We start from the raw sequence: 69,070 nt of genomic DNA on the forward strand, positions 1-69,070 counted from the left end.
TAGAGATTTCTGGAAGTAGGAGCAAGGGGAACTTAATTTTCTACATGAAGCATTCTTGAGACTGCTGCATCTACAGAAGCAAGTTTTGCTCTTACATTTAGAAAAAAAGATTTTGAACCTCATTGCATGAATTAACAATTGAGTGTATTTATCAGATTTAATTCCACCCACAGAGTTTTTTTTTTTTAACTTTTATTTCTTTTTGAAAGAGAGAGAGCATGAGCAAGGGGAGGGGCAGAGAGTGAGGGAGACACAGAATCCGAAGCAGGCTCCAGGCTCTGAACTGTGAGCATAGAGCCCAGTGTGGGCTCGAACTTGTGAACCATGAAATCATGAGCTGAAATCAAGAGTTAGACGCTCAACTGACTGAGCCACCCAGGCACCCCTCCCCACCTTTTTACTTTGCTTTATTTACCCTTTCAATCGTCTTCCCCTCCTGAAAGTCCAAAGCAACAATCAGGGATGTCCAAGGTAGCAAGACTGGTGCCTTAAGGAGGGTGAGGTTTCATGCATCTGTTCTTTCTACATCTTGAGTCACCAGCTTATCCCAATTTTCCCACCACCTTCCTGGTTTTACTACCCAAAGTCCCCCATCCTGAAACGCTTCCTTCCCAGGCAAATCTGATGGGTTGATCACCCTCCTTACTCCCCCACACCCACCAATCCTATTTTGCTACATGGAAAAGAAAATTCGTTGATTTCTGTGGTGCAAAGCTCCTGTTGCCTCTTGTAGAAATCCTGTATAATCCCCTTGCCTTGAGAGCAGATGAGATCTAGGAATTTGATGGGATATCATTCCTGTCATGAGGCCACTAATCAGTTAATTTTATGTTAATCAAAAGGGAAATGATCTTGGGTGTGCCTGACATAATCAATTGAGCCTTCGAAAGGAGATAAAGTGTCAGAGAGCTGTGTTCTTACGAGAGTCAGGAACATTCAGCCTCCTTGATTCTGCAAATGCAAAGATGTGAATTAAAAAAACCCCACGAGCTTGGACACCAAGCCTCCGATAAGACCTCAGCCACAGGAATACCTTGATTTCGGCCTTGCGGGGCCCCAGGAAAAGATCCCAGCTGCACTGTGACACAACTTCTGACCCACAGAACTGTGAGATAATACATTGTTTTAAGTTGCCGAATTTGTGGTCCTTTGTTGCACAATAGAAAACTAATATAATCTTATGAGGGAGGAAAGCTAAGTGATCATGGCTCATGTCTTGACTTGTCTGAGCCTTGGTGTCCTTATCTTGTCCCCTCCACCATTCAAGCAGATCAGATCCTGCCTCCCCTGGCTGCCAGTTGAGCATTTGTAAAACCTGAACAGCAAAGGTCAAAGGTCTGTACCTGGCTGTGCTATGCCTTCACCCCCTTCTTTTGATGAATAAAGCCCTTCTTATCTCAACTGGCAATTATTTTGCTAGAATAGGAACCAGTCCCCGAATAGTTAGTCCTGGCTTGGAGAGTGTGGCCCACAGGGCAATTCCTGTTCCTAGGAGATATGACATTTGGTGAGACTCTATCTCAGAACCTCCCCAAGAATAATCATGGAGAGGCCCATGCATCAGACATGGTAACCATGACCGGCTAAGGGTGAAATACGACCTTCTCTTTCCACCAATCAGCCAACCATTATTTTTCTAAGTACTCACTATATAGGACGTGCTGAGGGGAATAGAGGTAAGCCCCGAAGGGACTTCTCTTCCTAGGGAGCTAGTATGTGCTCATCCCATGAAAAGAACATAAACTAAAATTCATTTTATTGAAAGTGAAGACTCAAACAGATATTTGTGCAAATAGATATTTGTACACAGATGAATACATAAAATGTAGTGTATACATACCATGGGCTGTCATTCAGCCTTAAAAAGGAAGGAAATTCTTTTTTTTTTTTAATTTTATGTTTTATTTTTTTCATTTGCATCCAAATTAGCTAGCATATAGTGCAACAGTGGTTTCAGGAGTAGATTCCTTAGTGCCCCTGACCCATTTCGCCCATCTCCCACCCCCACAACCCTTCTAGCCACCCTCGGTCTGTTCTCCATATTTATAAGTCTCTTCTGTTTTGTCCCCCTCCCTGTTTTTATATTATTTTTGCTTCCCTTCCCTTATGTTCGTCTGTTTTGTCTCTTAAAGTCCTCATATGAGTGACGTCATATGATTTTTGTCTTTCTCTGACTGATGTCACTTAGCAGAATACCCTCTAGTTCCCGCCACGTCGTTGCAAATGGCAAGATTTCATTCTTTTTGATGGCCGAGTAATGACTCCATTGTCTATATAGACCACATCTTCTTTATCCATTCATCCATCAGTGGACATTTGGGCTCTTTTCTGTACTTTGGCTATTGTCAAGAGTGCTGCTATAAACATGGGGGTGCATGTGTCCCTTCGAAACAGCACGTCTGTATCCCGTGGATAAATGCCTAGTAGTGCCACTGCTGGGTCGTAGGGTAGTTCTATTTTTAGTGTTTTGAGGAACCTCCATACTGTTTTCCAGAGTGGCTGCACCAACTTGCATTCCCAAAAAAAGGAAGGAAATTCTGATACCTGCTACAACGTGGATGAACCTTGAAGACTTTATGGTAAGTGAAATAAGGCAGGCACAAATGGACAAATGTTATATGATCCCACTTACATGAAGTACCTAGAGCAGTCAAATTCTTTTTTTTAATTAAAAAAGATGTTTAATGTTTTATTTATTTTTGAGAGAGAGAGACGGAGTATGACTCTGTCAATGCGGGGCTCGAACCCACGAACCGTGAGATCATGTCCTGAGTCGAAGTCAGACGCTTAACCAACTGAGCCACCCAGGCACCCCAGCACAGGGTTTTTCACTAGTAACTTCGGTGCTGATTTCTTATATTGGTATTGGGTAAATAAGTGGCTGTCCATCACATTAGTCTATATACTTTTTTATATGCCTATGTTATTTCATAATACAAAATAATAAAGCGGGGATGAAAAGAATATGATGGGACATTGTCAACAGACTCCATTCATTAATTTATAGAAATAAATGTTCGTTGAACACATCGTATGTGCTCGATGCTGGAGGTACATAGCAAACAATATGGACACAATACCTCCATCTCCAAAGTTCACGGTCATGTGAGGGAGACAAGTATTAGTCAAAGAATCAGGTGAATGAAGATATAACTTAAACTAAGATAGGTGCTCTGGTTTCCAGGAAGGAGCCTGGGATAAATTTTTGTAGGGAATCTAACTTGCCCAAGAGGAACAGCTTAAAGAAGCTGACGTTGGAGGACGCCCCAAAACGCCCCAGGTGGACCTTCCTACAGTGAGGCTGAGAGTCTACAATCCTCACCTACCCAGAGGCATGAACAGACCACCGTGGATTCCCCAGCATCTGAGAAAAGTCTGTAACATGAAATACAGGGACCATAAAGCCCACTTACCTACATACATAGATGCATAAAATAAATGGGGACAGTGAGCTATAAGGAACATACACTATGCAGAAAGAATAAACTTCTTCAAAAGTACTATAATCCTCAAAAAAAAAGTACTATAATCCTCAGATAAGGGAAGGTATTCCATCCCCAAAATAAGGAATGAATGTTATTTTTTCCTTTATTTATTTGTTTGTTTGTTTAATGTTCAAGTCGGTTAACATACAGCATAGTCTTGGCTTCAGGAGTAGAACCCAGTGACTCATCTCTTACATACGACACCCAGCGCTCATCCCCAAAAGTGCCCTCCTTAAGGCCCGTCACCCATTTAACCCATCCTCCCACCGCACCTGCCCCACCTCTAGCAGCCCTCAGTTTGTTCTCTTTATTTAAGAGTCTCTTATGGTTTGCCTCCCTCTCTGTTTTTATCTTATTTTTCCTTCCCTTCCCCTATGTTCATCTGTTGAGTTTCTCAAATTCCACGTATGAGTGAAATCGTATGATATCTGCTTTCTCTGGCTGACTTATTTCGCTTAGCATAATACCCTCCAGTTCCATCCATGTTGTTGCAAATGGCAAGATTTCATTCTTTTTCATCACTGAGTAGCATTCCAGTGTGTGTGTGTGTGTGCATGTGTGTGTGTGTGTGTGTGTGCACTCACATGTCTTTTTTATCCATTTATCAGTTAATGGACAGTTGGGGTCTTTCCACAATTTGGCTATTGTTGATAGCGTTGCTATAAACATTGGGGTGCATTTGCCCCTTCCAATCAGCAGTTTCATATCCTTTGGATAAATTCCTCGTAGTGAAATTGCTGGGTCATAGGGTAGTTCTATTTGTAATTTTTTGTGGAACCTCCATACTGTTTTCCAGAGTGGCTGTACCAGTTTGCATTACCACCAACAACAGTGCGAAAGCGTTCCCTTTTCTCCGCATCCTTGCCAACATTTGTTGTTTCTTGAGTTGTTCATTTTAGCCACTCTCACTGGTGTGAGGTGATATCTCAGTGTGGTTTTGATTCGCATTTCCCTAATGATGAGTGATGTTGAGCATCTTTTCATGCGTCTGTTGGCCATTTGGATGTCGTCTTTGGAAAAGTGTCTATTCATGTTTTCTGCCATGGATTATTTGTTTTTTGGGTATTGAGTTTGGTAAGTTCTTTATAGATTTTGGATACTAACCCTTAATCTGAGATGCCATCTGCAAATATCTTCTTCCATTCTGTCGGTTGCCTTTTAGTTTTATTGTTTCCTTTGCTGTGCAGAAGCTCTTCATCTTGATGGGGTCCCAGTAGTTAATTTTTGCTTTTGTTTTCCTTGCCTCCAGAGGCATGTCAAGTAAGAGGTTGCCGTGGCCTAAGTCAAAGAGTGCTGCCTGTTCTCTCCTGTGGGATTTTGATGGTTTCCTGTTTCACATGTAGGTCTTTCATCCATTTTGAATTTGTTTCTGTGTAGGGTGTAAGAAAGTGTCTGTTTCATTCTTCTGCGTGTTGCTGGCCAGTTCTCCCATCACCATTTGCTAAAAAGACTGCCTTTTCTCAGTTGGATACTCTTTCCTGCCTTGTTGAAGATTAGTTGGCCACGTATTTGTGGGGAAATGAATGTGATTTTTCAAAGAAAGAATTGTTAGGAGAGTAAAGAAGAACTCTTGTGAGATAAAAACAGGACAGCATACATGAAAAACCCTAAAGAAAGATTGAAAGATGAAATTGAGGGAATAGCCCAGAAAGAAGAGTAAAAAGAAAGACAGAAAGTAGAAAATAGAAGACAATTAGAGGACCACTGTAGGAGATCCAATATCCAAATAATGGAAACTCTAGAAAGATGAATAGAAAAAGTGCTGGGGGAAATCCTCAATTAAATAATTCAAGATAGGGGCGCCTGGGTGGCTCAGTCGGTTAAGCGGCCGACTTCGGCTCAGGTCATGATCTCACGGTCCGTGAGTTCGAGCCCCGCGTCAGGCTCTGTGCTGACAGCTCAGAGCCTGGAGCCCGTTTCAGATTCTGTGTCCCCCCCTCTCTTTGACCCTTCCCTGCTCATGCTCTGTCTCTCTCTGTCTCAAAAATAAATAAATGTTAAAAAAAATTTTAAATAATTCAAGACAATTTCTCAGAACTGAAGGACATAAATTTTCACATCAGAAGGGCAACTAAAAAGGGCCAGCATAAAGGATGGAAAAGGACTCATTCCAAGATCAAAAAAAGATTTCCAGAGAGAAGGGGGAAAAGGTCAAAAGGATAATATAGCAGAATAGCATCAGGCTTCTCAACAGCAATGACGGTTGCTTGAAGGTAGTAAAAGAATGCCTTGCCTTGTAAATTATTATCCCAATCTAAAATTCTATATCCAGCCAATCTATCCATCATCAGCGGTGAGGGCTGAATAATGAGCTAGAGAAAATGTCCTACTGTCCACAAGGAAAAGAATAGCTCTGAATAGACCCAATGATACTACTTCAATTCTAGCAGAGCATCTGGGGGAACTCCACCCAAGTGAAAATACTTAAGGATTTGATAAACTGGGATTTATCCACCCATTACACTTCATTGTCACTTACAGAGAAGGGGTGTTGGGAATACAGACATACAGCAATTTCTATTAGGGATCTGGGTATGTCATTTGGTTTCACCGTGCCTTACTTTCTCCACTTATAAAGTGGAGAATCTGATGCTAACCTATGGTGCCTCACAAAGATGATGGGAAGGCCGGGAGGGTAAGAGATAAGAGTAATTTCAGCTCCTCAAAAGGAAGACGACAAACAAATATGAAGCCAGTTCTTTCCTCGTGTGACTATAACAGTCACTGACTTTTGTCTGCCCAACAAACATTCCATTCCATTCCATTCCAATTCCAATCCAACTTCAAGGGTGATGATGAACCCCACTCCTGGCTGCAGTTGATTGGTTTAGGGGTGGACACCTGGCCTTTCTGAGCCAATCAGAATTGTGCCCTAGAATTCTAAACCTGGAGCCAAGATATATGAGTCAGTTTCTCTTCAGGTGGCTGGAAGTGATGTTGTGTAAACCCCAGTGCTGTCTGCTCCAATAGTCCATCATCCAGTCTGAGAAGCAGAAGTAGCAGGTTGGCCACCAGAAAGGATGAAGCCAAAAAAGGCACAAGACAGTTACCAAGGCAAGAGATGGAGAGAGAGAGAGAGAGAGAGAGAGAGAGAGTGTACTTCCTGACCTGCCAGGCTTGCTCCATTGCCAACCCCAGTCCTTTAAGGCCATGTGTCAGTCCAACAGAAATAATAGTGTATGTCCATATAAAGACTGATAGCCAAATTTAACTATAATATCCCCCAAATCAGAAACGGTCCAGATATCCACTAACAGGTAAGCAGATAAATAAATTGTGGTATATCCATTCAATGGAATACTATTAGGCAATGACAAGGAATGAACTTTTCATACATGGCACAATATGGATGAATCTCAAAATAATTATGCTCTGTGAAACACCTCAGGCAGAAGAGTCATGCTGTCTGCTTTCACTTATATGACATTCTAGAAAACACAAATTAACCTAGAGTGACAGAAAACCTATTGGTGGTTGTTTGCAGATGGAAAGGCTGGTGGGGTGGAGGCTGAAGAAGCGTGGAAGGGTAAGATGGCTAGTGGTGTATATGTTCATGACCTTGACAGTTGTATGTATATGTGAAACAATATCAAAGTATACACCTTACTTATGTGCAGTTTATTGTGTATCAAGTTTTTATCAATAAAGCTGTTTTAAAATACTGGACGCTAGGGGCGCCTGGGTGGCTCAGTTGGTTAAGCGTCTTGACTTCAGCTCAGGTCATGATCTCGTGGTCCGTGAGTTCGAGCCCCACGTCAGGCTCTGGGCTGATGGCTCAGAGCCTGGAGCCTACTTCCGATTCCGTGTCTCCCTCTCTCTCTGCCCCTCTCCCGTTCATGCTCTGTCTCTCTCTGTCTCAAAAATAAAAAACAAAACAGTAAAAAAAAAAAAAAATACTGGACGCTAGAGACAGTGAGTGATGCCTCCAATATTTTAAAGAAAAATTATTTACAGTCCAGAGTTCTGTAACTAGCTAAACTGTTCATTTTGTTATAGTGGAAGAAACAAATAATAAACAAATAATTACACAGTGATTTAAAATCGATTGTGATAGGGGTACCTGTGTGGCTCAGTCAGTTAAGTGTCTGACTTTGGCTCAGGTCATGCTCTCATGGTTGGTGGGTTTGAGCCCTGCATTGGGCTGTGCTGACAGCTCAGAGCCTGGAGCCTGTTTCAGATTCTGTCTCCCTCTCTCTCTGCCCCTCCCCTGGTCATGCCCGGTTTCTCTCTCTCCCTCTCTCTCAAATAAACATTAAAAAATTAAAATAAAATAAAACAAATTATGATGAAATCCAGTGTGCTAGTAGGACATACACCATTGGACTTGATCGGGTCTGGGTCGTCTTCCCCTTCTGCGCCCTCAGAAATAAGTCAGTTGCCCAAAGTTATTGAACCAGTAAAAGAGGAAGAATCCGAATTTTGTCTTCCTACTTAGACACTCTGTAGTCTTTGGAATACGCCTTAGGTTTGGGCCAATAGCCCTGTTTTCGCTGTTTATACTCCTAGGGAGAGCCAGCTGGAATTTGGATTAACATACTCACCTCAGATTTTTAAAAATATTCAAAACACAAGCATTGTGATATTGGGTCGGTAGAACCATCCCCATTCCTGAGGGTTGATGCCACCTTCACCTTGAGTTTTACAAACTTGGCAAAATTAAAACACTCAACACACCCAGGATGGGCCACAAATAGATATGTTAGCATGTGTTGGTCCGGTATGTCCAGGATAGATATGTCCGGTCATGCGTTGGTTCTGCCTCATGATAACCCTTCACCAGTAACAGCAACCATGGCCAACTCTGTGCTTTTCCACATGGGTTGAAACGCTTTGCCTGAAAGTGATAACCTTCACTGTGACAAGTTTGCCAAATTCTTTTATTTCGCCATAATCTAGGACTTATTCCAATTTGGCATTATTCGATTCAAAATAACTTCTCTTGGCAGAAAACCACCGTGTGTCAAATTCTAGGGATACAGGGAAAACTAAGAGACCCCGTCTCTGCCCTAAAGGAACTCACAGTCTGGTCGCAAAGTCACTAACAAATGAAGAACTTCTCTTCGATTGGCCAGTTACTCCACACACTTCTTTCTAAAACCCAAAGCTCTCTTAGCAAAGGATCATCAAAGGAAAACCACACCGTATTTTACTTCTCAATTTCCTTTCTGATGCTCCTCTTCCTTCGTAACTTCAAGAGGCACGTAAAATGCTTGACATGACTCTCCATTAAAATCCAACTCCTTGGCACCACAGGCCTTGGGAAATATTAATCCTAAAGGCAATCGTGTTAATCAAAAGATGGGAGCCCCTGCTTGGGCCTGCCACCAGCAAGATGTGTGTCAAAGCCCCTAAGCCTTGTTTCCCTTCTGGCGGGTTTGTTTGCTCATTTGTAAGCGCCATCTCAAAGGCGCACGTGTGTTCCAGCACGAAGATTCTCTCCCTTGCTTTGAAGTTATCGACACCTAGCGAGTACCATTAGGAGAAAGTTACTTAAGCATTCCAAGAAGCCCTCTGGCAAGACGGTTTTGAGTCAGCAGGCATGGAAACAATGATGGTCCTGTCCCTATCTCTTCTTTCCCCAGAGCCCCAGAGTTAGCGCAGGAATGTGTAAGAGGACAGCATGCTGGCTTTCCAGCGGAGCGTCCTTCCTGAGCTGTGTCGCCAGGTAATCCCAGGTGTGGTTTAGCCCAGCCTCGTCCTCCTGCCACCTGGACCCCGGCCGGGTGCTCTTTGCAAATGTTGGGGAACAGACATTTTGCGGCGCTGCCCCCTCGCCCTCCAGCCTCCCTCTGGGCCCTCAATGGTGCCATTTCCAAGAGCTCAGTCCCAATATTCCAAACCAATGGCCATTCCTGGGAGGGACGGCCAGGGTCAGGCTTTTAGTGAACCAGGGCTGCTCGGGGGCTGTCTTGGGAAAACCACGTCATTCCTCTCTGGGTTTCCAAACAGCCGAGAGCCGGACACCTCGGGCCCCACCCGAGCCTCAAGGGCCTGTCACGACATCAGCGACGGGCCTGGCCCAAATCCGGTCTGGGAACAGCTCCCCGTTCCTCGAGGCCAGACCGCTGCCGCCCCCGGCGCTGGACACGCCCCCGCGCCCGCGGCCCCGCCCCCACTTCCGGCCGGGCTGGGATCACGTGCCCTGGCCCCGCCCCCCCCACAGACACGGCTCCTCTCGCTTTCAGCGTCCCGGCTTCCCTTCCGCCGGAAGTGGGGCGACTTTCCCTTTCCGGCTACGGGTCCCCAAGCGGAGCTGGAGGCCGGACGGGGGAGCTGAGCGGCGGCGGCGGCGGCGGCGGCGGCGGCGGCGGCGGCGGCGGCGGCGGGGGCGGTAATGGCGGAGCTGGTGCAGGGGCAGAGCGCTCCGGTGGGGATGAAAGCCGAGGGCTTCGTGGACGCCCTGCACCGGGTCCGGCAGGTACGGGCGGGGCCGGCTGGAGGGAGCACGAGAGCCCGAGGCGGGGCCGGGCCGGGCCCGATTGGGAGGAGGGGGTCGGGCCTGGGGGCGGGAGGCAGCCTGGGCTGACGCCTCAGCCGAGCTCGGCCTTTTCTTGGGGCGCCGGCAGCCGGGGAAGCGGAGGGAGGAAGCGCCACCGCGACGCCCGGGCCCAGCCTGTCGGGCGGCTCTCCTAGGTGCAGCCGCTGGGAAACGGTTTGCCGGGGTCGCTTGGCCCCATCGCGCCCCCGCGCCCGGGCTGGGCCTGCAGGGCATCCAGCGGGGGCTTCTGGGGTTCGCGAGGGGAAGGGGGCTGGGGAGCTCCCGGTGAGGACCCGGGTATAGACACAGAGCGGCCGTCTCGGGCCCTGTAGCTTCTTAAAACTTGGAAAACATCGTCTTCGGACTTCCTGTATTCCAAGACTGGAGTGGAAGGAATTCGAGGGTACTTTACTTTTGAAGTTGCTCTTGGAGAGGGGAGAGAGGAAGATGTTACATAGGTGTGGGTGGTCCCCAAGACGTAGAAGTAATCCCTTACGGGCAGTAGTTTTCCTCTCTCTCGGGGAGAATGTGAGATGGACTCATCCCAACGGTGAAACTTTACCATCTGACAATGTCGTGCATTTTGCCGGAGTTAACTAAGCTGGGTTTTAAGAGATTGCGGGCTTCCCTGGAGAGCGAATATGGGACCTGCCAGGAATACTCTGGCTTCCGGCAGGGTGCTTAGAGCAAAACGTGTCCTTGTATCGTGTGTAACTCTTACAGGTTAGCTCTGACACCTAAACCGTTTCTGCTGAGTGTGTTACAGTCATCGTCTCTTCCTATTTAATTGTAGGCATAACTAACTGACAGTGTAAAAGTTGGGCTGTAACTAATTACTGCTTGATTCCTAACAGAAAGCCACAGGACTCATTGTATTAGAAGAAGGTCTCCACTTGGTCGCTTGAAGATACGGTCTTTACATCTCTTTCCGGTATTCCAGGGGCGGGAACCCTACCTGTGTCCCCGATACTGACTTTTCATTTTAATACCGATGCTCCTATAGACATATTGGATCCCAGCACTTTCCAAACCTGTGGTTCCACCTAGAATTGTGTCTGATGGCTTGTTACTTACTGCCTAGGCATCAACCAGTACAGTGGTGAGTATCTACCCTACTTAGACTTCAGAGCCAACCAGTCTCCCCTTCCACCACTCTGCTTGCCGGCGTGTTGCACTGCTCTCCTCTACAGTACAGGGTCCTGAACTTTGTTTCTCACTGGCTACTAATAATGTAATGGCTTTCGCTTTGTGGCTGCTATGTGACACTCGACCTGGTGGCCCTCTGTATCCAGGAAGAATTATAGTCACTACCCTAAAGAGCTCAGATCCTCAGTTTACAGAAGGCCTGTAGTTGAACATAAAATGAATTTTGAACCATTGAGAAGACTTTCTGCTTCTCTTGAGCCAGTGGTTGAACTCGTATTTTTGGACAACCTGCTCAAGAGGGAGGGAGACCCTCTGTTAAATGCTGACCTCATGTGGATTGTTGAAGCGGTGGTGTTTCCTACTAGCAAAGAGAACTTCACTGGAAATGTTCCCAGCTCTGAAATGCGCCATTGACTGGAGCAGTAATAAGCCCAATGGAGACAGTGCTGTAAGTGTATTACTTCTGAGTATTAACAGCTGGAGGTCGATACTATCTCCAAGGATTTGATGGCCTTTCAAAATCTAAAGAAAAAAAACGGGTTTGTGGGTAATTTTAGGTTTATTTCCAGACTCGCATTGAGCAAGAATGGAATGTGAGAAATTGAAACTGTTGTGTGCTTTATTTATTTTTTATTATTTTTTAAAAATGTTTTTATTTATTTTTGAGAGAGAGAGAAAAAGAGAGACTGAGCGTGAGCAGGGGAAGGGCAGAGAGAGAGGGAGGCACAGAATCGGAAGCAGGCTCCAGGCTCTGAGCCGTCAGCACAGAGCCCGATGTGGGGCTCGAACTCGCGAACCACGAGGTCGTGACCTGAGCCGAAGTCGGCCACTCCACCGACTGAGCCACCCACGCGTCCTGTTGTGTGCTTTATAGAAGAGCTTACCTCAAAGGGTCTCCTGTTATTTGGGCATCCGGTTGATGATGGTTCTACTTCATTGTATACACGGCATGTTGCAGAGATGTGCTTTTTTTCTCTCCGGTAACTGGAAATAAAAGACAGTGTACTTATTTATTTAAATGATTGTGCAGCTTCCCTCCACCCCCTCGCCCCCTGACATGCCCTCATAAACACCGGCAACGGTCTATAAAGCCCTCGCTAGTTTGTCAGGGAGGAGTGAGCTGTCTTGTGCTCACTTTATCTAGAAAACCACAATAAAGTCCAAATTGGCCCTGCTGGGATTTGAACCTCCTGTTTCTATTAAGTCTGGTTTGTGGAGTCCAGTACCTAAACCCACTAAGCTTCCTGCCTGGCATCTTGAAGCCTCCTGCGTATCCTCTGGACTCTTTCCAACAGAGGGAACCGGCCCCTTGTTACTGTTAGTTCACTGTGAACACGGTATTCCTCGATCAAAAGGGAGTCTCTGAAGTTGTGTAAAATTTAAAATTCTCCCCAGCAGTGAGTTAATAGCGTACGACCGTTCTGAAGGGAAGTATCCACGTGTCCAAGCGCGGTCTGACTCGGTCCCGTTGATGAAGATCTAAGGCTAAAGATCTAAAACTCGTTTAGAGAGAGTAGGGTCCTCGTAAGGGTGGGAGGTGGACCCAGAGCCAGACCAGGCTCGGCCATCCTGCCCTGCAGCCACACTGCGTTTTCACCCTGACTGTCTGGGCTCCCAGACGTCTTCGTGGACATGATGGATAACTAGATACGAATCCCTTCTGTTTGGTTGGTTTTTTCTAAGAGTGAAAATACTTCCCCAAAGCCCCCTGCTCCTGGGGATCCGGTAGCCTCCGCCATCTAGCGCACACGTTTGCTTGTTCACAGGACGGTGTGACCGCCACAGTGTGTCGCAGGTTCCCAGCCGCCTTCCCCAGGTTGGGCCAGCTGTCTGTCGGTCATCACCCGACTAGAAGTTCTCTTGCCTGACGGCTGGTGCTTTTCGGGACTTTAAGCTCCTGTGTCGACCTAGACGCAGTCAGTGCTGTGTGTTGCATAACTCCGCGGCTGTCCCGTTCGCATGAATACAGTGTGACCGGAGCCTGTCGGGGTTGAGCACCATGACGGTTCTGCGCCCTAACGATCGGGACTGAGCCGATGCAGAACCAGTAAGAAAGCAGCCTTTTGGACAGTTCCCTAGGCCTGGCGCCTGTTCTTTACAGTACTTTTTGGGGGGAAAGGTTCACTGGGTTGGGGCCTCAGAATTTCCTTGGTCCTCCGGAAGATGCCATGCCGTGCTGCTGTCTCACACTTTGAGCCTCAGCAGAAGATCTGGCGCTGCGTTGCCTTTACGAGAATGTGCATCCGCCATTAAAAGACAGAGCCTTTGTTCATTGGCCCCTGGTCACTCCCAGAGAGAGACTGCCTTTGCTTCCTTACTGTGTGATGTTTCTGACTCACGGCAAGTGTGTGGCGTCTCCATCGATTTAAGCCGGACTCCGCCGAGACTGTCTCACACACGCCCAGTTTGCGTAGCTCAGGTCCCTCAGTCACCAGGGACTGACGACTGAAGGTGCGTTCATTTTTGCTCCCTCGAACCCTGTTGCTGTATCTTTGGTGGGACCCAGTAGAGTACCCTGTAAAGAGTGAGACCTTGTTCAAGGGTTTTAGTGATGTGACCATCTACTTGGGTCACTGCTTTCACGGAAGCCCTGAACTTCCCGTTTGCTATTGTAAGGTAAATAGTAAATGCACACTGCGTTCCACTGTATGTTTCTAAGGTTTTTCTCGTTTTCAACGGAGACTTCTTTACCTTTCTCTTAAAATCTGATAGCCCAAATGTATCATCAAACTTTGGTTTCTTCCAGAGTCCCATTTGTTCTGTAGATACAAATTTGCCTAGACCAGAGTTCCCAAGCCGGTGGCCCACGGGCTGGAGAAGGCTCACAGGGGGCCTGCAGGCACGCTTTGTTTCACCTACACAATGCCAACACTTAGAAACTAGAATGACGTCCAGTAAAACTGGAGATTTCTAGCTTTTCTGGAAAAAATCTGGCCACGCTGCTCCCACATTCTGGAATGGCAGTACTCAGCAGGAGCCGAGTAGCAGCTGCCCTTTCACACGGGGCATTGGCTCTCTGGGTTGCCATTGGGATGCCTAGTCAACAAGTTGTTTTCTCCTCATCCCTTTCCAAATTGCGAGTCCATTTCTGGTTTTTATTTGAAATTGCTTTTTTTCTTTTAAAGGAAAGACTTTTTTTTTTCTTAAATGTCTTTGTTATTTGTTTTTGAGAGAGAGACAGAGCATGAGCAGGGGAGGTGCAGAGAGAGAGGGAGACACAGAATCCGAAGCAGGCTCCAGGCTCCAGGCTCCGAGCTGTCAGCACAGACCCCGACGTAGGGCTCGAACCCACGAACCGTGAGATCATGACCTGAGCCAAAGTCGGACTTAACTGAGCTTAACCGACTGAGCCACCCAGGCACACCTTTATTTGAGATTTTTGTTTGTTTGTTTGTTTATTTTTGAGAGAGACAGAAACAGAATGAGAGTGGGTTGGGCGGAGAGAGGGAGGCACAGAATCCGAAGCAGGCTCCAGGCTCCAGGCTCGAGCTGTCAGCACAGAGCCCGACGTGGGGCTCGAACTCACAAGCCGCGAGATCATGACCTGAGCCAAAGTCGGACACCTAACTGACTGAGCCACCCAGGCGCCCCCTTTATTTGAAATTTCTAATGGAAAGAATTGTGTATGGAGATTTAGGAGACCTGGGTCTCCCGCAAGTAGCTATATGACCTCATGCTGGGCCAGCCATTCCCAACATTTGATCTACAGGCTGTTCGTAGATCTTCCATGGGAAAGGGGTCGTGGACAGATAACATTTGGGGAATACAGGGTTAAGTAAAGGTGAATTGACTTTTTAATGCTTTCTCCGAACCTTTAATACGCTTGTGTGTATTAAGTCCTACAAGAGTTCGGGGTGTGCGTTGTAAATATCCTGAAGTTAATGTAATTTCATACTTTCTTTTCATAAAACCAAGTCATAGTCTACAGATCACGTTTCAGGAAACGTTAAGCGACATAATCTCAATAGTTGCTTCAAGCCTGCGAACGTTCAGAGAGCTGACATCTAGCTGGGGCTGAAAAAAAATTGATCATATCTTTGGGTTCTTTTGCTTTGTATTATGTTGTATTGGGCACCTATTCAGACTCCCCTTCTCCCCAGCTTTCCTGTGCAACCCTTTTATTCTGTTAAGAATCACCTCTCTTGAAACTGTGTCGCATTTGGAGTTTTCTTATACAGACACTTGGGAAAGAATAGTTGGTACTTCTCTTGGAGACGTTGACTATACTTTCATCCTCACACCAGATGATAGCAAATCACTTGCAAGACGGAGTAGTGTTAATAGAAGTAGTGATGTGATTCGAATTGCCTGCCATTATTGGAGGATCTGCTGACTCCATGGGCCTCTTGCCTGGATGCTGGGCCAGCACAAAGATACGACAGCTTGCGGCTGGTTTCGTCTTCTTGTGGGCTCAGTCCTGCCCGTGAGCAAGTGAAGTCGCCGGGACGAGGGTTCTCATTCTCCTCGTGTATTTGACAATAACGAGCCAAAGGAAGACGAAGCAGTTTTCTCAAAGGCACGCAAAGAGTTAATGCCGTTGTTCTTGGACCCCCATTTTCTGCATTCTAAGGGCTTGGTTCCTTCACAGAGGTAGCTGGCTAATTTTCCATCTCTGAGACTTCAGAATCTGAACAAAGCATCGAAGGATGCTGGTGGAATTCACTGGGACGTAGGGTAGAAGGGGAACGGACCTACCCTCTTTAGGGCCTGCGCTGGAGGGTCCAGCTGGAGCGTTATTTCAGCTTAGAGCTTCGCCTGGTCGTCTTCGCATCGTGGCTACCAGTGGGCTTCTCCAGATCTGCTTTAAATTTAGCAAGCCTTGGAGGGGTACCGTCCATGTGGCGAGCACTTTGCTATGCATCAGGGGAGTTGTGCTTTAACTTCTGGGAGCAGGGGCCTTTTTAAGACTCTTGAAAACTTTGAACCTCACCACAGCAATGTTTAAATAGTTTTGTGTGTAATTTCAGGAGGTTCGTGAATTCTCTAAAGCCAAGCCCTGAAGTTCTCAGTTAAAAAACCTTTGTCCTGGCGGTACTAAGAAGCTTGAGACAAGTCTGTTCCAAGAGCTCCCTATAGTGGGGAGACCATAGAACCAATAACTTCGTCAGTGAGTTACATTATTCAAAGGTAGTTTATAAAGTGCTTTGCAGACACAGAGAGGGGAGTATTCCATTCTGCCCCAATGTGGGTGGCATGAGGTTGTCAGGAAAGCCACCACGAAGTGCTGTACCTTATTTGGCCTATAGAATTCCTTGTTTTGGTTAATGCTAGTAAATAGGGCAGGATCAGCTGGGGCCCCGTCTCATGACAACAATGGCCAGCATTCACGGAGCCCCTGTCGCGCTGGATGCCAGGCAAGGGCTTCCATATACGTTCTCTCATTTGATGGTCGCAAAACCCCAGGGGGTAGTACAGTAGCCCCCCACCCCCGCCTTATCTGCGGTTTTGCTTTCCAGAGTTTCAGTCACCCTTGGTCCATCACAGTCCAGAAGCGAACGGTCCTCCTGACACGTTGTCAGGTCAGTAGTAGCCTAACGCTGCTCCACAACGCCTCTGTCACCCACCTCGTGTCACCACAAGTAGAGCGGGTCCAGTACGAGATACACCACGTTCACATAACTTTTTTTTTTTACAGTATATTATACAGTTCTATTTTCCTTTTAGTTATCGTTCATCTCTTACCGTACGTAACTTGTAAGGTCGACCTTATTATCACAGGCACGTATGTAAAGGGAAAAACGATATACGTGGGGTTGGGTGCTGCCTGTGGTTTCAGGCCTCCAGAGTCTTGGGATGTATCCCCCGTGGGTAAGGGGCTGCTGCTGGACCTGAAGTGCCCGTTAAGACTTCGGATTCAGACCGTGTGAGTTCAGGTTCTGGTTCTGCCACTCGCCAGCTTAGTGACTGGACACACAATGTAACTTCTTTAAGTCTTAGTTTCTTTGTCTGGAAAATGGAGGTCTTTGATGGTTGTGATAATTTTTTTTTATAGCTAATATTAGACGTTAGGAGGTCCCCCTTGGGAGGTGGGGGTGGGTAGTGACGGAAGGAGGTAATGAGGCAGACCTCAGGGGTGCCGGAAATGTTCTGTGTCTTGATCTTGACCCTAGTCCACAGGCATTTTAGGAAGTGGACGTTCAACGAGCTGTAAACTTACGATCCGTGTCCTTCTCTATATTATTATTATTATTCTTGAATAAAATACAAAAGTAAACACTTCTTATTTCTTACCACGGGCCTGGCGTTGTCCTGGGTGCTTTACATTGTTATTTCATTATCCCGGTGGATACAGTCACGGGTAGACGCTCCCGATCCCACGATAAGGAGAAGAGTAGCTACCGTGTAAGGTCCCCATGAAGACGGAATGGGGGCACCATCAGGCACTTAGCAGGCGATAAGTCTGAGACACCTGCTGCTCTCCTTGGGACCCTCTTGGGTCGTGGGAAGTGCCACTGGGACTTGACCCTGCACACCCTGACTCCAGAACCTGCCATCTGGGACTTGGTCTTAGCCGTTGGGCTCCGCTGCCTGGGTGACACGCCGTTTCTTCTTGCTGTGGGAAGCAGCGGCTTTCGGTCCAGCCCACGTCTTCTCAGGGTCTGAGCGGGGTCACTCGGGACCGTGGAGCAGGGGTTCCCGGGAGGCAAGTTGGGTTCCTGCTCCCTGGCAGGTGGCGGGAGCTTGCAGCCTGTGCTTGCTGGGTCCGTGACCATCAGCAGCGGCTGTAGCACGGACACGGTGTGTGGATGACTGGGTCTTCAGGTGGCTTTGTCTGTTCCTGGTCGGTGTAATGTTTTCCTTGTGAAGTGGAGATAGTCACGGCTTCCCGTTTGGGTTTACAAGGCGAGCTACTTGGATTATGAGCCTTGTCAGAGAATTTTAGTCGCAGACGTGTGCCCTGGGGATGATTAATGGCTGATTCCTAAGTTTAATGATTTGCATATCGCCTTCATGATTTTCGCCATAACGCTGACCCCCTCGGTGTTTACTTAGTATTTTTAAATCTTTTTAAAATTCAGACTTACTTAAAATATTTCTAAAAGGAAACTTAATCACTGGCAGAAGTGAAAAACTTTGCCATGCATGGAAGGTAACTAAGAAATATATATATACAGAAGTTTAAAAACATTTATCCGTGCGTCTCCCAAACATGCCTGTGTACCTCTTTCTCTTAGGAAAACACTGGTTTAGTCTGTCCGTGCATTTTACAGGTGAGTACCCCCAAGGAGCAAGGCCGTTGGGGGTCGTACCCTGGAAGAGCTGGCTGGAAAACCAGGACTCTTGACTGCCTCCTAGTTCAGCGCTCCCCCTCTCCTCATTGCCGCTAACTATTCAGAGTCGGGGTCACATGTGTGACGTTGATTAGTGTCTCATCTATAACGGTGCCTCAAATAGCACGTGTAGCAAGATAACTGATTTTCCTCCTTGCCTCCCTCCAAAAGAGGGGAGAAGGGGGTCGAGTGGCAAAAACAATCAGTAGCAAAGTCCCCTCAAGGTCAGGCTCTCTGATAAGCTCCGGACTGGCCTTGGTTTTGTTGGAATATCCTGGCTTCAGTGACTCTCTTATATTCTGGCCAGCACCAATATTAGCTGAGAATGTACCTCACCTCCCTTAAGCAGCTACCCGCCAACGGTCCGTTACGACGTGAGGAATTGCTTCAGCTCCGTGCCCTGGAAATCATTAGGTCTCAGGTCCTTGGGAAGTGAGAAATACTTAAGAAAGTCTTAGGCGGACGAAAGGGGGTGCCCAGCACTGTGGTCGATAGCACAGACTAGAGCTGGGCAGGCCAGGCTTAAATACGGTGCCTCCGCTTATGAGATGTGTGACTTTGGGCAGAGCATTCAGCTTCTCTGAGCCTCACTTTTCCTTGTTTTAAAATGGAAATCCTACCAGCCTCCTAGAGAATCGGGGAGAGGAACAAGTGAGGTAGTGAATTTAAAATGGTCTTTGCAAAGTACCCGGCACATAAGTAAACACTAAGTTTTAACTCCTTATTTTAGTGGACATGTAAAATCATTTCTTGAAACAAGGTTGCATTTGTATGAAGGAAAGAGTTCCTTGTCTCTTTATAGAATGTTGTTATATCTACAACGTATTGTCAGTGATATAATTGTATCTTGTATTGTCAAACTCCTGTTTAACATTGTTTAACCAAGAGTTCAAGTGCAGCCCATTGACTTCAGGGCTACCCCTCTTAACCAGTATTCTGTACTGCTTTTCTCTTAGTGGAAATTTCCCAAATTATAGATAACTGAAGTAAACATGACTTAAGAACAAATCTGAGAGCCTCAGCCTTTAATCAAATTCAGGAACAGGAAACTATTGTAACATTTTTAGCGTATCGGCTTTGGGAAAAAATGACATTCCGGCAACATGTGAAACCTAACCATAGAAATTATAAGGAAGGCCAAAGACTCAGGAACACACTCTAGCTACTTTGGAAGGGAGGGAAAAGATCTGGAAGCTGAGAGTGTCCTCCCAAAGGAGCGGGGAACGTGCCTAATGTGTCGAGTTTATGTTTTGGGGTTCTGTGTTTGGGAGTGATTTGACATGCATGCTGTTGGGGGACTCCACTGAGAATCATGAGCCCTTGTCCCCCTTTCTTTGTGTTTTGGGGTCATCTTCACTGTCTACCGGGAGCACTTGGGGCCATCTGTGAAAGCAACCGGGCCAGTAATCCCCAAAACCCCCACGTCAGTCATTTGCCACTCGGTTTATCATGGCACATGCAAGAGTCTCCTTGGGGCACCAGCCACTGCAGTGTCCTCGCCTTTTAATCCACCTGTTTTGCCAGCTGGGTCGTTCAAAGTAACATTTGGATCTTAAGTAGCCAACCTCCACAAGCTTATCCAAAACAAATACGGAAAGCAAGATTGCGAGTCCGTGGTAGAGGCAAGGTTTGTACAGTGTTTCGTTTGATAGCAAATGGCCTCTTGGATATAGGAGGTTGGGTTTCTAGCAGCAGGTCTTAGTATTGTAATCAGTTATTTATAATACTGTTTTTAAGCAAGCGCTCATCCAGGGTGCCATCATCTCTAGCCTAGACAGGGGCCGGCAGACTTTTCCCTTTAAAGGTCCAAACAGTAAATGATATATACGGGCATCGTACGCCACACGGTCTCCGCTCAGTTCCTCAACGCGGAATGCACGCGGCTGTATTCCAGTAAAACTTTCTTTACAAAAGCAGGTGGTTCGCCAGCCGTGCTTTGCTGACCCCTGACCTAGAATATCTCCTGAATGATCTTCTCACTCCTGTCTCCTTAGACGCTGTCTTCCTTGTCAAGGGGATCTTTTGAAAACGTAAATCAGCGTGCTACTTCTCCTACTCAGCCTTGCGGTTGCTTTCTGTCACCCTTCCTGTAAAATCCAAGCCCTGGCGAACCGGCCCTTGCCTGTGTCTTGGAACACGTCCAGTTCTTTCTTCTCTAGTGACCTTGACCTCTCTCTCTTCTACACTCATACCTGCCAGGCAGGCTGGCTCCTGCCTCAGGGCCTTTGTACAGGCTGTTTTCTCTGCCTGGAATGCTCTTCCTCAGATTTTTGTATAGCCAACTGCTCATCAGACAGGCCTTAGATCCCGTGATCTAAAGAGATCAGAGCAGCCTTCCCCGATCACCGTGTTTTAAGCAGCTCTCCTAAGCACTTATCTTCTCATTAGCACAATTCACTATCTTTTCTTATTAGTATAATGCTCATCACCAGCTGAAATGATCGATTCCTGGTCAGCTCGCAGACCTTGTCACTCCCCACTGACTGCTGACACAGAGTAGGGGCCTGGTTATTCTCGTTGACCACAGGAACCCAGTGCCCGGAACAGAGCCCCGCACATAGTAGGCACTCGGCATTTGTTGGACAAGTTGCCTTATTTTAACAGCCGTGCTGTGAAGTGCTTTCTAGCATACAAAGCTCCTTTGTGCTGAGAGTGTGTTGGTAGCTTGCCCCAAAGGGTGCAGCTGGTGGTGGTACATCCAAAGGATCCCCTGCAGGGGGGAGAGGGGCTTGCCCGACACCACAGGGCTAGGAAGCCAGAGGGAGAGACCTGACCCCTGGATCCCTGACATCCGAGCCCTGCCTTGGGGTTTCAGTGTCACGCTTGCCTTTGGTTTTTTGTTTGTTTCGAGTCATTCATGTCGGTCGCAGAAGCTGGGCACATCGGGACAAGCCCAGAGCTCCCACCGAAGACCCGCTCTGTGGGACAGCCCTTCCGTCTGCCCCTTGGTCCACCCCTACTTCTTGAGCTTAACTCAGGGACTAACATCGAGAGCAGTGGCTGCAAATATTCCTTTGATGACATGATAAAGAGCTGATTGATCAGGGAGATCCCGTTGAACTTTCCAACGAGAACAAAGTAGGCAGAACTTTCTGCGCAGCGTTTGTTTCTGGGGAGAAACACTTCAATAGCTGTATGATCATTTTTTTTTCCTTTAACTGATAATATTAAAAATCGAAATCGCTCTCCGAGGTCTCTCGCTTGGTCCAGCGCAGGAATCCTTCTGAGGTAGTTGGGACAGACAGCCGTGTTCCGCCCTCCCCCCTACTCGGACACGCCCAGTGGGGAGGGGCTTGCTCTTCTATGTCTGCAGAGATGACATCATCACTTAACAGGCGTTCAAGTTATGGGATGGATGTTTTCCTGACGCGCGGTCATGTTTGAGCAGACACAGCCTTTTAAATAGTACCGGGGAATTGGTTTCTTAAGGGAATCCTGCGATAAATAAAACCTTTGGAACAGAGTTCTTCATGGCGGTGGCCTGCCTGTTTTCTTCGAATGCAGTGTACCTGTTATTTCAAGGGATGGCTTAGAAATACTGATTTGTAGAAGACTGATGTTCAAAAGTATTTTACTGCTAGAGACACGTTGTTATCGAGGCCGAAAGAAGACTCGGTTAGCAATGAAAAGTGTCCTCGGCGACGCTGCCTCGTGCTAATCTAGGTCAGGGGGAGAAGCGGGGTAACACAGGCCTTTGAAGAGAGCTCTCTCGTCTTTCTCCCTCAAACGGAGCCCGGATTTGTTACTGAGTCTTTAAATTTGATTCTCTCTGTAGATCGCTGCTAAAATTGATTCAATTCCTCACTTGAATAATTCCACACCTCTAGTGGACCCCTCAGTGTATGGATACGGAGTCCAGAAACGGCCCTTGGATGACGGAGGTAAGTTGCGGGGAAACGTCTTTGCCTTTCAGGTGGTAGCGAACCTGCCGCTTAGCTGGGGCCGCGTGTCGGCCATTTCCACGACCGACCGGGGTGGCTGTTTCTCCGCGACTCTCCCGCACCTGAGCTCTTACTCGCCCTGACGGTGCAAGAGTGCTTACGGCTGGGCTCGGAGGTAAAGACGAGGCCTTTGCGCGTCGGTTCGGAAGTCACTCGACTGATCCGAGAGTTTTGTTTGACGTGGCCCTTCGTGCTTCAGACACGCGCGTGGGGGTTGAAGCTCCCGCTCTTCTCCAAAGAGAAGCTAAGATTCGATGCCTGACTCTCAGGAAGCCTGTGGCTACAACCTGACCTTAGGGAAAGAGAAGGTGGGGGCGGGGGAGGGGGTGACCTTGCTTCGGTCGGCTCCCTTTCTCACCGTTCCCATGTTTGACAGGCTCTCTCTAGAAGCACCCATCTCTCATTCATTCCTGTGTTATTTGGTGGTTTGGTTCTGTACCCCACTTCAGCCCCCCCCCCCAAAAATTTTGGACCAACCGGGAAGGGGCCCCCCCCCCCCCCCCCCCCCCCCCCCGGCACCTCCGCGAAGAGTATCTATCAGATGGGTTCGTTCCGAGAACTTGGACCTCCTTGATCACGTTGGGCGTCCTGCAAAGTAGGACTGGAAGAGGGAGTCCGAAGTTTACTAGGTTGTACACGAATATGCACGCAGTGGGTCAGCCAGCGTCTTCTCTGGCCTTCTGTCGGTCTGCCTGCCTACCCAACCGTGTGTATGCACTTATTTCTACGATGTCGTATTAGGTGGAAAAAAATCAAGGTGTTCAATAGTATATACAGAGCAATTTCCTTTTCCAAAAAAGAAGCGTGTTTTGATGTATGTAGAAAAAGTAATTTGGTGTGACTGATTTCTCCAGTGTCTTCCAAAAGGGGAGATTGCCATTGTTGTTATTTATTTATCTATTTATATTTATTAAATGTAATTTATTGTCCTATTGGTTTCCATACAACACCCAGTGCTCATCCCAACAGGTGCCCTCCTCGGTGCCCATCAGCCATCGTTTTTAGGTGTTAAACATCTAAAGGTTACGTTGGTAACCTTTTTGGAATAATTGGATAGGTTCACGCTGGGAACTTTATAAGGGGGCTGTGGCTCATTTTGGTGTAAAAGTTCCTTTCTGCTTAAACTTCTTTGTGGTTTTTTTTTTTTTTTTTTTAAGTTTATTTTGAGAAGGAGAGCACGAGTGGGGGAGGAACAGAGAGAGGGAGAGAGAGGATCCCAAGCAGGCTCTGCACCGTCAGCACAGAGCTCATTGTGGGGTTCGAACTCCCGAACCGTGAGATCATGACCTGAGCTGAAGTCGGACACTCAGCCGACTAAGCCACGCAGGCGCCCCGTGTTTTTGTTTTTTAAAGTTTACTTAATTTTGAGAGAGAAAGAGCATGCGAGTGGGGGAGAGGCAGGGAGAGAGGGAGAGAGCAAGAATTGCAAGCAGGCCCCCACACTGCCAGTGCAGAGCCCAACGTGGGGCTTGAACCCACAAACTGTGAGATCATGACCTGTGCCAAAATCAGGAGAGACACTTGACTGACTAAGCCACCGAGGCACCCCAAGATACTGTTTATGAATATACACCCAGGCAAGGTCTACCCATTGGAACTAGGTGACCATTTATTTATTAATTTTTTTTTTTAATTTTTTTTTTTAACGTTTATTTATTTTTGGGACAGAGAGAGACAGAGCATGAACGGGGGAGGGGCAGAGAGAGAGGGAGACACAGAATCCGAAACAGGCTCCAGGCTCTGAGCTGTCGGGACAGAGCCCGACGCGGGGCTCGAACTCACGGACCGCGAGATCGTGACCTGAGCCGAAGTCGGACGCTCAACCGACTGAGCCACCCAGGCGCCCGGTGACCATTTTAAATGGCTGCTCCAAAACGGTCCCCTGTGATCTTGTTTGGCTGGTGCCAGTGATTTCTCAGACCAAATATGACTGATTGCATTTTCTGCAGTTTCGCCTTCGTGAAAAGCTCTAATGCGAAGTAACCATTTTCCCTTCTCAGGGCAATCGTGCTTCACTTCTTACAGGACGTCAATACAAAAATAAAACTGAGTTGTCTGGCTCCGAGCACACGCCCCAGTAATGGACCAGTCCAGTCTCCCTGGCCCACTGTTTCCAGAAATCATGATCAATACCCTTCACCGCGCTCTGCCTTGCCTGCACCCGCCACGTGGCGGGGAAGTGCAAACTGTGTGCACAGAGTAGGCAGTCACCGTGTCCTTTGCATAAAGAGCGCCGAGGTATTTGCAAATGAAACCACTGTCCCCTGGCAGACTTTCTTCTCCTGTTAACCCGCTGGACACCCATTTCAAAGAAATTTGTAAAAGCTGCTGAGTTTGTTGATGAAGAACAGGCAGGTGTAGCTGGTGAGTCCAGAATCTCACTTGGATGCTGCCGCTGTGTAAGGTCACTTCTTGTTTTGAGGACGATAAGTTTTTCCGTGTCTGCCTTTGCGGGATTGAGTCCTTGGAATCAGAAAACGAACACGGTTTCTCTTCTTCTTCTTTCTGAACACGAAGCGTGGTTACAGTAGGGCCAGCTGTCCGTCTTACGTAACACACTGTGTGTGAAGAACCAGAAACTTCCCCCAGGCTTTTTACATTGGGCAGGACGGCTTGATAGTTAATCCTCTTCTGCTGAGCACCTTCCAAACAACAGAATTAGGCCAATTGTTTTCCTCCAGCTCAGCTCTCCACCTGTGGCATTTGCTGTTGGGGTTAGAGAGAACTCTGGGAGTTGGGGGCAGGTTCAGAGCACGCCGAGATCGTCTTCTGACGAGGGTGGCAAGGTCACTAGGCCAGTTCTCTTCTCTTGGATAAATAAGTTCGGTGAACGAACGGGACCCGTCAGGGAAGGTGATGTTCGTGGTGACCGGACAGCTTTCTCGAAGGGTCATGGTTGTGCCATCTGTGCGACGAGAGTGTAGGAGAGCAGAGACGAACACCGAGCAGGAATTGCCACACTTTTTTTTTTTTTCTGAGCAACAAAGATTTCCAAAGGGCTTGCTTGCAGTTTTTTGTATGTTTGGTTTGGCTTGATTTTTTTTTTTTTTTTTTTTGGACAGAAGTTCACCAGGTCACTTCTTTGGCAACATGAACCCTCTACCTTTCCTGGGAGGCCGGGTTCTTTAACCTTTGGGGGGTTAAAGCTCAGTCCCCTAGAGGCTTTTGGAGGTGTTACTTGGGCGTGTTTAAAAGTGCTTCAACCCGGAAGTCAGGCGGAGAGCCTCGGCAGAAGGTTTAGGCAGGGCCTTGAGATTTGCAAACAGGTGTATGCATAGGAGCCCGAAAACGAGTCAACTAAGGGACGAGACTTGGTCTTGTTGTAGGAAGGGACCGGGGCAGTTGTGTCCAGGGCGGTTTGAGCTTGTCGGGCCACCGCTGCGTGAGCCCACTCGAGAGGGGTCGGAGCCTGGCTTCCAGAGCCTGCCCTCCGCTCGGCTCAGGTCAGGCTCAGGTCATCGTACCTCTGCACATCTTCAGTCAGCACCCACACCTCCTAGTTTCTGGCAGGTGCACCCTGCCAGCTCGGGACTCTTCCTGCTGCTCTCTGTGTGACAGCTTTTCTATCCAGTGCCTTCTCCCTGCTACCTGCGCGCCCCCCCCCCCCCCTTGGCTGGAGCCAGTCTGACCAGTTCCACTCCTGGCTTCCGCTACCCAGGGGGTCCCGCCCTCCCCTGCCTGCCCTTCTACGGCTTCCCATCCTTGCCCATCCTCGCCCATCCTCGCCGCAGGTCCTGTCTCTTGTCTTCGCTCTTCCTGAAACCCATCCCCCCTCCCAGCGCTTTACCTTAGTGAAGAATCTTTACCTTATCCAAGTCCCGGTCAGTCCTTGGGTCTCTGGGTCTCGGAAGCGATGGGACATCCTCCCAGGGACCCGTTTTGACTCCCTTCAGTGCCTCGCCAGGTGCTCCCTAGCTTCTTTATCTTCTCTGGGCCCCTGTTCCCCTCCCTCCCCTCTCCCTGCTTCCCCCTTTCCACACACCAGTCACACTGCTCTGAAGTCCTAAACCGGTGTCCCCTCCCCAGGGCACACGTCTGCAGACACCAGGCGCTTCTCCTGCCGACCTCTGCAGGCTACGATCATGGACTCTTTCTTCCTCACCTCCCTTATGTAGTTGGTGGATAAGTGTAGTAGGTGGATAGTTGGTGGATAAAACACGTGATGCTTCACTTCTTCCTTTTCAGGTCCAAGGTGAGCACTTAGAACATTTTACGGAAAGCAAGCTCCAAATCGAAGAGAGTAGTATTAGCTAAGAGATTTGAGAGGTGCAGATTTACTCAGGATCGGGGGTTGGCGTAACTTTTCTTAAAGGACCATTCGGGGAGGGGGTGCCTGCGTAGCTCAGTCGGTTCAGCATCCGGCTCTCGATCAGCTCATGATCCCACAGTCCGTAAGATGTTTATTCTTTCAAAGTTAAACATTTTTTTTCTTTTCCCCCAAAAGGACCATCCGGTAAATTGCTTTAGACTTTCAAGCCATATGGGCTCTGTCCCACCTACTCAGCTCTGCCATCAGAGCTTAAAAGTAGCTCTGGATGTCCAGGAGCATGGCTGTGCAGCTGGCCCTCGGGCCCTCGGTGTCTTTGAGGTTTATGTACAATCCTAGATAGTACTGTACTTTTTCTTTTTTGTTAAGCTTATTTATGTATTTAGAGAGAGAGAGAGAGAGAGAGAGAGCTTGTGAGAGGGGAGGGGCAGAGGGGGAGAGGGAGAATCCCCAGTAGGCTGCACACTGTCAATACAGAGCCCGACGTGGGGTTCGAACTCATGACCCATGAGATCATGACCTGAGCCGAAATGAAGAGTCAGACGCTTAACGGGCTGAGCCATCCGGGCGTCCCCAGTGCCATACTTTCTCACGTTATCATGCTGGTGTTCTTGGGGTGCGAAGGCAGAATTTTTGGGTGTGCTCTCAACATGAACCACTTACAGGAAGACTGAGACGGAGCATCTCTGTGGCCCTGGCTGAGTTTTGTGTTTGCACATGTGGCCCAGGACAAGGAGGAGGAAGAAACAAGACTGAGGAGGAAAGATCTGTTTAAACCCAGACTTGGCGAGCAGGAAGAGGGATGAGAGGCGGCAGTCAGTGCTGGGGCGCAGGGAGGCCCAGGGTTCCTGCTGCCGGGGGGCATGGGCGTGTGGGCCACTGTGCACGGCCCGCACCGCCTCTGGCAGGAGCCCGTGGGGGACCGGGGTGTCTGCTTTGGAAAGAGAGAAACTGAATCTCAGACACGCCCGCTCGCACTGTCCCCAAAGCCCACGCTCCCCCGTAGTGCCTGAGGCCTGGGGGGCGGGGTGGGGATCAAGAGTGTCCAGTGGTGGTTGGTCTTCCAGCAGGGGGAGTGAAGACTCCCCCTGGTGAGGTGGGCGGGGGTGGCCCTCAGGGAGTCCTTCCCAGCTCCTCCCCTCGTGTGCACCCTCTTCCCTAAAACACACCCCTCTGAGAATTGTGTCTGCGCCGGACACCCCGTGCCCTTCTCCTTTCCGTGTCCCCGGTCACATTTCCCCTCGGTTTACGGAGGCACGTCACCGTCCCCGGGTGCCTCAAGAGGCAGGAGTCCAGATTTCTGGACGGGGATTCCCAGGGCGACAAAGCACGAGAATCCTAAGACATACTGATGGGGAAGCATCTGATTTTGGTTCTATTCAGGTAGCAACTTCCGGCAGAGGCTCAGGCGGTCCCCTCCTCCCCTCCATTCATCCACCCGTTTTAGGATTGGAATCGAGAAGTGAGTGGTAGTCATATGGGTGCATAAAAACATGTATGTGTGAGTTGGAAAGAGGAAGTGAGAGTTGTTTTCTTTCCTGGCAAAGTATGGTCTGGCTGGTTCGACAGTTGGCTTAGCCGACTGGATACGTACGACACAGTAGATCAACATCATCCACAGGAATGAATGAATCTGTGGCGTCGACGACCGAAGCTCATACACAAGATTTTAGACGTCAAGTTGAAAGGGGATTTTTAGCTGTTCAAAATCCTTCTAGGAAACGGGTGACCCAGACTGGCCCTCTACCCTGGCCGGGTGCAAGAACCACCCAAGGAGCTTTTAAAAGCACGTCTGATGGCCCAGCCTCTTGAGAAAACGTGCAGAACTAAGCACGCACATTGTCATTCAGCACGCACCTACACCAGTTTGTCCTCCAGAGACAAAAACCTGTTGCGGCTTTATTCGTAACAGCTCAGATTCCCTTCAGCAGGTGAATGGTTAACAAAATGGCACATCCGTACCACGGAACGCTCCTCAGCAGTGAAAGGAATAAACTCTTCATACACTCGGCAGCCTGGATGAATCTCCAGGTAATTCAGCTGGATGAAGGAAGCCGATCCCAAAAGGTTGCATACCGTGTGGTCCCATTTATGTAACGCTTCTGGGATGGAGAATAGATGAGTGATGGCCAGGGTTTGCAGATGGCGGGGTGGGGAGGCCCCCGTATAGAACAAGAAAAGATCGCTCCTGGAAGGAACCCTGAAGCCTGAATTCCCTTTCGTATAGATAAGGATACCGATGTCTGGGGAAGCGGTTTGCCCCGGGGCAGATGCCCCAGAAGTGCCAGAAGGAGGACTTGAACCTGAATCTCTGTCTCCTGTGCCATGATGGGGCACGCCTGCAAAGGGGAGTTCCAAAGTGGGAGAGTAGGGTGTGAATCCCAGTTCTGCCGTTTGTTAACTGTGTGAGTTTGGGCAGGTTGCCCAGCCTCTCCGAGCCTCTGTTTCCTCACCTGTGAGATGGAGACGATACCCACCTCGTGAGGTTATCCTAAGGATTATAACAAGTTATTTTTGAACTTGTAAAACACTGCTCACACTATTTCCATCCGAACCGGTTAGCACACGCACGTTAAAACCCGTGTAGCTGAAATAAAAGGCTTTATGGGATACGTACCCTTACTGTATATCATACACTGTTTTTTTATCTTCGTTTCTAACAAAGCTGCTCGTGATCCCCAATACTGAGTTCATGGCCACCGGTTTAAACGAAAATAAGGCCTAGTGCTACAAACATGTATCACAGACTTGTTTTTCCTTGGGTCAGGCAGTGGGTAGGTGCTTGGACTGTGGAGGGGTGCGGGTGGGGTTCCCGGCACCCCCACAGGCTTGGAGACGAGGTCAGGTTACTGACCCAGAGCTCACCCAGAGCTTTCTCCTGCCCTCCTAAGACTCTGCTTCTTGAGGGCCAAGGTGGCCTGGTGCACCGTGTTACCCTGGGACTGGCCCAGTGCCTGGGCCAGAGAGGCCTGACCTGGAGCACAGCTTTGGGAGCACAGACCCTGACCTGGGCCCTTCACCTTCTGTCAGTAGACGGGGCCTACTGAGAAAGCGTCTGCCCCCCTGGGCTCTTGTAGGCCTGAGTGGGCTCAGCGGGTGAGGCACCTACAAGAGCCCGCTCCCCAAAGCATATTAGTTTGCAAGTGAGGGCGCCCTTATTGAGAGGAGCTTGGGTTCGCTCTCACCTTTTACAAATGACAATTTGCAAAAAGTCCTGAGGGATTACTTGCCTAGGGACTTTCAGCTGACCTCAGCCTGTCTGTGTTTTGTGGCCCTGGCTGGGGAGAGTTGCCTCCTTAGAACACGGGAAGCCTTTGTGCTGCCCTTGGGAGAAAAGCGTTTTAAAAACGCTTTGAAAATGGGAGAAATCCCTGCAGCTGACCGCAGGCATCACAGACGGGAGCTGAGGCCTGGAAGGGCATCGGTCAGAGTCACAGGGAATCCAGGCACGGGTGCAGGATTGTTTCCCAAATCTGCAGAAGAAGGTTTGGTTTATTTATTTGGTCAGTTATATAAAAGGTGCTGATGTTTTCTGTCCTGGCCGACCCGCTCCCCCGCCTCTGGTCTGCTGCTCTGCGCACCTGCGAGGAGGACGTGGGTGCTGCTGTTTCTCGGGAATGGGGGTCGGCTGTTAAAATGCATGCATATTGAAAAGTTGGGTATGTTCCGCAGTGAGGGTTGGTAGCATTTCTTTCGGAGAAGAGAAAGGAAGACGGTTTTCTCCTCGCGGCAGGGGGGCGGGGCGGGAATGTGTCCGGTGCCTTATTTTTCTTCAAAGATCATTATTGAAATTGGCAGAGTATTACTACTCTTTAGAAAGAATTTCTTATATCGTGGCGTGAATCTTTTCTATGGGGGAGCTCATTTTCCCCTAGCCCAGATGGCTTCCCATTATGCGGGGTGCCAGAGTAGATGAGAGCCACACTGTGTGTGCATGAGTGTGTGTGTGTGTGTGTGTGTGTGCGTGCACACATGCCGGAATGGGACTGAGCTGAACTTTGGAGGAGAGATGAAGCGTTGTTGGCCAGCACGCACCATTAACAGGAAATAGAACTGATGGTATGCAGTATTTTGCCTTTTTTACAGTAAAATGACTGTAGTTACTATTGAATTGAACTTGATAGGTGTTCCCGCAAGCCTCCTTTATTTGACTCCCCCCCACTTTCATCATGAAGACCAAGAGAAACCCCCCCCCCCCCCCCCCGCCCCGTTCCTGGAGTCAGATGTTACCAGGCTGCTGTGTGAGTGCCTAGCGTCCCTGATCTAACTGCTGATTTTCATTTTGAGGCTTCAAATGGGAATGTTTCTGCAGGAAACGAAACTTTAAATCGTGTGTTTCAGCCTAGGACTGCGGTATTTGCATGGAGGAAGGGGGCTGTGTGTCCTTCCTAAGAGTCCAACTCGAGTTGAGTCCAGATTGGAATTTGATTTCATTTTTTTTCTTTAAGATTTTTTTCAATGTTTATTTTTGAGAGAGAGAGAGAGAGAGAGAGCGCGCGCGTGTGTGTGCCTGAGTGGCGGAGGGAGGGGCAGAGAGAAAGAGAGAGAGACAGAATTTGAAGGAGGCTCCGGGCTCTTAGCTGTCAGCACAGAACCCGATGCGGGGCTCGAACTCAAGAACCACGAGACCTGATCGTGACCTGAGCCGAAGTCGGACGCTCAACCGACCGAGCCACCCAGACACCCCTGATCTCACTCTTCGGTGTGGCTCTCATCCATGTCTCTGGGATGATGGTGTGTGTGCTTCTGGTTTCAATCTTTGCAAATGCCTCCTCCCCTTTGTCAGCAAGGCATATGGCCGTAGTGTGTGTGTGTGTGTGTGTGTGTGTGTGTGTGTGTGTGCACGTGTGCAACACCTGTGACACATAACCTTACCGACAAGAGGAATTTCCTTTATTTGTGACAGGCACAAAATTTTAAATGGCTTTTGACCAAGAACCTCCTGAACGTTCTCGTGAACCTCATGAAGTTCTTTACGGTAGCGTTGCCCTTTACCCTGTTTCTGTGGCTTTTCGGGCCCAAATCTCTGAAGATCATCCGCCTTTTGAACATCTCTTACCAAACAGCACAGCGGGCCAGGAGCCAGGGTCCAGCTGTGTTGTCCTGTTTGGGGACTAAGCATCTCTCTGCGTTCTTGGCGTTTCAAGCCATCTTAGTCTTCAGTGTCCCTGTCTTCAGTGTATGTTATTCTTTGTCCCTGAGAGGAATTCTGACAGTAAGCAGAGAGACCAAGCTGGACCCTTGAGGAGGGACAGGTAGCCAAACTCATGGGCACTCTTTTGTGGGCGTTCTTTATTCTTCTTCAGCCTGTTTATTTCAGACCCACTGCCTTCCATGACGGACGTTCCTCTCTCGCGACACCCAGGGGCTGAGTGCGTGATGGGGGTTCCTTGCCCAAGGTTGTAACTGTCCAGTCTCCATGTTGCTGGGAATCGTGAGCACTGCCCATCCCAAGTGAGAGAGAGCATTTGTCATATTCAAACTGGAAATGCAAAACGAGAATTTTAAGATTCAATGAAAAACAATTCTCTTATCCCTGAGATAAGCAGATTAATGGTTTATCGTGTCAATATTTTGGCTGCAAACCATTATCTTGCCATCGATCCGGAAGAGATACGATATTGACTCGGTAGCCTCGTTTACTTTTTGCTAACATTGTTTCTTTATGTTTTTTCTTCTTCTTCTAAACTATGACCTGAGGGGGCACCTGGGGGGCCCAGTCGGTTGAGCGTCCGACTTCAGCTCAGGGCATGATCTCACGGTTTGTGAGTTCGAACCCCGCGTCGGGCTCTGTGCTGACAGCTAAGAGCCCAGAGCCTGCTTCAGATCTTCTGTCCCCCTCCCTCTCTGCCCCTCCCCCGCTTGTGCTCCCGCATAAACAAACATTTAAAAAGTACATATCACGACCTGGTTTCTTTTCCTCTGTCTTCTTACGACCAGCTCCTGTCCAGTCAGAAGGACAGGGTTAAGTTCACGCAGAAAAAAAAAGCAATTGGGAGCCATGGACTCGAGAGGTCAGACTAGTTCCCTCTTTGTTCTGAAGCTGATGTGACGGACCCTTCCCCACTTCCCTCCTGTCTGTCCCCCGCACCACTCTCCCCAGAGACCTATTTTTGAATGTCTCGCCAGCACATCATAAGGTCCGTTCGGTTCCTTGGAATATGTTTAGGATTCGTACTCTTTCCATGTCTGCTGACCGTGTTTCCCGGGCCGTGTTTTCCAAAAGAGAGACACCACGGATTCCTTTTTGCTGATGGCTGGCGAGGGAGCCGCTCGTCAGTAGCTAAAAGAGGGGAAGCTGGAACGGAAAGCGTGGCTAAAGTGGTTTTGTGGGACTGTGATTGCAGAGTGGGTTTTCATAGTAAGGGCCGTTTGGTACTGCTGTCTCTGTGAAACGGGCCGGACAGACACTTGCCCGGTCTTCGTGTCCGCGACGTGTGGACTGTGGCGGTGGGTTAACGAAGAGGCCCAAGGGGGGGAAATGCCAGCTCCTCTCCCCGAGATGTGTATGTTTTCGGGAGGGCAGGGAGAATTGGGGGGTGGGGTGGGGTGGGGGGACGCCCCGTGGCCGGCGGGAACATATGTGCACGGTCTCAGTGACCACAGCTGCCGTGGAGCCGTCCTTAACAATGCTCCCTGGCTCGGAGGGTAAATCTTCTCATTTGTTTGAAAAAGAGAAAGAGGGAACCCGCACTATCTTTACATTGAGTTTGGATCCCGAGCAGGAGGGAGGTGGGAAGGGAGAGAGATTTAGGCGAGCGGGATTTTCTCCCAGGCCTCTCAGCATGTGGACACACAGATCAATTTCTTATCCTGCGTTCAGCTGGACACTGGGTTAGAGACTGTGTTGATCAAGACGTCCCCTCCTGTTTCGTATCATGTAACGCGTTCATTGCAGCCACTGAGCCTAAATTACTGTTTGCTTTCTTTCTGCCTGCCTTTTTTTCCCCGCCCCCCCCCCGCCCCCCGCCCCTGAAATGGGAAGGACTTGTGTAAGGATGCAGTTAGTTTATCCGTGCTAATGCTTTGATTTTTCTTTTCTCTTTCTCTTGGCCACAGTAGGTAACCAGTTAGGGGCCTTGGTACATCAAAGGTAAGCAGTGGGTTATGTTTTATTATTTATTGATCATTTCTAATTGTTTATTGATCCCACCATCTGTACTAGAGTGTTAGCAAGTCAGAGGTTGAGAGTGTGAAAAACCAGGAGCTAGATTTCTTTAAGGCTCAAGGTTTTTTTTTTGTTTTTTTTTTTAATAGTCCTTTCCCAGACACTGGAAGCTCGAGGGATAAATGAACAGGGAGTATTAAAAATCAGCCACTATTGTATGTAAACTTAATAGACCTCTAGGATGTGGGAGCTGCTTTTTTTCTCTGTCCACCTACTTCTAATTTAAAAGGAGAGACTGTGAAATTTTCCATCCTGATTGGACGGCTTTCCCCGTGTTTTGAGAACCCTTAACGTCTTCATCTGAGCAAACGCGTCCCGAAGAAGTGTGAGTCACTGGGCTTTCGCAGGATAAAGCTTGTGATTCACAAGGCCTGGGAGGGCAGAAGCCCAGGGCCCACCCCGTGCCCTTGCAGCAGGGACTTGCCAGAGAACCTTGGAGAGGTGCCCATGTGATCCCCTGCCTCAGTTTACCTTCATAGCCTTCCCTTACAGACTGGGGATTTAGAGAGATACAAAGCCCCCTAGGCTTTAAACAGACCAGTCTCTGTAAGGTGCAGTGTTTGCAGTCACAACGTTATCCTTTAAAAGGAATGAAATACACAGGAAAGCCTGGGACAGTGTCTCTTTCCTCACGGATGAAATTCTGTGCTGTGCATCAGTTACTGTAACGCATTAGCCTTCATTTTCACCAGCAGCGATACAGCTCTGTCCTCTTGTGTGCTGCACAAATGTTGGGGGCTTTCTAGAAATCCTCAGGCACCAGTCAACCAGAAGATTTAGCCTGGGTGTTGCTGTGTTACTGGTTTGCTTTGTTTTTTAATGAACTAAAATAATTTAAACGACGTCGTTCGTATCAAACGTCACTCTCCTATAAAGCCTTGATTAGTCAGAATTTTACTTTCCAAGATGTCCGTACCTTGTGCATTAGACAAGCTTCGGGCAAGTCAGATGGAGCTTTGTCTCCAGGGAGCCCTGAGCAGCCAGCCCCTCTTCACACACTTCTTCCTCAAAGAGGGTCTGCTCTCACCGTCCTGAGGGCGGAGGACCTGCCTGAGTTTTGCGACAATTTGTGTTACGATAGCGTTGAACCCCGTCAGTAAATTCCCCAGTAACCCCTGTTGGGAATAGACAGCAGGTGCCATGCACACGAGCCGCAGTCTCGTGGCTGCACGTATGGGAGCACCATCACCCTCCACCCCAGCCAGGAAACCCTTCCCACGGGGACCCCGCGCCTCTTTCCGGATGTGTTGGGCCCGCCGAGGCTTGGCGTTTTTGTCCGCGGTTTACTGATTTAGGAAGCTGGAATTGCCTGATTTCGGGCTGAGCTCCAGTAAGTACCCCAAGAGCCAGAGAGGATCCCTGCACACGTATAAACCGGGGGAGGTGAGCTCTGGGAGGCGAAGGCTGTTAGCTCTCCTCAGACTGACATGCTGGCAAGTGCTACTTACGCTATTGAGTTCCTTCCAAGTGCCACACTTGCCCTAAAAACGTGCATTTTATTCGATCCTTTCCGTGATGGGTAAAAATCCAGCTGTGCGAGAGACGTTTAAAAATGCTTATTACCCTTTTTTCTTTTTAAACTACTTGCATTTAGCATCCTCCTAAGGTAAATGTTTAGATTTGATTGCTTTCTGGGGCGTCGGGCAAATTGGATATTGTCCGCAATACACTATATGGCAAATCGGAAGGTTTGTTTGAAAGAACCAGCACAGTAGTTGTTTTAAAAAAAAAAAAAAAAGTGAAAAACAACCCAACACGTAAAGGACAGGATAGCGTTTGACAGAAGCACCTGATTATTCCATCCTGGTCAGCACTGATTAGGCCTCTGTTGGATGCTGGTTCCATTGGGAGTATCTCACCCTAAACATCAGATAAATTAGAGGGAGGCCAGAAAACAAGAAAAAGATTGGGAAACGGGGAATGTTGAAGAGATGTTGAATATCTGTATCTAGAAAGGAGACCAGAAGAGAAAGCTAAACTCACTCCGCAAGCCCCAAAGAATGTTTAAGTGTTAGGCAATACTGAGAAGAAAAGGCAGTTGTTAGGAGAGTTGACGGTTTCGTGAAAAATCAGAGGTTTCTTCCTCTGACACAAGGAAAGAGGCGGCTTGGGTCTTTTCGAGAAGTGATTGACCGGAGAGGGTCCTTCAGACGACGATCTTTTCTCGAGGGCTGTGGCCTTGGTGGCCCAGTCGGCACGGTTCATTTTAAGTCTCTGTCTTCCAGCATTGCCCATACGGGAAATTTGGGGAAAAGCTAAAATGGCTGTGAGTTTCTTTATTCTATATGTTTTTCCAAAATGTTCTTTGTTTTTAGGGCAGTAATAACAGAAGAATTCAAAGTGCCTGATAAAATGGTTGGATTTAGTAAGTATCCGCATTATCTACTTGCCCTGATTAACCTTGCAGTGTGACTGTCACGGTGGTAGAATGCTTTGCACCATGTGTCCCCCAGAGCCCTGAAGTGCTGTGGGTCTCTCTCCAGGCTGAGAGAGATTCGTGGGTCCCTCCCTTGCCACCCCCACCCCTGCCCTCCTCCCCACCGCACCCCTCTCTACAGTTCAGCTGGAGCACCCTGCATTTGTCTGCTGTGTTTCACCTGTGATTTCTTTCCATGGGCTCACCAAGGCCACCCTGATTTGTAGTGCTGCGAGCCAAGTGTAAATGTTTGCTGAGTTAATTAAGTCATTCATGCATGGCTAAAGATGGAATGGGGGGGCACGTTCTGACCTTGTTCAATCTGTTTCAGTTATCGGCAGGGGAGGTGAGCAGATTTCACGGATTCAAGCAGAATCTGGTTGCAAAATTCAGATTGCTTCAGGTAAGGCTTCTTTTTTTCGTAGATCTCAGTTTGGTAGAAATCAGTGTTTTGCCAAGTTGCCCAGATTCATTACCTTTGCTCGTTACTTAGGAGTTTGGGGGCCTGGGTAAGTATATGGGATTGCTGTTTTCCTTGTACTTTTGGAGCCGGACTCCCAGATGAGAACCAGAAAAACCAGGGCAAAAGCAGGCCCAGACACGAGGCCCTCCGCAGTTCCGTGGCTCCTCGTGGCCCCTGCCAGACGCCTGCTGCCCTAGGATCTCTGTTTTCTGCACCAGGATGTTATGCCAGACGGCGGGGCCCGGAAGAGTGCTGGGGCTCTGGGATCACTCCTGGGGTCTGCCCACCAGCTCCCCTGCAGTGGGACCGCCCTGGCCAGCTGGGGGTTCTGGCTAAATGAGCGTGTGTTAAACGCAGTCCAGGACCCTCCCCAGCTGGGTCCGTTTCGACCATGCGACATGGAGAGAGACAGATTGCGGAAGAAGCGTTTTTATTAATAGGTCTAACGACGAATTTGCATTTGTTCTCTTTCCATAGTGGAGGAGGGGCTTTGGAGGAGGACAGTGCGCTAGAGAAGGTGCTATCCACTGAAAAGATACATATTACAGTGTCCTGAGGGCAGCAATTGGTGTTAGTTGTCTTTTTTTTTTTCTTTTTTTTTTTTTTTTTTTTTTTTGAGTGAGAATTTTGAGAGGCAGCTTTTTTTTAGGAATAAAGTAAAGCATTGTGTGGTGTTGGAAAGCAAGCTTTTCCTGTGTGGTCACATGGCCCGGAACTAGTTCCACGGAGATGCCCCCGACGTCTCAGGGTAGCCTTGCAGTCGCGGTGAGATCATCCGGAGGTGCAGACCGTTAGATCCCTCGCTAGGGAGCCACCGGGCCGCTTGGGAACAGGCGACCTGAAGCCGCTCTGCGAGCAGAGAAACTGAGGAAGAGCGGGTTACGGGGCTCAGGCCCTCCTTGGCACGGAGACGGGTCCGAAGGGAAGCAGGACTGGTCATTAGGGCCCACTCGGCCACCTCTGCCATGTCCTCCCACTTCCCCTGCAGAACTTGTTTCGACTTTGAGAACCTAGGGTGGCACTCCCAGCTTACCGTTCTGCCCGCGGGCGGAAGCAGACCGTCTTTTTCTGGGGCCCGGGCTTCTGTGGGGCCGGCGTAGGAGCCAGCCCAGAGAGGCAGTCTGTACGTGGGGCAAAGGCGCACAGCGGCCTGGCGCCCACCAACACACCTCCTCTTCTTGGTTCTTCTTATAGAGAGTTCTGGGATTCCAGAGAGGCCCTGTGTACTTACCGGAACCCCAGAAAGTATTGAGTAAGTTTATTTTATTTACTTTTTCCTTGTACTCTTCTTCTTCCTTCCCCACGTGGGGAGAAACGGAAGGGCCAAACTGTCACTGAGCACAGTGGATCTGTGCCGCGGCCCGGCCACGACAGCAGGCGCTCCTGCGGAGAAGGGTCCGGGAGGCTGCCACGCCAGGGGAGTTTCCCGTTGAACGCACGCGGTAGCGCGTTTCGGTCCAATTCCACAGTTTCCGGCGGCTGTCCTAACATCTCCTTCCTACACCAGGTTCCTTAAGAGCGTGCGCTCGCCCCACCCGAACGCTCTAGTCGACCTTCTTCTTCCTTGGCGCTGTCTCCTTTGCCCGAGCAGGTCTGCATTCGTGAGCCCGTCACTTCGGGAACCAGGGGGACATGCCGGCACCAGGTCTTTTGCCTGGGCCGGTCCCCATGCCCTTCTGACACTTGCGAACCAAACGAATTGACTCTCGGTGGCCGTGGCTCCACTCGGGGGGCTGTATGCGCCGATCAGAGGGCATCTTGGCTTTCGGGGCCCTTGCAACCACCTGACGTTGCTTGCCGCCCCTGGGCCACCCGAGCTCCGAGCCTCGTATCAGATGCAGGCCTCGTCGATCCGACAGACTCCTAGGGGACAGGGAGGTACTAACTTCCAGTCTGCTCGCTTCCCTCTTTCCATCCACTGAGTAGCGTTGCACTTGGGGACAGGGGTGCCGAGATTATGTCTGGCTCAAAAGACAGGGCTGTTTCATCGTCTCCATTTCTCCGGGAGTCCAGATGAGTTTAAATTCTCTTGTTCTGCCGTCGCATTGCAAGCAGTGAACCAGAATAAAGATTGCCGGCAGGTGTGCATTCTAGGGCACGCGGGATGGTTTTGCTGGAGTCACGGCATTTTTCTTCCAACACAGGTTAATTTAGCACACTAGCAAAATACTAAAAAGCCACTAAGCTGAGAAGACCCGCAGGCCGATTCTGCACACAGAGGCTCAGGACTCCCAGAGGCAACATCTGTTTCCCACCTTACTCTTCTAACCGTTCTGCGTCTCTTCTCCCCAGGCCTTCGGGGTAACAGGATTGTAACTTCAGGACAGTACAGCCAGCCTGTGTAGTAGCTGAATTCTTCCCTATTGGAGGAACCAAAAAATAGGTTGTACGTGGTGGTTTAAAGAATAAACAGTGAAAACAAAACGAAAGGCAGCCAGGGGAGATTCTGGTGCAGAAAAGGCAGTTGCCCCGTCAGGTGGCCTCGGTGGGTTGGGTGGTACCGTTTGAACACTGCGGTTTCCCTCCCCGCCTCCAGATAGACCGGCACCAGGCAGCATCGCAGGGAAAAGCAGGGTCCTGAAAATCCAGCCGGAAAAGCTCAGAGCAGGCGTTTGTGACTCCGCAGCCGCCGCACCGGCGTCCTGCCTCCTCCCTCTCCCACCCCTCGACACCAGACTGGCGGTTCACGGTCTTTGCTCAAAAGTCGTAGATGGGGCGCCTGGGGGGCTCAGTCGGTTGAGCGTCCGACTTCGGCTCGGGTCACGATCTCACGGTTCATGGGTTCGGGCACCGCGTCGGGCTCTGTGCTGACGGCTCGGATCTGGAGCCTGCTTCCCATTCTGCGTCTCCCTCTGTCTCTGCCCCTCCCCCACTCACACTCTGTCTCTCTCTCAAAAATAAAAAAAGATTAAAAAAAAAAAAAGTCGTAGAGCAGGTTGGTTAGGGGGAAGACCTTTGGAGTCTGGGAATTCGGATGGTGATTACTAACCCTTGCTTTCTTTCCTCCCGTCTCGTCTCTCGCTCCTCTCTCCTGCCCATATTTAACCAGTGTCCTCCCGAGTGTCTACTCTGGGGGGAGCGTCATGCCGGACTGGGGACCAGAGGGAGCAAAGGTGGTCTCTGCCCCCATAGCGGCTGACATTTCTGATAGGAGACGAGACACGTGTGTGAAGTGAATGCCAGACAGCAGCACGAGCGGAGGGCAGGCTGGAAGGGGCTGTGTTGGAACACTGGCGTGCGGGGTGGGTCGCTTTTAACTTCCAGCCCAGTAGCGTGGCGGATGGCAGAGACCTCCCGGGTTGTGGGGGCAGGAGCTGGAGCTGGATGGAGGGCTGCCTTGACTCCCTCGTGTTCTTCCCCCCGGTGCTGTTTCCCCTTCGTGGGTGCCTGGCGCATTCATTTAATGCTCCTTCTCTTGTGATTCTCTTCCCGCCCAAAGACAAGCCAAACGGCTCCTGGGGCAGATTGTGGATCGCTGTCGGAATGGACCTGGCTTTCATAACGACATAGACGGCAATAGCACCATCCAGGAAATTCTTATCCCCGCGTCTAAAGTGGGTCTGGTCATCGGCAAAGGAGGGGAAACAATAAAGCAGCTGCAGGTAGGTGAGCCCTTAGCACAGCGGTGCTTAAACAGACCTTCCAGCCTCGCCGGACAGATGCTTTTCTGAACGCTTACCCTGGCCAGGCCTGAGGCCCGCTGTGATGCCGAGTCCTGCAGCTCCCCCGCCCCCCGCCCCGCCCCCCGAACTTACCACGGCCTTGGGGCAGTGACGCTCTGCTAGGATTTTACCACCAGATGACCACATCTCAGATGAAAAGACCGTGTCCAGAGCTGGGGCTCTTAGCCAGCCGTACGCCCCCTCGTTACCTGTGTGATCTTAAATACGTTTCTGTGTATCTCGAGGACTCGGGAGTCCTCGTCCGTAAAGGCGGGGAAGTGCCTCCCTCACTGTTGTCGAGAAGCTGAAATAATACTCGTGATTTTATGTTTAAGACCCCAGCCCAGAGCCTGCTACTGAGCAGATGCTCTGTGGATGTTAGCTGCTTCTGTTCCAGAACCCCCCATCAGAGACCTGGGGAGCCGAACGTGTTTCGGAATTGAACAGCCCCGGCAAGTTCCGGGACCGCACCCTGTAATCCGATGCCTGTTTCCATAGCCAAACACAATGACGGTCACGCTCAGTGAGGGAAGGGTCTAGAAATAGGCTTCCGTGACCTCAGGCTGGCTTTGCTGCCAAATGAGTTAGGAGCAGACTTTTATTTCCGAACTTCTGGGCTTTCAAAGTGGCAGGTCAGGGGTCCTGGTCCGCCGTGGGTGCCCTCTCGTGGCCCGGGCCCCGGACAGGTGGCACGCTTGTGCGTGGGCTCCAGAGCCCTGGAAGCCGGAACCCGTCTGCTGCTCCCTCCCTCCCACTCTGGAAGCCCCGGCGACTTGCCGTCAGAGCCCGCCCAGCAGTGAACAAGAGAAACGGTCGCACCCGCTTCTCAGAGCTGCGCACCAGCCCCAGCAAGAGGACGTCCGCGCTGGGCACTACATAAAAATTGCTCACTAAACTGGGATCTTCTGAGGACCAGGAAAGGAGGAGGGTTGGGGGGAACCGGTTTTCCGTCTCGCACTTGGAGGCTCTCTGGCATGGCCTGTATGCCGGCATCCTCGGGGGACAGCGCCTCGTGGTGGGTGGGACGTGGCCCAGCCCTGCTTCTCGTGCGGCACTGCATTCTCCTTCGTTGGTGGTGAGGGCCATACCGCGTGCTGCCCCCACAGGAGCGGACCGGTGTGAAAATGGTCATGATCCAGGACGGCCCGTTGCCTACGGGAGCAGACAAGCCTCTCCGCATCACCGGGGACCCGTTCAAAGTACAGGTAGGAAAGACACCGTGAATCGGGCAGGCCCCGGGTGTGGGGGTGTCACCTGGTAGGACGTGTAGGGCTTTTACATCATTCGGGAGGTTCGAAAACTGGATGGTCCCTTATTTAAGGTCAGCCGTCGTCCCAAACCAGGTGTGATGGTGGAAGGGCTCGGGGGTTGTACTGCCTACACCAGAGCCACCGGCCACAGGCGGCCATTTAAATGAACTCGGATTCAATGATTGAGCTCCTCATTTACGCTGGCCATATTTTGAGAGCCCAAGTGCCCCATGAGAATGGTGGCTGTGGTCACGGACACTTACCCATAAACGAAGATGGTTTTGTTGCACCGATCGGATGCAGTTTTCCACGTGGTGGCCTGTGGGTCCCCTCGGGTGCGGGCTCTGTTTGGCTCTTCCTCGCTCGTTCTCTCTTGGCCCGTTTTGCAAGGCCTCCAGCTCAGGCAAGAGGTGAGCACCCCACGGGCACGTGTGTGTCCTCGTAGCAAGTGTCCTGTGCCCTGAGCTCCTAGCCACAGAGGGCAGCCCATTTCCGAAAGCAGGGAGGGGCTTAGCTGGAAACCGTCATGACCTGAGCTGAAGGGGCGGCTCCACCGTCTACCTCTTGCTGTCGGCAGGGATGCGAGTGGGCTGCGGGCGTGGGGACGTGTCTGTTCCCGTGCGATGCGAAGGTTCTTTTCCTGCCCGCTGCAGCGTGCCTCGCCTTTGCCGCACTTAGAGGAGCTCCTGGGTGACGCACCTGGCGAGCTGGTCTGCCAGCAACAGCTGTTGCTCTGTCGGAGTCTTGGGGCTTTGATCCAGTGGACGTTACCAGTCTCTGGCAAAATATCCCCCCCCCCCCCCAGCATTATATGTACGTGTGTGCGTGTTTATTTACGTATTTATTGTAGTTGACCTACGATACCATGTCAGTTTCAGGGGTGCAACATGGCGACTCGACATATTGTGAAATTGTAGACGTTACGATATGAGTGTGCTTACCGTCCATAACCGTCACCATACAGGGTTGTTACAGCATTATCGACTGGACCCCCTATGCTGTACTATTCAACTCCGTGACTTATTTATTTCATGACTGCAAGTTCGTGCCTCTTAATCCCCTTCACCTATTTATTTTTGAGAGAGCCTGAGTGCGTGCGCGGGCAGGGGAAGTGCAGAGAGAGAGGGAGACAGAGGATCTGAAGCGGGGTCTGTGCTGACAGCAGAGAGCCTGATGCAGGGCTTGAACCCACAAACCATGGATCGTGACCTGAGCTGAGGTCGGTTGCTTAACCGACCGAGCCACTCAGGAGCCCCTGTAAAATAATGGTTTTAAAACAGGATTGAGGGCCAGTGATTAAAACGGTCTCTTTCCGTAGGCTCTGGTCAGGGACACAGCCCTTTACACCCTTCAGGTGGGCCCAGGTCCCCCAGGGGCCTTTCCTCCCAGGGCTTTTCACCTCTTCAGTTGCTTGCTGGTGGGCTTGCCTTCTCTGTTGGAACTTCTGGTTCTTTTATGAAAAGAATACCAGAGCAAAGAGCTTATTTTGTTAACGCTTCAGAAATCTGCAGGAAAATAACTACAACAGGTTTTTACTATTTTTTTATTTGAAAATTGTCTGTTTGCTATATTTAGTATAAATTATTGTTCATTTGTTTTCTGTCCCCAACTTAAAAAAAAATTTTTTTTAACGTTCTTATTTATTTTTGAGAGACGGAGTGTGAGTGGGGGAGGGGCAGAGAGAGAGGGAGACACAGAATCTGAAGCAGGCTCCAGGCTCTGAGCGGTCAGCACAGAGCCCGACGCGGGGCTCGAACCCATGAGCCTCGAGATCACGACCCGAGCTGAAGTCGTATGCTCAACTGCCTGAGCCACCCAGGTACCCCTCCCCAATTTTAAAAAAAGTTTTATTTTTTTTTTTAATGTTTGCTCATTTTTGAAAGAGACAGAGCACAGAAGACAGAGCACAAGCAGGGGTGGGGCGGAGAGAGAGGGGGACACAGAATCAATCCGAAGCAGGCTCCAGGCTCCGAGCTGTCAGTATGGAGCCCGACGTGGGGCTCGAACTCACAAACCGCGAGATCATGACCTGAGTCGAAGTCGGACACTTAACCGACTGAGCCACCCAGGCGCCCCATATACTCCCCAACTTTTTATCATGAGAAACTTCAAGCTTACAGACACGTTGAAAAGAGAGAAGAGTGAGCACCTGTGTAGCCCCATCCTGCCTGTCATTTTACCACACTTGTGTCTGTGCGTGTGTTATTTATTCACTTACGTCTTCCTCGCCAGTTGTAAGTTAGTGGCAGGCGTCAAGACTGTCCGCCCGTAGATCCTGAACATGTCTCTCCTGAGAACTAACTTCCGCAAAACCAGGCCTAAGAAAAGAACGGCAGTCCCCTAACCTCCTCTTACAGCCTGTCTGTACTCCCGATTTCTCCAAATGTCAGAAGACTTTAATCGCTATTTTGGGACTTTTTGGTTTGGTTTGGGTTTTCCAGAACCAGGGTGCGGTGTGGGCTCCCACATGACCTTGAGCTGTTCTGCACGGCTGGTGCTTAGTGCAGATTCCTGTGGGGCTGGGACTGGTGTGGGCCGGCCGGCTGGGCTTCAGTGCGTTTGTGGGGAGAGGAAGGACGTGCCTCCAGGATTGCCAGGCCTGGGAGGCAGTCTTGCCTGTATTTGGGGTATTTGGGGTATTTGATCTCTGGGTACTAGAAGGTCTTTCCGGGCTCCCTGGGCTGGCCTTTTCCCTTTATGTCCCTGCTGCTTCTCTGTGATGGGGTGCCTTGTAATGTCTTCTTTTCCGTGGAACCTGCACACAGAGCTCTCCAAAAGAGACAGTGTGCCAAAATGCCTCAGGGCCGTCTTCAGCTCTGACCCAGCGCAAATGTGCTGATCCGACTGTGGCTTAAAAGAGGGTGGGCCCTGGTCCGTGTGGGTATCTTGGGCAACGTAAGGAACACATCACCTACGATCTGATCGGTGTGACCCTCACTAGCCTTCCCCGGTCTCGTGTTGTAATGCAAGAAGGGAGCTGTCCCACGGCCAAGCGCCTTCCGAGTCTTTCAGCCCAACTTAACAGGGTCTGATCTTGAAATTTCCCCTGGTGTCGTGTCTTTCCTTAGGGTTTTGTTTTCCGTAATGCCTCTGCTCTGTGTTCACGCAGCAAGCAAGAGAAATGGTGTTGGAGATCATCCGGGAGAAGGACCAAGCTGACTTCCGAGGCGTCCGCGGTGACTTCAACGCCCGCGTGGGAGGAGGCAGCATAGAGGTATGCTTGACCGGCCGGCTGGTTAGTTAGTTCCCGGGCAAACGGGCCTAGCTTTGGGCCCAGCTTTCGGATCGTAGGCCACGCTTTGATCTCATCTTGGCAGCCGGGGCTGGTGTGAGGAAGGACCCAGCCGTAGGGGGAGGAGCCAGGCGGTGGGGAGCATAGCAGCCGTCCTGCATTGCAGGGAAATGGGCCATTCCTCTGGGTTGTGAGGTTTTCCTGCTGCCCAGATGAGGACCAGAGCCCAGATTTTCTCAGTGCTCTGCGTCGTGATGTATCAGACTTGGAAGCCTGGCTTGGAAGAACGGGATGAAAAGCTTTCCTTTCGAATGAAATCTTGAGATCCACAGCCCCGTGGGTGGACCTTGCAAACGTCATGCTTAGCAGGATAAGCCAGATACAAAAGGATGAATACTGTGTGATTCCGCTTCCGCGAGGTGCCTAGAGTGGGCGAGTGCATAGAGACAGAATGGAGAGGAGAGGTGACCAGGGCTGACGGAAGGAGTCTCCATTCAATAGAATACGGTGTTCTGGGGGACAGCGATGAAAAGGTTTGGGGGATATAGAGACCGGTGATGGGTGTGTCACGTTGCAAGTGTTTAATGCCACTGAACTGTATACTTACGAATGGTTACGATGATAAAGACTGTGTTCTGTATATTTCACCGGACAAAAGAATGAAGGGCAGGAAAACGCTTCACGGACCGTTAGTATAATCATTGTGCACGGTACATTTGTGCTTATTTCAGAGAATTGGGAAGATAAGGTTGCCATTTTTAACCTTTTTTTTGATAAGGTTTATCTTGCTTTGCTTCATTTTTGTAACTATTTCGATCGAATATACTTAAGAGTCAGGAATGCCATCGTCAACCATGGTATTTTTCCTTTTCCTAAGAGGGAGAAACGTGCTGCGTTATATCATTTCCAGGAAGGCACTACAGTCAAAATCAAGTTGTCTGTTCTTTCTTTTCTTTTTCTTTTTTCCTTTTTTAATGTACTGTTTAAGAAACAACCGATTTGCAGACAGCGCTGATCAGGTTCTGTTTCCCTGTGCTCTCAGGTGTCTGTGCCGAGGTTTGCTGTTGGGATCGTAATAGGAAGAAATGGGGAGATGATCAAAAAGATTCAGAACGATGCCGGGGTGAGGATTCAGTTCAAGCCAGGTTGGTTTTGATGACTCTCAAAAACCCTTAGTGCCGCGAAGCATTATAAACACGCTTAACGAGACAAGGACTCTGTACTTAAGCTCATGTGTGTGTTCTCTCCGCGCCCCCCTCCTCTATTCTGTTACCAAAATACCAGTCCAGCTTTCTCTGGGCCCTCATGGCGTTTCCACCTTTCCATTTGGTCAAGTAAAGACTTCAAAAAAAAAAAAAAAAAAAATCTGTTATTTTGACTTCATCATTTAAAGGTAAAACCATTTGAAAAAGGACTAATATCTTAAAACGAAGGACAGACAGTTCCTTAAATGTTACAGATTTGCCTTCAGGAGCAAAATTATTTACATTGTCTTAATTGCCCTGAAGATGGGAAAACATTGCAGTGTGCTGATTTTTGGAAACGTTGCCATACCTCAACTCTGCTTTCTTTCACGTTAGTTGCTTTTTGTTTCTGTAATGATATCTTTTTAAAATGGCTATAGCTTGGGGCGCCTGGGTGGCTCAGTCCGTTGAGTGTCCAACTTCGGCTCTGGTCATGATCTCACGGTTTGTGGGTTCGAGCCCCGTATTGGGCTTTGCACTGACAGCACAGAGCCTGCTTCAGGTTCTCTCATCTCCCTCCCTCTCTCTGCCCCACCCCCACTCTCTCTCACAAATAAATAAAAAGATTAAAAATAATAATCAAATGGCTGGAATTGCATGAGAAGTGAGTGTTGGCATAGACGGTGTAAAAAGAGGTAGACACGTACGTTTCTCTGCGCATCTGGTAGGAACAGCGATTGCAAGTCATCCTTTGTTTCCAAGTTACATCTGGGCTTTTTCTAACCCTGTTTCTCCCTTTGTTCGGCAGACGATGGTGTTAGTCCGGAGAGAGCCGCCCAAGTCATGGGGCCCCCAGATCGGTGTCAGCACGCAGCACACGTCATCAACGAGCTTATTCTTACAGCCCAGGTGAGTCCGGCTCTCTGGAGTTGGGATATGTCCCCTGCAAAAGCTGATAGTGCCACCCAGGGTCTCGGGACAGCACCACAGAGCAGTCGCGCCCCCTCGGTCACATTCTGGAGCCCAGGTCTCTTGTCGGTTGCCTGCCTCTGGGGGCACAGCCGGCGGCCTCTGTGCATCTGCCCTTTTCCTGCCTTCCCGTTTTTTTGGTGCTAGCTTCTCGCTCTCCTGACTTTATTGTCCCAGGATCTAGCTTTTGTTCATTTGGTAAGTTCCTGGCTGTGGGAACTATCTCGAGAAGTACAGTGCAGGTCGCCAGGTTTCCAGCCATCGGGTGCACTGGGCACAGGACTATTCGGCGAACTCCAATCTTCGCTTCAGAAAGCATTTCAGGACCCCCCAGGTCTTCGGGCTGCCTTGAGGCCCTGGATTCCGCGCACGTCTCTGTCTCGGGGACGTGAGCAGGCGTGTGTGACGCCGTTAACATCTCCACCCGCACCCCGGTTGTGAAGTGCCCTGGGAGTCGCTGTGGCCGAGCTGGGTCGGCGTGTCCCCTGAGGGAAATTTCAAAACACCTAGAGCCGAAGAGAGAAGCACGGGATCGGACACTACAGCCCCAGCTCTGCTGTGGCGAGCTGGGACCCGTCCCCGCATCTCCCTGGGCCGCGTCCTCTCCCCCGCAGACCGAGGGGTGCGCGTCGGGCCGCGCCGCCCACGGGGTCCCCCAAGCCGTCAAGCATCCGTGCTGAAGTTACGGGTTTATAGCCCCCTCCCCAGACTCCCCGAGTCAGCACACCCCAGAGAGGGGCTTGGGCTTCCTCTGGAGTTATGGGCGATTCTTAGGATCAGATGAACTCAGAAGAGAATCCCTCCGTGAGCCCAGCATCCTTTTTAGCAGAGAAGCGTCTACGGACCCGGAGCTGCGGAGGCGCAAGCGGCACCTCCGAGAATCTGATACCTGCCGGGGAGTTGGCTCTGTGTGTGCGAGCGGGCATGCATTTAACGTCCGTCCCTAAAATCGCCACATTTACTCACTATTTGCGACTCATAATAGCCGAGCGCAGGGAAAAAGGCACTCCAATCATCTCTGCTTTCTGCTGGTTTAGATTCTGGGTGAATGCTCAGTTTACTCTTTGTCAGCAGAGGCAGGTCTTGCCGAACGTTTGTCTGCTGTGTCGAACATCTGTTCAGCTTCTCCCTTCCGTGAGGGAGCTCTCAGCTGGACCAGGTTTGCCCTCAACGGATAAAGAAGATGAGGGGGTGCCTGGCTGGCTCAGTCGGTTAAGCGCCCGACTTCAGCTCAGGTCGTGACCTCATGGTTCGTGGGCTCGAGCCCACTTCGGGTTCCGTGTCTCCCTCTCTCCCCCTCCCCCGCTCGCTCGCTCGCTCGCTCTCTCCCTCTCTGTCTCTCAAAAATAAACGTTAAAAAAAAAAAAAACCAGATAGAGAAGATTTTAAATGCTGCAGCTCCAGAGTGACTCAGAGGACCAGGACCTCCGATGAGACTGGCTGCCCCCGAGGGAAAGGAACCTTCTGCTGGGTGTTGGCCTAGGGTGTTGGCTGAGGGATGTGCTCTCTGCTGGGGGTGCGGCGTGAGAAGGAGTCAGAGGCCGCTCCGCCCCCAAACCACGGGCCCAGCCGCGTGGCTTGTTCCCTCGGCCTCGGTGTGAAGGAGAAAACTGGCCCCTGATACCTGGACTGTAGGGCCCAGTCCCAAAGACTGCCCAGCAGAGGGGCGCTGGGCCTCAGACACCGGAGTTTATGTCTGACTGCCTGTTGTAGTTGGATGGTTCAGGGCTGTTTATGTAGCCGCCGTTAGCCTGCACACGTCCTCCCTGAACGCGCCTGTGATTCGTGTTAATTCCGGCTTTAAGAGAGCACTTCAGAATCTGAAACGTGAAAAGGTGCTCAGGTTGTAATGCGTGGCGTTGATTCCATCCCGTCACTTCGCCTCCTCCCCGGAGATGAAAAGTGGTCCCGGTGGCAGTGGCAGAAATCGTCACTCGAGCTTTGCTTCCCTCCCAGGAAAGAGATGGCTTCGGAGGCCTCGCGGTGGCCAGAGGACGAGGCCGTGGCCGTGGCGACTGGAGCGTGGGTGCCCCCGGGGGCGTCCAGGAGATAACGTACACCGTGCCGGCGGATAAGTGCGGCCTCGTCATCGGCAAAGGTAAGGAGGAGGCACCGGGGTCTCCGACAGCAGACGGGTCCCGTACGGTCCCTCCAGAGCGCGCGGGCGGGTCTGTGTGCCGCACTCGACCGAACGTGCCGGGTCTGGGGCATCCGCTGCCTTCCGCGGGCGCCCGACCGGGTCGGGTCTTCTCACGAACACGGGCAGAGCTAGTCGTTGGCTCCCGTGTGTGGACAGACAGCGGGGAAGACCCACCGGCAGCAGAGCAGGCGCCAGTTGTGGGCGAGGCGCCCCGCATGCGAGGGGCCTCTCGGCGTTTGCCGATCGACTGATCGGCGATTCGCTTCCCTCCGAGGAACTTAGAGGAACGGTTAAGATCGTTGCTCAAGTGAAGATTGCCGTCCGACAAGCGTGGCACTTCCGGTCCTTAGCGGGCGTGGGCACTTGGGCTCTGTGGACACGCGGGAGGATGGTGTTTTACGTTTTTGGCCCGTCTCCCGTGAGTAGCAGACACCCCGCGGAGGGGAAGAGAAAACTGACGGGATCGTGGTTTCTGGGCTTTGTAGAGAGTGTTAGCGAGAAACCCTTGTTGGCGGCTGGTGTGGCCCCTCTCCACCCTGCCCTGCGAGCGAGGGAAGAGCAGGCAGACATCGCGGCGGCGAAGGTGTCTCCGTGAGGGTACCGTCCGTGGGCCCTCTGGGGAGCCTCGCCGGGGGCAGCACGTGCGCGTTTGACAACCTGTGGGGGAAGCAGAGACAGGCTCCGCCCCAGGGCTTCTCCAGTGTCCGCGACCCCCGGCCCTCCCTGACCCGTCGGAGACGTGCTAATGATTCACGGCGCGTGATCCGAGAACGTCTTCAACGGGGAGCTGAGGCTGCCTTAGCGCGCTCGTGCGCCTGCACGCGCCCTCCTGAGCCTCTCGGTCACCTTCTGGAGTCTGCGCTTAGCCCTGCCCGTGAACAGTGCGTACGCGCTTGTGTGTGTGCTCTTGCCAAATGTTTCTCCCGTCGTCTCTTAGATTGTTTACCTTTCGGAGGTGGCAGGAACGGCGTGGGTTCGTTTTAATTTCCCGGCAGGGGATACGTGCTGATGAGCGTTTAGTGGATATTGTCAGCTGCCCAGATGCTGTGTTAAGTCAGAGCCGCTCCCCGGACCATCGGCCTGGCTGCTGCGAGATGAAAACCAGTAGGTGCCCGTAGGTTGAGAATCAGATCTAGGTTTCTGTGCCTTTTGAGAACCGTTTTGTCAGCGAGGTTTGACCGTGCGTCTCCTCTAGACGGGCACAATCTCGCTGCCTTCACTGTGACCGCTCCCCGGAGTCCGTGAAACCTGGCTGCGGGCAAACGGCCCCTCGTCGTGTGTCCCCGCCAGAGTCCCGCTGGGCGACTCCCGCAGGAAAGTGACAACAGTGCAAGGCGGTGACCGATCCTGTGTCCCGGGGCTCCGACAGCAGCCTCGATAACCCAGGGTTCGGTGAGCAGGGTCTCTCTCCCCGCCACGCACACCGCACACGGGGGCTGGGTGTGAGGGGCGCGCCTTCTTCGGAGAGGCGCGCGGTGAGGGTGAGTGAGGGAGGCAGGAGAGGGAGCCACAGGCAGCCAGGCCCAGCTTCCCACCCCCACCCCCCGGCTCCAGCCCTTGGACAGACGCTGCGCCTCCCGGGGCCCCTGCTGGATTTCCATGATAAATACAGCAGTGGTGACAGATAGTGTGGCCAGCCCTGCTCTTGTCAGCCGGGCCTTTTAGCAGGTTTGATTAATTGCTTTACGATTTCACGTCCAGCCGGGGGGCCGCTGGTGGGTCGCTTCTGCCCCCCATCAGGTGGAAGAATGGACAGGCTGCCGAATGCGTCTGTAGACAGCCACCATGTGCCAAGCTGGTGACCTCATTTTGAAGGAAGGTGAACTTAAATTAACTCCTTCCGGCCCCGTGCGGTTTTGTGGTGCCTCTTCACCTTCCGAGCGTGCTGCCCGGGCCTCTGGGATCGGGGCCTGCGGGGCCGCTGCTCCGGGGCCCGGCGGAGGACAGCCGGTCTGGGCTCGGCCTCAGACACACGCACACTTTGTGCTCTTAACTCCAGAACCCGAGAACCCCGCGGCGTCCGGGGGGGACTCAGGGCCTCGGCCCGTTCTTTTTGCTCTTTGTTGCGCCCCCGAAACACTTTGCCCAGGACTGGCAAAGCTGTTCACGTGTCATGGTGCAGAGAAAATAAATTCACAACCTGGGAGTGGAGGGCGGCAGTTCCAGGGCTGGGAGGGGCTCGCTTCTACCCCAGGGGCCGGGGGAGCCGCTGTGGGCAGGCTTGCTGTGACTTCCACGTTGGTCAGTGCCCTTTGCTCGAGGGGGAAAACGCAGGGACGCTTTTCTGGAGCTGTAGCAGAACTTCACGTGCACGTCCCGACCCACTGGTCTGCTGAGTGCTTTTGCATTTGCTTTTAAACCGAAGCCCACCCTCAACTAAACTGACACACGGCACCAGCCGATCCGCACCAGGCTCTCTCTCCGAAGGCCGTCGGCCTCCTGGTCTCCTTCCTGTGGTGCCCGCCTTCAGGAAGCCTGGTGGGACCCCGGCTCTGTCTTTGCTTCCTGGCCCCACAGCGTCCCGTTGAGGACGAGATAAGACACAGGCTGGGCCTGCTCTTGGGAACCCCTCCTTGTCTACTCGCTCGCTAGGCGCCCCAGCAGCGGGCTAGGGGGCCGGTTGCAGCGCAGGAAGGGTGGTGGACGTGTCACCGTGAAATGACAGACGTCACCTGAGGTTGGTTGTGACTCCGGGCTGGGTGGAGCGACACAGACTGGCCTTCAGTCTTTGCTTTTGATCACTTGGGGCTCTCTGGTCTCCTGCACCAGATTTTCCACAGACTGTCTTTCTCTAATATTCGCAAAACTCTGCTCCCAATTTTCCTCATACTCTGCGCACCCCCCCCCCCCCCCCCCAATGGAGCAGGACTGATCTGTAAGTTCTGTGAAATTTCTAAAGAAGAATCACACCATTGTGACACTGCTGGAGCCTTTGTTACGCAAATCTCATTAAGAGACTGGAACTCTCACGGGTTTTTCAAAGAGTCCAACTAAATTTTCATTACCCCGCTCCACCCAGGCCCCTGTGACCCCCATCTCGGCTGCCTCTCTGTCTAGACCTCCCCCCCCCCCCCCCCACCCACCGAGGAGGGAGGGACCCGAGAAGTGACAAGATGGGACGTTGGACGCCCGAGTGGGCTCCAGGCATTGTTGGAGCTGGAGGCCGTCTGTTTGCCCTGTGGCGGGGGGAGAACTGCAGCGAGGCGGCCCACGCCGGGGCTGAGGGGGCCCCCATTGTACGAGGAGGATGGGGTGCCTTCCCTGGGCCTGGGAGGGCCGAGCTCCCTCGTGTGCATCCAGGGGCCCCGGGCGCCCCGCGGTGTCTGCTTCAGCCTGGCTCGGAGGGAAGGACCAGCTTCGCTCACGGGTCCGGTTTTGCAGACGAGAGGGCCCTGGTGTTCGTCAGAACCGGTTCGGAGTAAACCGAGGGCGCTTCTCTCCCCGGCGACGGCTGGGGCGCGGGCCCCGCCCTTCCCTCCTCTCCACGGCGGAATCCTCCAGAATGTCCGGCTCTGCCCCCACTGCCACTTATCCTTGTGTCTTGTGTCCACCTGCCCGCAGGAGGTGAGAACATCAAAAGCATAAATCAGCAGTCGGGAGCGCATGTGGAGCTCCAGCGGAACCCCCCCCCCCAGCACCGACCCCAGCCTGCGAGTATTCACCATCAGGGGCGTCCCTCAGCAGATCGAGGTGGCCAGACATCTCATAGATGAGAAAGTCGGTGTACGTACAAGGTTCTCCCTACCTGGCGTGACGAGAGCCGGGTTTCCTTTTGGGACGTCCCGGGTACCTGTCCTCCCCCAGAAGCTCGTACTTCCTGTGCCTTCCGGCCCTCGCGTGCCGTGAGGGCCACCCCTCCCGCTTTGCCACGGGGGGCGGGGAAGGTCGGGGCCCGGGGCGGGGGGGGGGGTGCCAGGCGAGGAAGGAAGCCCTCTGGCAGGTCTCCCCAAGGCCCCCACAGCTCAGCAGCTCAGGCCCAGAGCCGTGCGCCCCACAGGCTTAGATGAGCAGCCCGGGCAGCAGCCTTCCCCCCGGCGCTGCCCCGACTCCCGCGGGCCTGGCCCTGGCGGCCGGCCCTGCAGGCAGCGTTCATTGACTCTGGCTTTAGTTTCAGGCGCCTCAAAGCAGATAAAGAAAGGGAGTGTTGATGGAGGACAGATTGGCCACTGCTCACCTCAAAGGGGACGTAGAATGGCAGAAAGAGCCATGGGCCAGCCTAAATTGACGGGAGAGTCAAGCAGGTTGGTCCCGACCCCCAGGGTGACACGCTAGGGCCGTTGTGGTGGTGCCAGTGTTGGCTGCGTGTGGTATCGGTCACTCCACGGGGCAGAAGCCGTTTCTGCAGAAAAAGTCCACTGTGGGGAAGCAAGGCTAGTGAGCGTCATAGGGTGTCTTGACCTCCCTCGGCTCCGTCTCCCCGAAAGCGGTAGTTTGCCTCGGGGTGGGCCTGGGCAGAGGGCGGAGGTGCAGCCCACAGGCAGTGAGAGCTCCCTCTGTGCCCATGACAGGGGACCAGTCTGGGAGCACCCGGAGCCTTCGGACAGAGCCCGTTCAGCCAGCCGCCCACGGCGCCTCATCAACAGTGAGTCTTACGTCGGTCTCTGCCTCAAGAGGCTCTCTTTCCAGCTGCTTCCAGGGAGGGCCAGCCAATAGCCTGAGGTTCTGGGTGTGGGCAGGTCCCATCCCTTTGGCCCTGTCCGCTGGCCCCTCTGTGTCTAGCCTGTTCATAGCCCGCTGAGCGGTCCCGGGGTGAGAGCCTTCCCGGAGGCCTTCCTGGAGGCGGAGGGCCTCCCGGCCCAGGCCCTCAGGCACTGTGTTCATTTATTCTTCACTTTCTTGCAGTGCTTTTCCTCCGAGGAGCTCGGCCTGCTTCCCCAGCATCGCTGCTAAGGTGAACGGAAACCCCCCCAGCACCCCTGTGAGGTGGGTGACTTCTCGCTCCGTCGGGACGGGTGGCACTGGGGCCCCGGCCACTGCCAGTAGGGGGCGGGGGAGCAGCGAAGGGCGAGGGCGAGGCTGGCGTGGCGGGAGGGGGCCCCAGGCCAGGAGGAGGGGGTGTGACCTGCTCTGGGACGAATGACCCTCTCGTCTTCCCAGCGGTCCTCCGGCCTTCCTGACCCAGGGATGGGGCAGCACCTACCAGGCGTGGCAACAGCCCACCCAGCAGGTCCCAAGTAAGTGACTCGGGAGGAGGCGGGACCGTGCGTGCCGCGCGGAGGCCGAGGGGCTGATGTGTCTGACACGTGGGCTGGGGAGCCGCCGGCAGGCCCTGCGGAAGACGGGGTGTGTGTGGGTCTCAGCGGCTGCCCGGCTGAGCGGCTGGCTCCCTCCCGTCCACCTCTCAGGGCTGCCTTTCTCTTCTGCTCTGTCCTTCTCAGGGCTGCACTCCTGTCCGCTCTGCTCCCACCACCGGGGCAGGAAGGCCTGGGGGTTGGGCCTGGCCCTGCCCTCCTCTCTCCCCCAGGCTGTGCCCGCTTTCGGGGCTCCCCGCCCACTCCCCACGGTGGCTCCCCACGGTGACCGTCTCCCCTCCTTGTCTCCAGCGCGGTCTTAGAAAGGCTGTTCTTTCTACCTCCTGGACTTGCCGGAGGATGAGCTGTGCCGGGTGATGCCTCTCCCGACAGCTGATTGTAAGAGGAGGGTCCCCGCAGCCCGCCCTCCGGCCCCCACGTGGCCTCATGAGTCGCTCTCGGGTTTTATTGCTGGTACAGCCTTCGAAAACAAGAACAAGACAAAAAGCTCACCTTCAGATGTGGGGCCCTCTGAAGCGGCCGCCTGTGTTTGGAAAGCGTCCTGCGGTGTGTGTGCACGAGGTCCTTGCGGCTCTGCCCCCGAGGGTCCGAGCCCGCGTTCTGGGCTCCCCTCCCGCCCCCCCGGGCGCGGCTGGACAAGCCCGCGTGGGAGCCGACTCGGGGCGGCCCTCCGCACGGTCCCCTTCTCTGGGCCCCCGTCTGGTCGTCTGTGGCACGAAGGGTTTAGACTGCATTCCCACTGTACCCCGGAGGTCTGAGAAGGCACGCTTGCCCTCTGTTGTTCCTTTTCTTCCGCAGTATTTGTGAAGCGTCTCAAACGCGCGGGATACCGTAGAGAATTGTCCCGCCGACTCGTGCGCCCCGTGCGCCCCGCCTGGTGTCCGCCGGGCCCGGGTTTCACGGTGCCCGCTTTGTCCCAGAGCCTCTTCCCGTTTTCTTTCCTTCTGTGCCGGTCAGCTTTAGGGCCCTCAGGACAAGAGGTGACCCGGGTCGGGTTCACGTTTGCCCCAGTGTGGAGGACCGAGACTCTGAGAAAGTCCTAGGCTCGGGGCAAGTGACAGGGGCCACGGCGTCCCTCCGGAGGGAAGCTGACCCTGGGGCCGCGGTTCCGCGGAGGCCCAGCCCGGCCGCCCGCCTCGGCCCAGGTTGGCCAGGAGGGCTTGGCAGAGGCACGCGGGGCGAGTCCAAGAAAGCACCGTCGGGGCCTGGTTTCCCGCCGCCGTTCCCAGCCTTTGCCGTTGCCAGCCCTCTGGGTCTGATGGAGGAGCCCTTGGTGCCCCCCCCCCCCCCCGCCGGCCTCCGAAACTGCCTCGTTCCAATCCCAGCCTCGTCCGGAGTCCCTTCCTGCCCCACCGGGAGGATGGGGGTGGTCTTCTCCCCTCCGTTCCCCCCACCTCACTTCTTCCCGAGCCCCACACACAGACTGCCCTGGCCCCGCCCCCACCCCTCCTCAGATGCAGTAAATTAACTCGAGGGGAAGACACTTTGCCGTGAACGTGGGCGCCATGGCACGTGCTGCCTGCCGGCCGCCAACTGCAATGGTGACAGAAAACAGGACGCTGCGGGGGTCTTAGCAGGTGACTCGAAAGCCAGCCCTGACCTCGGCAGAAAGGAAGGCCCCGACTTGTCGCCCCGCTCCAGGCTTCTCGTCCCTCCACGCCCGGGGCTGGCCACTGCCACCCTGTTCCGCAGCCCGGCCCTCGCAGCCGGCAGCACACCGAGCACACACCCTGGGGAGTGCACTGGACGCGACCCCCCGCGCCCCCTCTCCCGCTCCGCTCCTGTCCCCGAAAGGCGCGAAGCTAGACTGGGATCAGGCGCACGGGGTGGCCCTCGGCCCCTCTGCCGTGTGGCCCTCGTCTTCCCGTCCTCCCCGCGGCAGTCTCTGGGCCGTTTTCCCCGCACTCTGTTCGTCCAGGGTGAAAGCCGCCAGTTCTCGAACAGAAGGGCCAGGGGAAGGGTGCGGGCAGCACCCCTTGGTTCTTCTGTCCCATTTGAAGGCCGATTCGGGGAGCCTCAGACACAGTCGCCCCGGCCCCGGGGCTCCCTGCAGCTCCGATCTCCACCCGAAGGGTCCAGGCCGGTCCCGCCGGTCGCGGGGCGGGGGCGGGGGGGGGACAGCCGTCCCGCCCGGCCCCACCCTTACGGGGACCGTAGCCACACCTGTCCGCCCGTCGGCCTGTCCCTGCGGCCAGCCTGCTGCCGCCTTCCCGGGCCGCGGGGCCTGGAGCGAGCGCAGAGCAGGGCCCGGCGCCGGGGGCCTGACCCTTTGTGTTCTCCGCACAGGCCAGCAGAGCCAGCCGCAGAACAGCCAGCCCGACTACAGCAAGGCCTGGGAAGACTATTACAAAAAACAGAGTGAGTGAGACGGCCTTCCGAGCAAGCAGACCCCTGGGCCCAGAGGCCCCACGCCTTAGGCTTCGTCGGCCGTGCCTCCCCGTCACCTTTGTTCTTCAACGCTTTCCCTGTGTGACTCGATCTCAGTCCTGCCTTTGTCTCCCCGGGTCCCTGTGTGTCTGTCAGAGGAGACGTCCCCCCCACCCCCCAACCCCTTCTGGATGCCACAGGGCCTGAGGACAGCTCAGGGCCGGCTGTCCCTGCCTCGGCCACCCCCTTTAGAACCACTTGGCCAGGACTCAGAGCAGCCAGGCGTCCTCTTCCGTGACCGGCTTTTTCTGGTCGTTTCCGGGTGGGGAAGAGGAGGAACAAAACTCAGGGCGGGAGTCTAAAATTGGAGGGGGTGTTGAGGTGCTGGCCTTCCGCCTCGAGGAAGCTCATTTTCTTAGCTGTGCCAGAAGCAAAACCCATCTTTTTAACGAGAGAAGGAAGAGATTTGGGAACAGCAACCAGAAAAGCCCCCAAATAACTCATTGAAAATTCGTGCGACATCCTCTGTATGTATTGTGAAACTGCCGAGCCACAGTGGCTGTCGGGGAAGACGGCTCACGGGCCTGGACTTCGAAGGGTATTACCTGCTGGTTGGAGCAGCTCAGGTCAGAGGCCGCTGAGGAGACATTCGCCCTGGTCTCTGGACCAGGGTCCGGATCCCTGGTTTGGGATCATCACCAGGTGGATAGCCCTTCCAGGGACTTCGATGGGGGGTCGGGGAGGTTATCGGCACCCCAAGCACCTGCTGAAAGGCCAGATGCCCCGTCTTCCCCAGACCTCCCGAGTCTAGACTCCCAGACATACGTGGGCCTGTGTTTCCAGCCCTGGTGGGATCGGCCCCTCCGCACAGGTGCACCCCACACCCAAGCCAGGTACTTCCACTCCTTTCCCTCTTCCTGCCTCTCTCCCTCTCTGTCTCCCTCTCTCTCTGTCTCTCTGTCTGGCACTGGCAGCCGACGGGGCAGGCAGACATGCAGAGAAGGTGATTCTGGAGAGAAGACAGACGGGGGGTCCCGTAGGGGCGGAGCAGGGCCAGGAGCACGAGGCTAATGGCACCTTCTTGCAACAGGCACGCGGGCCGCGCCCGACCGCCCCGGCCCCGCCGACGTCCAGCGCTTGTTCCGGCCTCCCCCGAGCCTTTGGGAAGGGACCCCTCCAAGCTGGCAGTGTCCCCGACCTCCCCCCGCCACGTGCCCGCCCCCGGTCACCCCTGTTCTCTCCTCTGTCTGTCAGGTCACGCCGCCAGCGCTGCCCCTCCGGCCAGCTCCCCGCCGGACTACACGATGGCCTGGGCCGAATACTACAGACAGCAGGTCGCTTTCTACGGGCAGACGTTAGGACAGGCTCAGGCCCACAGCCAGGTGCGTCGCCGGCCAGCCGGCCCGGCCCCCGGCCCCTTTCCCCGGAGCCCGGGTGTGCGCCCGGCCACGGCCACGCCGGCCCCCTCCTCGCCCCGGAGAGAGCGGGTTTGGGCCAGCGGGGGAGGGGTTGGCTGGGCGGCCCCTGGGAGGAAGGCGCCTCACGCCCGGTGCCGAGTGGCACTCAGCTTCCCCAGCTGTCGGGGAGGGCGCCCAGACGGAGGACCCGGGGCGGGCTTGGCGTCACGGTCCTTGAAGAGGGCGGTGTGGCCTCACTGTCACCCTTGGCCCCGGCCAGCGGTGAGGGGCGGGCGGCAGGAGGGCGAGTCCAAGGCGTCTGCGGGCCGGACAGGGCAGGGCGCCCGGCCTTCATCCCGCGCGGAAACCCGCTCGGCTCTTCGTCCGGTCAGAGGCCGGAAACCGATTTCTTATTAACGTGGGGAACGTGGCGAGATCCTCCCACAGAGCATTTCTCAGGTGACCCGACGCCAGCCAGGTCCCTGTGGACGGCGTGTCGGTCACCACAGGCCCCGGGCCCAAAGCTCGCCGGTCATCTCACCGCCAAAATTGGCCCTCTGTGCCCGGGGCCCCGCGGGGACAGGGGACGGGGCTGATGGGTGGCCGAGGACAGCTCTCTCGCGCCCGCTCCCCTGCCCCACGCCGCGGTGTCCCTTGCTTGGAGAGCCGCCCAGGACCTCCTGTTCAGGAGAGGGTTTGTCTGGGCCAGGTCCCATGACGCGGGGCCCCGGGGAGACGCAGAGCCATTGGCTCGTGTGTGTGTGTCTGTGTGTGTGTGTGTGTGTCCACGCCTGTTGAGGGGCCAGAGGGGGGAGGGTGACCTGTCACCCCCTGCCGACAGAGACGAGGACATGAGAGGTGGCCTCACAGACCAACTTCTGTCCCTTCCTTCCCCAGGAGCAGTAGGACGGCGGCCCGCAGTGCTTTTCTCCCCAAAATCATTGTGAGCGAAAACCCGTTTGTAACAGAGGTTTATAGATTTGCAAACCTTTTGATGAAGAACTTTGTTTTGTTCTGTGAAACACTATATTTAGATTAACAGGACTTTTCTAAAAATCGGGAAAAATTCGTTACTAAAAATTGCTGATAATTTCTGTTTCATTGTTCTTGTTTGTTATTTCAAACGTGTAAGCTCTGGGATTCTTTTTGGAGCAGTGCCTGCAAATTCAGGCACCAGAATGTGCCTCAGAGCAGTGACATTTCAACACGGTGTGTTTTCGTTTCGTTTCGTTTCGTTTCGTTTCGTCGCGCGTCTTTTTATTTACAGTTTTTTGGGTTTTTTTTTCTGTTGCGACAGAAAGTGGCTTGGAAATCTTAGGTGGTATGTAACAAATTCTTTTAAAAATTTTTAAACAGTATTTAAATATTCTTAAATGTGTAAATTCATTAAATGTTTGACTTCTAATTTCTCGTATCTTGGCTGTCTGGTTTTACTGCATTTTTTAAAAAAACTGAACTATTATGTATTGTAATTAATTATGTGAATTCTGAATTGAGACAGAGAATTGTATTGCTGTCCAACAGGGATTGGGAGGGGGCGTTTTGTAGGGTTTGTATAATTTCTAGAGTGCTAAAGGGGTAATATAAAAACGTGTTCTTGTGTTTAGCATACGGTTTTTTTCGTGTCTCCATTACAATTGCAGCTGTGTATCTAAGACCTCCAAGCTGGTTTTAAAAACAAAACGAAAAACCTTTCTCTCTTCTCTCAGAAATATAAATACTGTTATTTTTAATATTAAAAAGAAATCCGATGTAACTTTTAACAAACACTGTGGAACATTAAACCGCATAAAAATGTAGTAACTATTTTTTAATTCCAAGGTGTTTCCTTCCTTTTTTCTTTGAGATATTTTCTTAATATTTGTCAAATTAACTAGATGAATAAATAAATCTAGTATTAACCACAATATGAATTAAATGATTTTGATTTAATAAAAGGGATAATATGATCTCCGACGTTTACTGTAGTGTATCTTGTACAGATAACATGTATTTTTAAAGGAAAGAAAAACGGAATCGAAGCTGTTTTTCCTTGCATTTTTCATTGATCTGAGGGACATTCCGTTTGAAATGTACCGACGTTACAGTCTCTGTTTTTTTTCTCCTTATTTTCCTTATAATGCTTGAAATGTCTAACTATTAAAAAAAAGGCAATTGGAAAATGTTATGCATGTTGTTTAAAAAAAAAGTGTTCTTTTTATTTGACTGACAATTCATTTTACACTCTATATAATAAAATTTCCACAAGACGTCTTGTGGGCGAAGTATTTTTAGTCTGTTCGCTTTCCTCTCGCTCGTTCTGCCCCCTGCCCCCCTGCCCCCCGCCCCCGGCCATAAAATCGAGCGAAGATTCTTGCAGTTCGTAGCCCGCTCGTCCTGCGCGAACATCAGCCCGACTTAGCTGGGGCCCGGCTCGTTCAGCTCATTTTATTTTAAAGGCTTCACAGGAGCGGACGGTCTGACGGGAGAGCCTCGATCACCACCAGCCCCTCTTACCTGTCCCATCTGGCCGGGGGGGGGGGGGGGGGGGGGGGGACCCCGCCGCCCCCCGCAACCCCCCCCCCCCCCCCCCTCCCCCGGCGGGGGGGGGGGGGGGGGGGGGGGGTGGCTGTGACACCGAGACGTCAATAGCGAGTTTCCTCACGGCTGTCAGGCTAAGCGGAGCCGGAAGATTCATCGGAGGGAGGTTGTGACCAGCTCTGCAGCCAGATCAGCACGCTTCCCGAAACTGAGTCGGCGCACAGCCTCCCTCCGCCCGCCCGCCTCCCCGCACCCCTCCCGGGCACGCGGGGCGGCCAGGCCGGGGACGTCAGGGCTGCTCTGGGCCCGGTGCCCTTGGCCTGCCTTCCACGCTGTCCTAGGCTGCCCGGCCGAGGGATACCGGGGGCTGGGAGACCCGGAAAGCCCCAGCGAACGTGCCTTCTTTCCGTGCTCCCGTTAAGGAAACAAAAGCGGGGGCGGGGAGGGTCCTTACCCACAGGTTCGAGTCACGAGTCACGGAGGGCCCGGCCCCGCTCTAGACGGGACTGAGGAAGACAGAGGAGCCTTGTACTCCGCTTCCTCCCTCCTTTCCTTTCCGGTCGGTTAAAGCAACGGGCTCTGGACACAGCTCCCGACTTTTAATATTTGAAAACGCCCTCCCACGGCCGCTAGCTTTACATGTGAGTCATTGCCTCGTGCAGACGCCCGGTGCTGCGTTTAGCACCCCGTGTAGAACCCTCGGTGTGGTGGGGGGTGCGTGCGTTTCCAGTGTGGGTCCCTTTTCTCTTCACCCCGAGCTCTAAGGGCGGGGGGGGGGGGGGGGAGGAAAGCATCCGTGGCTCCTCGAGGCCGAAAAGGGGTGTGGACGGCAGCCGTGCGGGGAGGCCTGTTGAGAGCCGGAAGACAAAAAGATGTGGCATCTTTAACTACACCTCTAGAGAATCGAGTTTGACGTTGAGAAATTGAATAGTAAAAGCCACTTGGAAAGAAGGAGGGGCGGGCAGGAGGAGGGCATAAACGCTGATGATGGGAATGGGAATTGGGGAGAGGGCATTACAGAGAAGACTTCCTTCTAATTCATCTTCCAAGCTCTGTGCCAAAACAGCATTTGGCATGGTTCACAGGGAGCGATTGTGTGATAATGAACCCTAAGGTGTCCCTTAATTGAAGACTGAGCATTGCGGTTCGTGCCAAGAGTCGTAAATGGTGCAGGCTTGCGGGAGGATGCATTTTCTTAAATGTATCGGTAAGTACAGATTAGCGTTTGTCCCCAGTGAAATGCCCATACTATAAATTATGGAAATCTCTCTCTCTCTCTCTCTCTCTCTCTCTCTCTCTCTGTCTGTCTCTGATGCAACCTTTTATTGAAGCGGGGGAAGGCGGGGTATAGTACAGCAGGAGGCAGGGGGGAAAGTTTGCAAGCATATGAAATTTGGCCCTTCATTAACATGGCGCCCACAGAAGATGGTTTTCATCAGCTGTCTGGTGTCCTGGAAGGAAGGCCAAAGTGCTTGAAATGTACCAAGTTCAGCGATTGTGTTCCATTAAGAAAGCTGCATGGTCATCACTGAAAGGACGGTCTGGGTTTGGGGAGGCGGGGGTGGGGCGGGTGCCCAGTCTGACTCCAGAACCTTGCCCCCCCCCCTCCCGTCTCCCACCCACCACCACACGCCCCCGGACTTGGCCTCGGCCCGCCTCCCGAGGGCAGTGTTCAAGGACCGGGCTGGGCTGTTACCGAACGACCCAAGAGTTTGGGCTGGGGGTGGGGAGTGCTCCCGGCAGCGTGCTCCATCGACGTCCCTGCCCTCTCAGCGGGTGGGGGGGGGGGGTGCCGTCTTTTCAGTGTCCCTTTTCAGGGGTGACCGTCCGTGGTGCCCTGCGGCCCCCACAGTCGGGTTGGCTGGGGCCCAGATGGCATGAGACAGGACCCGGCCCACGAGGGCGTTTGGACGCCACGGAGCCTCAGCTCCCAGCCGGCTGCGGTGGCACAGTTTTCCGAGCCCCACTTCTGGTCCCCGGGGACCCAGCCGGGTTTGTTTGGTTTTTTTTTTTTTAGACAGGCTAATGCAAATGGTCCTAACAGACTCTTAGAGATTAATGGCCAGAAAGTGGCTTGACACTCAGTTCCGCAGGGGGTGCTGGCCCTGGGTCCGTGCCTGGCATAGGGTGGAAGGGGAAGTCGAGGAACCCCCGTAACAACGAAGCTCCTTGCTGGCCTTTGTCCCGAGGGACTTCTAGCAGCATCTAGCAAGGGAGTTCTGGTCCCTTCCCAGAGGAGACGGATGAAGGTCTCCACGTCTTGGAGGGTAGACAGGGGGGTTCTTCCCGTTTCACAGCCGAGGGCTCCACGTGACTTGAGCGGTCATCCAGATGACCTGCCCTCGTTCAGACAAGTGGAGGGGCCGGTTCTGTGCCAAGTTCTATGCTGTGCTCATCCAGGGCTGCATTCGAGAGCCCCCAGGAGTGTCAGGACCGCCAAGCAAGGCAGCCAAGACAGTGGGGGAGTGGCCGTGAAAGTTAGCGTTGAGCGCCGACCACGGGCCAGGCCCTGTGAGGCCCTTACAGCCGCCCGTTGTCTTCCGTTCCGCATTTACGAATGCCCCTGCTCACCAACGGTTGTGTATAATCTCCAGATGAACACCCACCGCGCTTCCGTGGATGTCCTCGGCCAAAAAAATACAATCGGAGTTGCGCGACGCACGGGTCTCTCGCCGAGGGAAACAGAGGCAACGCGCTGCCTGCCCGTCACGGCTCTGGGGCTGTAGGCAAGTGTCCGTCTGGCGGTCTATTCAGTGCCACGGTTTTGCAACGTTTGTGCTTCCTGTGCTGAAAATGGCCCTGAGCACGGTGCCGTCCAGTAGCCCTAAGTACAAGCAGGCAGTCGGTGTCAGTGAAGCGACAATACATATGAAATAAGGGGTCTTCATTTTTTTTATACCTATTTATTTCATTTAATCTCTACACTCCAACGTGGGGCTTGAACTCATGACCCCAAGCTCAAGCGTCACGCGCTCCTCCAGCCGAGCCAGCCGGGCGCCCCAAATAAGGGTCTTTACTGTTTTATGAAGTTTGCTTATTTTCGTTTTGAGAGAGCGCACAAGCCGGGGAGGAACAGAGAGAGAGAGGGAGACGAGAGAGAATCCCAAGCAGGTTCCGCACGGTCAGCACAGAGCCCGACTCGGGCCTCAGACGCACGGACCGTGAGATCGTGACCTGAGCCGAGATCCAGAGTCGGACGCTTAACCGACAGAGCCAGCCAGGCGCCCCCAGATAAGGTGTCTTTGAACGGAAACACGCATTAAACACGGTTACGTACCGGTGGGTGAAACGCTGTGGCCAGAATTATTCAGCACTCCGTGCCCCCAGCTCCCTCAACTGCAGCGTGGGGTTGAGAACTATCCACCTGGTCAGGGGCTGAGTTAGGATTCGATGACAAGTATGTACAGCACTTGACATCTGCTTCGTGATGAGCACTCAAAACATGGCAGCTCGTGGTAATGACTGAGTCCTGGACCTCTGCTCCGGTGGCTTTTCCCGTTCCGCGGCGAGTGCCAGGGGCTGACTGTGCGATCCGAAAAAGGCATCGGCCTCGCTACTGACCCCCTCTCTGGCTTCTTCTGGGCTCTCCCGGTCTCCCCCAGGATTCTAGGACCCCCAGATCAAGTTTGTTGGTCCCCCAAAGCCATGGCGGCCAGGCCGTTAGGAAAGAGCGGCCTTCGTGGGCAGGTGAGGCAACTCTGGGAGAAGCCGGGACCCCACCCACCCACCCAAACACACACACACACACACACACACACACACATCGCCGTGTGTCACAGACGTGTGGGCTGGCCAGCGCGCGGGGGTGTGGATCAAGGCGGCTCCATTCTGGCCTGAAAGCTGATGTTCAAGGCAATCCTATTTCAAGCACACCGAGAAGGAGTTTGATCCTTTGTGTCTGGCCCTCTTGCCTCAGATTCTCTAATCGGGACCCCCTGGGAAGCAGGGACCTGGGCCCCAAACTGTCCCAGCTGTACTCACTGTGGCCACTCTGTTGAGTTCCCACGACACTCCAGAAATCCGTGTACCTTCAGTTCACTGCAGGGGAGTCAGATGGGAGAAGGATGACAAGGGCGGGGAGGGGGGGGGGGGGCGCGCCTGGGCGGCTCGGTCGGTTGAGTGACTTCAGCTCAGGTCGTGATCTCACGGTTTACAGTTCCGCGCCCCACGTTGGGCTCTCTGCTGTCAGACCAGAGCCTGCTTGGGATCCTCTGTCCCCCTCTCTCTGTCCCTCCCCTGCTCACACTCTCTCTCAAAAATAAGCAAATAAATAAGTGGTACTTTTTTTTTTCTTTTTGCAGTGTTTTAATCCGTGTAGACAGGCAGCTATCATAATTGGAAAGGATACTGCTTAGTAATTAATTAGACCGTAAGAAAAAAAACTCTACCACAAAACCACCTCCCTAAGTGATCAGGGTCCTAGAAAATGGTACTTTTTAAATGTCACTTTTCATTTCTTTGTCGCTGGTTTTAGAAAAGTCGTTTTTAAATGTATTGACCTGGATTCCAATGACTTTGTTCGAATTCCTTATTAAGTCTAATAGCTTGTAGATTCGTTTGGATTTTCTTTGTTCTAAATCATGTCATTCACGAATAACGGTGTTAATTTTTCCTTTCCAATCTTTGTGCCATTTAAAAAAAATCGATTGGGGCGCCTGGGTGGCTCAGTCGGTTGAGCGTCCGACTTCGGCTCAGGTCACGATCTCGCGGTCCGCGGGTTCGAGCCCCGCGTCGGGCTCTGGGCTGACAGCTCAGAGCCTGGAGCCTGCTTCTGATTCTGTGTCTCCCTCTCTCTCTCTGCCCCTCCCCCGTTCATGCTGTGTCTCTCTCTGTCTCAAAAATAAATAAATGTTAAAAAAAAAATTAAAAAAAAAAATCGATTGTTTCACTGCCTGTCCAAAGCCTCCAGTACATAGTTCAGCAAAAGCAGTAGGGACAGGGCATCCTGGCTGGTCTCATCCGTAATCTCGGCGGGAACACTTTTAATAATTCGCCATTAATTATGTTTGCTGTCCATTTGTTATACACACTTTTTATCAGATAAGGGAGTTCCTTTCTGTTTCTGTTTTATCATGACTGGGGGCCAGATTTTTCAAATGCTTTTTCTGCATCTAAAGAAATCATCCTATGATTCATCTCCTTTTTAATATTAATATAGCAAATTACAGTGATTGTTCAACATTAAACCAGCCTTGCATTCCTAGAATAAACCTCACTTGGTCACAATCTGTTATCAGTGTTTCTTGTATATCATTGGATTGAATTGCTAACATTTTTCTTTGGAATTTTTGCGTGTATATTCATGAGAACAACCGATCTATGATCTAAATCGTAATTGAACCCATTGTAGGCCCACAACATGTTGACTTGTGCTACTTGTTAGCTCACGACCCATTTCCATCTGGCTATGCCGTCGCTGGTCACATTCCTGATGAGGGATGTTCTAACTCCGGACTGCGCTTTGAATACGGGGCTCCAGCAAAATCATACCACAAGGTTCATTACCGAGTTCCAGACTCAGATGCCAGGCAAGGCTCCAGCAGACAGACCACCTCGCCGTGGCCAGGATTATCACATCAGATATTCCTTCTGCCCCATCGCTCTTTCTTCTCCTTCCGGGACTGCAATTTCGCATCTGTTACGCCTTTTAATTGTCCCACGGTTCTTGGCTATCTTGTTGTGTCTTTCATTTTTCTTTGCTCTTTGCACTTCCGTTTGGTAGGTTTCTATCAACACATATTTAAGCTCCCTGATTCGTTCCCCCGCCACAGCCAGCTTACTGATGAGCCCGCCAAAGGCATTTTTCATTTCTGTTACAGTGGCTTTTTTTTTTTTTTAATGTTTACGTATTTTTGAGAGAGGGAGAGAGCATGCGTGTGCAAGAGAGAGCGGGGGGGGAGGAGGAACAGAGAGAGGGAGACAGAGGATCCCAAGCAGGCGCTGTGCGGACAGCAGAGAGCCCCATGCAGGGCTCGAACTCACAAACTGTGAGATCATGACCTGAACCGAAGTCAGACGCTTAACCGACTGAGCCACCCAGGCGCCCTTCTGGTGTTTTTAATTTCTAGCATTTCCTTTCGATTCTTTCTTAGAGTTCCCATCTCTCTCCTTACATGCGTATCTGTTCTCCCCTTTGCCCACTTTTTCTACTAGAGTGCTCAACATATTAATCATAGTTATTTTCAGTTCTTTGTCCGATCATTCTGGAACTGGGGTCATACCTGAGTCTGGTTCTGATCATTGTTTTGTTTCTCCAGATTGTGTCTGTTGTTTGTTTTGTCTTCTCGTTTTGTTTATGCCTTTTGGCATGCCTTGTGATTTTTTTGCTGTTGAGAGCCAAACCCGCTGTAGCAGAGAATAGGAACCGAGGTAAATAGGCTTGCAGAGTAAGGAGTACGTGAGTCTGCCTACGAGTGAGACTATGTCATATTTGCTGGAGTTGCCAGCGTCTGTGGTTTCAAATTCTCTTAGTGTCTCCTCTCACCTCCTGTCTTGACTTTGGGCTTCCCTGCACACTCCTCCTCAGATAGAACCTTGCAACTCGTTTAGCTGGGATCACCACCCCCACACAGATGGGATCACCACCCACATCCTGGAGCTCCTGCCGGTGTGGAGGAGGGGAGGTCCAGGAGACCGGGACACTCTACAGTTGCTCAGTGGTAGGTCCGTCTCTTAGTGAGCCTGGCTCTCAGGGCCGCTTCTCCAGTCCAAGAGCTTTTCCTTGCCTGCCTCCCACTCCCTTCTCCGGCTACTCTACTCCCCGCAAATTCTTGGAAGCTCTGTCTCCTGCCGATGATGTCTGATTGTCCATTTGTTTTCCCTTAGGTGAGACAGGAAGTCTGGGGGGAGCCGGAGGGAGAGGAGACTTCCCCTCCCCAGTTTGGGATAAGGCTCTGGGTGAATTTCACCAGGACGCCTCTCCCCTCCCCGTGCCGGGGGCACTAGCTGGTCTCTGCTCAGATCTCCTCCTGGAGAACCTGGTGGGGTTCCTGGAGGTAAAAAACCATGGCTCCCCCCGCGTCCACACTCAGCGTCCAGCGATCTGTCAAAATCGCCACGATGTGTTCCTGCACCTTTGTGGCCCCAGCAACTCTGCTGCGGGTGAACACATCCTGCCCGTGACTCGCCAGGTTCCCCGTCTCCCCAGATCGCTGGGTAACAGTTGCCTTTCAACCTCAGTTCTCCAAAGGGTCCTGGGAAAATTGCTGGTTTTCAGTGTGTCCAGCATTTCCCTTTCCTTTTTTTTTTTTTTTTTAAACACTTACTTATTTTTGAAAGACAGTGAGAGACAGGGTGTGAACGGGGGAGGGGCAGAGAGAGAGGGAGACCCAGAAGCCAAAGCAGGCTCCAAGTTCTGAGCCATCAGCACAGAGCCCAATGCGGGGCTCGAACCCACGAACCGAGAGATCATGACCTGAGCCGAAGTCGGACGCTTCACCAACTGAGCCACCCAGGCGCCCCCAGCTTTTTCTTTTTTTTTTTTTTTAATTTTTTTTTTCAACGTTTTTTATTTATTTTTGAGACAGAGAGAGACAGAGCATGAACGGGGGAGGGGCAGAGAGAGAGGGAGACACAGAATCGGAAACAGGCTCCAGGCTCCGAGCCGTCAGCCCAGAGCCTGACGCGGGGCTCGAACTCACGGACCGTGAGATCGTGACCTGGCTGAAGTCGGACGCTTAACCGACTGTGCCACCCAGGCGCCCCTCCCCCAGCTTTTTCTTATTTGTAAGGACTACAGTGGTGACGTCTGAGTTCTCGACGTGGTGGGCTGAAACTCGAAGTCCTATATCTGTTCTCTAAATCAGATTTCTTCTTACGAGTTCATCTGGAGACAGCATTTCCCTGCTCGACACACATTTAAAGCCGCCGATCTGGGTACGTGAGGGTACAGTTTCGCGCTTCCTGGTAGGACGTATGGAGCCGGCATGGGGCACGGTGGGCCGGTGGCTCTAAGCACCCCCTTCACGAGAGTCGTGAGGAGCAGGAGAACATTCCCACCAGCTGGAGGACGAGGATATGAGACTCGGGTTCCCTGGCTAACAGCTCACCGTGTGCCTGGGATCTGTGGACCCGCCAGCTTGCTCAGGAAAACCTCAGCATCCCGAGCATCCATCCAGGTGGGTGGGTCCTCCGCGGCCTCTCTGTGCTCAGACCGGGCTAGCGCAGGGCAAGTGCTCGGGAGATTGCTGGGTGAACTAATTTACCTTCAACTCAAGTCTCCAGGGACCAGCCTGCCACACGGTGGGGGTGCGTCAAAGATAGTCGCATAATTAAAATAAATACACGACGATCTGAGAGTCTGGAGTGTCCAGGAGCCTCCAGAATAAATACAATTTGGGACCTACTGGGCATTTGAAGCAGTAAATTTCTGCTTCGTTGTAGCTACAACTTATTTAACTGGTCTTCAGATGAGCCTATCGTCTCTAATTGCCCCAAGTCAGACTCTGGACAGACAGGAGGGG

General features: G+C 52.3%; 1 protein-coding gene across 1 annotated transcript; it reads left to right on the forward strand.

The window, feature by feature from the left end:
• Window positions 1–9,776: 9,776 nt before the first annotated feature.
• Window positions 9,777–60,355, forward strand: FUBP3 (far upstream element binding protein 3). Its single transcript, XM_049630277.1, is given in 20 exon segments — window positions 9,777–9,903; window positions 22,156–22,261; window positions 33,648–33,681; window positions 36,072–36,121; window positions 36,504–36,575; window positions 37,830–37,887; window positions 40,075–40,237; window positions 41,404–41,502; window positions 44,657–44,761; window positions 45,822–45,924; window positions 46,772–46,872; window positions 48,889–49,030; window positions 52,634–52,695; window positions 52,697–52,795; window positions 53,581–53,654; window positions 53,915–53,995; window positions 54,170–54,246; window positions 56,611–56,682; window positions 57,946–58,073; window positions 58,986–60,355. Coding segments are annotated over 20 exon segments (1,719 nt in total). The 5' UTR covers window positions 9,777–9,819; the 3' UTR covers window positions 58,995–60,355.
• The last annotated feature ends 8,715 nt before the right edge of the window (window positions 60,356–69,070 follow it).

The sequence above is a fragment of the Panthera uncia genome, chromosome D4 (genome assembly GCF_023721935.1).
Source record: "Panthera uncia isolate 11264 chromosome D4, Puncia_PCG_1.0, whole genome shotgun sequence".
Lineage (NCBI taxonomy): Eukaryota > Metazoa > Chordata > Mammalia > Carnivora > Felidae > Panthera > Panthera uncia.